Source organism: Meles meles, chromosome Y (assembly GCF_922984935.1).
Source record: "Meles meles chromosome Y, mMelMel3.1 paternal haplotype, whole genome shotgun sequence".
In the NCBI taxonomy this organism is placed as follows: domain Eukaryota; kingdom Metazoa; phylum Chordata; class Mammalia; order Carnivora; family Mustelidae; genus Meles; species Meles meles.
In genome coordinates this window covers 8719624-8791712 of record NC_060088.1, presented here as the reverse complement: position 1 = coordinate 8791712, position 72089 = coordinate 8719624, and the positions used below count along the sequence as shown (strand labels likewise).

General features: G+C 40.9%; 1 protein-coding gene across 1 annotated transcript; it reads right to left on the bottom strand.

Moving 5' to 3' along the window:
* Nucleotides 1–47847: 47847 nt before the first annotated feature.
* On the bottom strand, nucleotides 47848–66830 carry LOC123935827 (ubiquitin-like modifier-activating enzyme 1). Its single transcript, XM_045996632.1, has 26 exons — nucleotides 66719–66830; nucleotides 64976–65092; nucleotides 64794–64852; nucleotides 64524–64692; nucleotides 64294–64428; nucleotides 63189–63295; nucleotides 62833–62923; nucleotides 62589–62721; nucleotides 61029–61126; nucleotides 60799–60945; nucleotides 60493–60669; nucleotides 60260–60364; nucleotides 60090–60170; nucleotides 59545–59700; nucleotides 57120–57285; nucleotides 56810–57006; nucleotides 54878–54942; nucleotides 54459–54654; nucleotides 52084–52158; nucleotides 51760–51949; nucleotides 49671–49759; nucleotides 49371–49463; nucleotides 49053–49244; nucleotides 48462–48563; nucleotides 48255–48355; nucleotides 47848–48108 (listed from the first exon to the last, which is right to left on the bottom strand). The coding sequence occupies exons 2-26, from the start codon at nucleotides 65090–65092 to the stop codon at nucleotides 47973–47975; spliced, it is 3177 nt and encodes a 1058-aa protein (XP_045852588.1). The 5' UTR covers nucleotides 66719–66830; the 3' UTR covers nucleotides 47848–47972.
* Nucleotides 66831–72089: the final 5259 nt, after the last annotated feature.

Genomic DNA, 72089 nt, shown 5'->3' with positions numbered 1-72089 from the left:
TTTTTTTTAATACAGTGTTCAAAGGTTCATTAGCTATGTATAACACCCAGTGCTCATCATAACATGTGCTGCATCTCCTCAATACCCATTACATGGTTACCTCATTCACCCTGTGCCTTTTCCGTCTGCAACCGTCAGTTTGTTTCCCAGAGTCCCGTGTCTCTCATGGTTTTCATCCCTCACTCATCTCTACCCATTTAGTTTTAATTTGGGTTGGGGTGTAGTGACTTGCTCTATCAGACCTGTTTTCATACTTAGCATACTATGTAATCTTGGAATCGAGGACTTGGCTATATACAGACAATTTCACAAGCATATTTTGGTGATGATATCAGATAACCACATATTACCCAGCGGCCCCTCCTCTTCCTCCTCCTGCTCCTTCTTTTCCTTTAAAGGTACCTCTTTAGTTGTATAAAGGGAAGAAAATATTAATTTAGCAGTCTTATTTTGAAATATGAAAATACATTTCCTAAGTCCTTTGACCTGTACAAATTGGGCTGAATTGCTTTCCTGACATTGAACTTCCTGCCTAGTCTCTACAGTGGTAACCTCCCTACCCTACCAAGACACAGTGGAGTAAATCTAATATCAGATACAATGCATAGGTTTAGAGAAGAGAAGATTCTGAGAGGGATGGGAATAAAGGAAAAATGTGGCAAAGTGGGGATGGGAACTGGCTGGTTGACCAAGTAGGGTGGGGGAGCCCTGACGCAGGATCAGCAATTCCTATGGTAGTTCTGTCTGTCACAGGGTCAAGAGAACCCACTTCGTCTAGTTAGTTCTCAATGAGCCTCTCCTCTTGTAACCTACCCACATTGGGAATGGCCTAGACATCATGAGCTACTTCATCTGAAATCAGAGCCATTTTGAACCTTATTCCAGAGTCATCATAAGATTGTTCTGCATCTGTTGACCTACTGTCACTCCATCCTTTAATCAGAGAAATATATCCCCTAACCTATTGTATTATAACACTTGTCGTAAGGGGGGCATTATCTAACATTCCTGAGGTCATATCCATTTTCTCCTAAGCAGTCACTATGTCCTTGAGTGCTTTGTATATGTTTTTAGTATGTTTGTCTCAGGAAGAATACCATGATCATCCTTTGATCTGTTCTCAATCACATGAAAGAAATCAATAGACATGAAAAAACTTCACTAGCACCCCAAGGCATCCTTAAGAAGGGAATATGAACTCTGGATAACAGTTTGATCAAACTCCAAGAGACTGGTGGGAAGGGCATGTAGGAAGCTTCACATGCTTGCAAGTAGGGAAGGAAGAGTGTACTGTCATAGAAACTAAAATCTTTCACCTATGGACATAATATTGATGTGGCATTATGTAAATAGAGGAAGCAGAGCAAGACACCCTCAACAGGAAACCCAATGGGTCTCTAATTCAATGGCAAGCCTGTCCAAGCCATGATGTAGCCTATTCCTGGAGAAGGAAGAGGTACATTTGGATGTTAAGATTTCCTTTCCCTCTTGCTCAAAGACTAGCATTTCACTCACTGCTCTAGGCAAGAAAAGTGATGTATCATCTCCAAAGAGAGGACGAAATGAAAATTACAACATCCTAGAGACCCCAAAGGAAGACAGAGACCTCTTTTTAGTGAACAAGAAGGGTGTTGCCCCAAAGGTGAATCAGCTCTGTACAGAAGAGTCTGTTTTTGTTTTCTTTTCAATATTCCACACATAAGTGAAATCATAGGGTACCTATCTTCCTCTGACTCGCTTATTTCACTTAGCATAAGTCTTTCTGGGTCCAACCATATTGAGAAGGGGAGGCAAATAGGGGATGGGCAAATAGATATAGGGGATTAAGGATCATAATCTCCCAGGTACAGGATAAATAAGACACAGGGATAAAAGGTATGGCATAGGGAATATAATCAGTAATATTGTAATAGTATTGTATGGTAACACATGGTGGCTACACTTCATAAGTGACATATGTGTCATAGCACTATGTAGAGTACAGAACTGATAAATCAGAATATGGTACACCTGAACCAATATAACCTTGTTATGTTAATCATGCTTCAATAATAGAAAAATTACAGAGAAAAAGATACCTATCAACAATTGGCATACACATCATTCTTTGCCTGTCTTAGTTTAAATTCTGGCAAACTGAGCACAGGTTTGGGGTGGCCATGAGCTCAGAGCACAGATATTAGGTATTTCTAATCATGTTCATGTATTCAGGGTCTGGGAACCCTTGGGCTAATGTTGAATACAATCAAACTATCTGTGTCCTAAATGGATTTGGTTTCTCCTATAGAAAACTCTGATTTCTCAAGTGAAGTCCAATAGCAAATTGGCAAACCATTGGGATTACAACAGAGAAGGTGATAGTGTGAAGGATGGAAAGTTAAAAGGAAATCCAAGTGGCATTCCTCACTAGATGCCTAATATTAGGATACTTGTCTTTTTTTTTGTTGTTGTTGCAAGGTTAAGCTCGTGATTCTTCTCTTATGAGTCATGGATTAAATTTTCCACTTGTAAAATGCAACTCTTAAGAGAATAAGAATTGCCACAATATGAGGCTCTATTTTTCAACATGATTTTCCTCAATCCTCCATTTAACTTAAATCAAAGCCAATTTTGGCAATTATTGTGAAAGGTTCTTTTGTGGTTTGTAACATGCATATTGCTGATCAATTATTGTGGAGACTGTGCACATTTGAAATATACCCGTGACATTTCCTTTAAACGAAAACAAGAATTTGGGTCAAGAGCAGGAGGTTAAAATGTCCAAGAATGAACACAATCAGTTGAAGGAACAATGCTTCAAAAGAGGAGCTGACAGAGTTCTCTTCATAGCACTAGAAATGCTCTGGATGATGGATGTGTTTCGAAAAAAATATATATATTTGTTAATTGCATAGTCCAACCAATGCTCATCATTGAAAGAATAATTTTAATTAAAAAAGTCTTGCATTCGGGGTCATAGAGTAGTTCTATTTTCACATTTTGAGGAACCTCCATGCTGTTTTCCAGAGTGGTTGCACCAGCTTGCATTCCCACCAACAGTGGAGGAGGGTTCCCCTTTCTCCACATCCTCGCCAGCATCTGTCATTTCCTGACTTGTTAATTTCAGCCATTCTGACTGGTGTGAGGTGATATCTCATTGTGGTTTTGATTTGTATTTCCCTGATGCCGAGTGATGTGGAGCACACTTTTCATGTATCTGTTGGCCATCTGGATGTCTTCTTTGCAGAAATGTCTGTTTCTGTCCTCTTTCGATTTCTTGATTGGATTGTTTGTTCTTTGGGTGTTGAGTTTGCTAAGTTCCTTATAGATTTTGAACACTAGCCCTTTATCTGATATATCGTTTCCAAATATCTTCTCCCATTCTGTCAGTTGTCTTTTGGTTTTGTGAACTGTTTCCTTTGCCATGCAGAAGCTTTTGATCTTGATGAAATCCCAATAGTTCATTTTTGCCCTTGCTTCCCTTGCCTTTGCGGATGTTCCTAGGAAGATGTTGCTGCAGCTGAGGTCGAAGAGGTTGCTGCCTGCATTCTCCTCAAGGATTTGGATGGATTCCTTTCTCACATTGAGGTCCTTCATCCATTTGGAGTCTATTTTCGTGTGTGGTGTAAGGAAGTGGTCCAATTTCATTTTTCTGCATGTGGCTGTCCAATTTTACCAGCACCATTTATTGAAGAGGCTGTCTTTTTTCCATTGGACATTCTTTCCTGCTTTGTCGAAGATTAGTTGACCATAGAGTTGAGGGTCTATTTCTGGGCTCTCTATTCTGTTCCATTGATCTATGTGTCTGTTTTTGTGCCAGCACCATGCTGTCTTGAAGATGACAGCTTTGTAATAGAGCTTGAAGTCCAGAATTGTGATGCCCCCAACTTTGGTTTTCTTTTTCAATATTCCTTTGGTTATTCGAGGTCTTTTCTGGATCCATATAAGTTTTAGGATTATTTGTTCCATTTCTTGGAAAAAAATGGATGGTATTTTGATAGGGATTGCATTAAATGTGTAGATTGCTTTAGGTAGCAAGGACATTTTCACAATATTTATTCTTCCAATCCAGGAGCATGGAACATTTGTCCATTTCTTTGTGTCTTCCTCAAATTCTTTCATGAGTACTTTATAGTTTTCTGCATATAGATTCTTAGCCTCTTTGGTGAGGTATATTCCTAGGTCTCTTATAATTTTGGGTGCAATTATAAATGGGATTGACTCCTTAATTTCTCTTTCTTCTGTCTTGTTGTTGGCGTACAGAAATGCAACTGATTTCTGTGCATTGATTTTATATCCTGACACATTACTGAATTCCGTACAAGTTCTAGCAGTTTTGGAGTGGAGTCTTTTGGGTTCTCCACATATAGTATTATATCATCTGCGAAGAGTGATAGTTTGACTTCTTCTTTGCCAGTTTGGAGGCCTTTAATATCTTGTTGTTGTCTGATTGCTGAGGCTAGGACTTCTAGTACTGTGTTGAATAGCAGTGGTGATCATGGACATCCCTGCCGTGTTCCTGACCTTAACGGAAAAGCTTTCAGTTTTTCTCCATTGAGAATGATATTTGCAGTCTGTTTTTCATAGATGGCTTGGATAATATTGAGGTATGTGCCCTCTATCCCTACACTTTGAAGAGTTTTGATCAGGAAGGGATGCTGTACTTTGTCAAATGCTTTTTCAGCATCTATGGAGAGTATCATATGGTTCTTGTTCTTTCTTTTATTAATGTGTTCTATCACATTGATTGATTTGCGGATGTTGAACCAACCCTGCAGCCCTGGAATAAATCCCACTTGATCGTGGTGAATAATCCTTTTAATGTACTGTTGAATCCTATTGGCTAGTATTTTGGTGAGAATTTTGCATCTGTGTTCATCAAGGATATTGGTCTGTAGTTCTCTTTTTTGGTGGGATCCTTGTCTGGTTTTGGGATCAAGGTGATGCTGGCCTCATAAAATGAGTTTGGAAGTTTTACTTCCCTTTCTATTTTTTGGAAGAGTTTCAGGAGACTAGGAATTAGTTCTTCTTTAAATGTTTGGTAGAATTCCCCTGGGAAGTCGTCTGGCCCTGGGCTTTTGTTTGTTTGGAGATTTTTGATGACTGTTTCAATCTCCTTCCTGGTTATGGGCCTGTTCAGGTTTTCTATTTCTTCCTGGTTCAGTTGTGGTAGTTTTTATGTCTCTAGGAATGCTTCCATTTCTTCCAGATTGTCAAATTTGTTGGCGTAGAGTTGTTCATCGTATGGTCTTATAATTGTCTGTATTTCTTTGGTGTTAGTTGTGATCTCTCCTCTTTCATTCATGATTTTATTGATTTGGGTCCTTTCTCTTTTCTTTTTGATGAGTCTGGCCAGGGGTTTATCAATCTTATTGATTCTTTCAAAGAACCAGCTTGTAGTTTCATTGATTTTTTTGTATTATTATTATTTTTTTTTGGTTTCTATATCATTGATTTCTGGTCTGATCTTTATGATTTCTCTTCTCCTGCTGGGTTTAGGGTTTCTTTGTTGTTCTTCCTCCAGCTCCTTTAGGTGTAGGTTTAGGTTGTGTACTTGAGACCTTTCTTGTTTCTTGAGAAAGGCTTGAACTGCTATATATTTTCCTCTCAGGACTGCCTTTGCTGTGTCCCACAGATTTTGAACCATTGTGTTTTCATTATCATTTGTGTCCATGAATTTTTTCAATTCTTCTGTAATTTCCTGGGTGACCCATTCATTCTTTAGAAGGATGCTGTTTTGTCTCCATGTATTTGGGTTCTTTCCAGCTTCCTCTTGTGTTTGAGTTCTAGCTTCAGAGTATTGTGGTCTGAAAATATGCAGGGGATGATCCCAAAGTTTTGATACCGGTTGAGACCTGATTTGTGACCCAGGATGTGATCTATTCTGGAGAATGTTCCATGTGCACTAGAGAAGAATGTGTATTCTGTTGCTTTGGGATGAAATGTTCTGAATAGATCTGTGATGTCCATCTGGTCCAGTGTGTCATTTAAGGCCTTTATTTCCTTGTAGATCTTTTGCTTGGATGATCTGTCCCTTTCAGTGATGGGAGTGTTCAAGTCCCCTACTATTATTGCATTATTATTGATGTGTTTCTTTGATTTTGTTTTTAATTGGTTTATATAGTTGGCTACTCCCACATTAGGGGCATAGACATTTAAAATTATTAGATAATCTTCTTGTTGGACAGACCCTTTGAGTATGATATAGTGTCCTTCCTCATCTCTTATTATAGTCTTTGGCTTAAAATCTAATTGATCTGATATAAGGATTGCCACCCCAGCTTTCTTCTGATGCCCATTAGCATGGTAAATTGTTTTCCACCCCCTCACTTTAAATCTGGAGGCGTCTTCACGTCTAAAATGAGTTTCTTGTAGGCAACATACTGATGGGTTTTGTTTTTTTATCCATTCTGATACCCTGTGTCTTTTGATTGGGGCATTTAGCCCATTAACATTCAAGGTAACTATTGAGAGATATGAATTTAGTGCCATTATTAGCCTGTAAGGTGACTGTTACTGTATATTGTCTCTGTACCTTTCTGATCGACTACTTTTAGGCTCTCTCTTGGCTTAGAGGACCCCTTTCAATATTTCCTGTAGAGCTGGTTTGGTGTTTGCAAATTCTTTCAGTTTTTGTTTGTCCTGGAAGCTTTTTATCTCTCCTTCTATTTTCAATGATAGCCTAGCTGGATAGAGTATTCTTGGCTGCATGTTTTTCTCATTTAGTGCTCTGAATATATCATGCCAGCTCTTTCTGGCCTGCCAGGTCTCTGTGGATAAGTCTGCTGCCAATCTAATATTTTTACCATTGTATGTTATAGACTTGTTTTCCCAGGCTGCTTTCAGGATTTTCTCTTTGTCACTAAGACTTGTAAATTTTACTATTAGGTGACGGGGTGTGGACCTATTTTTGACTTTGAGGGGGATTCTCTACCTCTCCTGGATTTTGATGCTTGTTCCCTTTGCCATATTAGGGAAATTCTCTCCAATAATTCTCTCCAATAGACCTTCTGCTCCCCTCTCACTTTCTTCTTCTTCTGGAATCCCAATTATTCTAATGTTGTTTCATCTTATGGTGTCATTTATCTCTCAAATTCTCCCCTCGTGGTCCAGTAGCTGTTTTTCCCTCTTTTGCTCGGCTTCTTTATTCTCTGTCATTTGGTCTTCTATATCACTAATTCTTTCTTCAGCCTCATTGATCTTAGCAGTGAGAGCCTCCATTTTTGATTGCACCTCATTAATAGCTTTTTTTTATTTCAACTTGGTTAGATTTTAGTTCTTTAATTTCTCCAGAAAGGGCTTTTATATCTCCAGAGAGGGTTTCTCTAATATCTTCCATGCCTTTTTCGAGCCCGGCTAGAACGTTCAGAATCATCATTCTGAACTCTTGATCTGATATATTACCAATGTCTGTGTTGATTAGGTCCCTAGCCTTTGGTACTGCCTCTTGTTCTTTTGTCTGTGGTGATTTTTTTCCGCCTTGTCATTTTGTCCAGATAAGATGACATGAAGGATCAAATAAAATACTAAAAGGGTGGCAAAGACTCCAGAAAAATGCGCTGTAACCAAATCAGAAGAGACCCCAAATTATGGGGGAGAGAAAGGGGATAAAAAGAGGTTCAAAAGAAAAGGTGAAAAAAAGAAAAAAATTAAAAAATAAAACAAAGTAAAAATATAAAAAAAGAAAGAAAAAATATATATTTTAGGTAAAATAGTCAAAAAACGTTAAAAAAGAAAAGGGTAAAAGTTTTAAAAATTTAGCAGAAGAAGAAAAAAGAAAGAAAAAAATTGAAAAAAAAATTGAATAAATTGCAAGACTAAAGAATCATGGGGAGAAAGCCACGAGTTCCATGATTTGCTTTCTCCTCCTCTGGAATTCCGCTGCTGTCTTAGGTATTGAACCTGCTTTCCTTGATAGATGAACTTTGTCCTGGCTGGATATTTTGTTGATCTTCTGGGGGAGGGGCCTCTTGTAGTGACTCTCAAGTGTCTTTGCCAGAGGCGGAATTGCACCGCCCTTACCGGGGGCCGGCCTAAGTAATCGGCTCCGGTTCTCTTTTGGGAGCTTCTGTTCCCTGAACACATTCCACAGAGTTCCAGAGGACGGGAATGAAAATGGCGGCCTCCTAGTCTCTGGCCCACAGGAGCCGAGAGCCTGGGGCCCCACTCCTTAGTGCGCCCCCAGAGGACAGCACCCAATCACTCCCATATCCCCAGCTTCCAGCTGCGCTCCGAGCTTACCCAGCCCACCACCAGCTCAAGGTAATGCTGAGCTGAGAGTTCAGTCCTCGGCTCTGTCTCTGTAGCCGGCTTCTCTGTTCTAACACCTGTGAGCTCTGTGACACTCTGATACCCCCGATCCTTCTGTGACCCTGTGGGACCTGGGGCCACGCTGAACCCGCATGGGATTCACCCCGGTTTAGCCTCTGGAGCAATGTCCCTCAGTGGAATAGACCTTTAAAAGTCCTGATTTTGTGCTCCATTGCTCCACCACTTGCCGGGAGCCGGCCCCTCCCCCCGCGGTCTATCTTCCCGTTGTTTCAGATTCACTTCTCCGCCAGTCCTACCTTTCAGAAAGTGGTTGATTTTCTGTTTCTAGAATTGCTGTTCTTCTTCTCTTCCATCTCCCGTTGGATTTGTAGGTTTTTGCAATGTTTACATAAGCTATGGAGCTGATCTCCTGCTACTTGATGTAGTCTCAGCCTGCTACTTCTCTGCCATCTTGACTCCTCCCCTTCCTGGGTGTATCTTAATATCTTTGCTAAAGGCCTCAACTTTCCAGAGAGAAAGGGGGATGAAAACTGGTTTATATGTAGTTTTGGTATTGACTAGGGAAAAAGGATTACCTTGGAGCTTATATCTATATGTATATTAAAAAAAAAAGAAAAAGAAAAACATAGGTATATGCCTGAAAAAGTTCAGGTTAAAAAGGTTATTATGTAGTACATTGTATTTATAATCTAGGTGTAGGGAGTCAAGATGATGGGGAAATAGGACGAGGTGCCATTTCAATCTGTACCCTAAAGTGAGCTGATTCCCTACCAAAGAACTCTGATCACCCATGAAATCGTCCTGAGATCAGAATTATACACATATGGATCTCTATAGGAGCAGAAGATGCCAGTGGACTGGTAAAGAAGAGTGAGAACATTGGACTGATATCTGAAGATAAACAAAAGCTGGAGGGAGCCACCAGAGCCGATCGATTAGAAAGTAATACCCCAATACCAGAGTGTCCTGCGTCTGGGGACCAGCATTAGCTTGGAGTCTGGTTGAAAGCACTCAAAAAAAAAATTGGGGAGGGTATGTGCTATCGTGAGTGCTGTGAAGTGTGTAAACCTGGCTATTCACAGACCTGTACCCCTGGGGATAAAAATACATTATATGTTTATAAAAAAAATTGGAAGGGGAGGTGAACTATAAGAGGCTATGGACTCTGAAAAACAACCTGAGGGTTTTGAAGGGGCGGGGGTGGGAGGTTGGGGGAACCAGGTGGTGGGTAATAGGGAGGGCGCATATTGCATGGAGGACTGGGTGTTGTGCAAAAACAATGAATACTGTTACACTGAAAAAAATAAATTAATTAAAAAAAAAGAGCAAGAATCACTGTTGGTGGGGGGGTTTGTGGGAATTGGGACAGTTAGGGACAGTGGCTTAAGTCCCTGGATCAAGGACAGCCTCCCCTGGTGCTGAGCCAGAGAGATTGCAGCGGAGAAACCCGATCTAGGTCCCTGAGCCGCCAGTGCACCTGAGCCACCAGAGCATCTGAGAACAGTGGAGTCCAGCTCCCATGAGGGACTTGGAGCCTCGCGAGATGGCATTGCTGAAAAGCATGTGCCCCACACCCTCTCTGAGAGAGGTGCAGGAAGGCATTGGCCTGGTGCTCTTAGACTCCCACAGAGGGATCAGAGCCTGAGGTGTGTGTGCCCCACACCCTCCCCTGGGAGAGGTGCTCACAGGTGCTAGCTGGGAGCTCTGGGACCCGGAAAAACCAAGCATTCCAAGCCCGGGCCAGCAGGAAAATCTCAATGTGCAATTGCTGCTTGGAATCTCTCTGACAGTCTGGAGCTGCCCAGACAGCTACCACTGCCTTGGTTTTGGTACAAGGAGGAGATCCTGCATCCCCAGGGAACGTGACTCAGAACCTTCTCTGCCAGAAGCTCTGCAGAGCATTCTGAGGCTCTTCTCTGACAGGAAGGTCAGGGTGCAGTTTACTCTCCTCTAAACCTCCCTAAAACATCAAAAGCTGTCAAGCTGAGAGAAAACAGATGAACAAACATAAAAACCTCCAGAGAACAAAATCCTGAAAAAAGTGGTTTCCTCAGAGCCCACCCCCCTATGGGGGTTGGAGGACCTAACACATGGAACATCATTGACTGAAAACACACGTGGCAGGCCCATCCCCCAGAAAACCAACCAGGAAGGAAGAAAAAAAAAAAAAAAGACAACAAGAGAACAACCACCACTACTTCATAAATACAACTTTTATTTTTAACTCATTAGCACTATTCCAGTTCTTTTTTCTTTTTTTTCTGCTCACTTCAAAATTTTAATTGTCAAGTGCATATGATGCCCTTATTTCATTTTATTTTTTATTTTTATTTTTTTAATTAATTTCTTTATTTTTTTTCAGCATAACAGTATTCATTTTCTTTGCACAACACCCAGTGCTCCATGCAATATGTGCCCTCCCTATTACCCACCACCTAGTTCCCCCAACCTCCCACCCCCGCCCCTTCAAAACCCTCAGGTTGTTTTTCAGAGTCCATAGTCTCTTAAGTTTCATCTCCCCTTCCAATTTCCCTCAACTTCCTTCTCCTCTCCATCTCCCAATGTTCTCCTTGTCATTTGTTATGCTCCACAAATAAGTGAAACCATATGATACTTGACTTATTTCACTCACCATAATTACTTACAGTCCCGTCCATATTGCAACAAAAGTTGGGTATTCATTTTTTCTTTCTTTCTTTCTTTCTTTCTTTCTTTCTTTCTTTCTTTCTTTCTTTCTTTTTTTTTTTTTATAAACATATAATGTACTTTTATCCTCAGGGGTACAGGTCTGTGAATCATCAGGTTTACACACTTCACAGCACTCACGATAGCACATACCCTCCCCAATGTCCATAACCCAATCCCCCTCTCCCAACCCTACCTCCCCTCAGCAATCCCAGTTTGTTTTGTGAGATTAAGAGTCATTTATGGTTTGTCTCCCTCCCAATCCCATCTTGTTTCATTTATTCTTCTCCTAACACCCAACCCCCCATGTTGCATTTCCACGTCCTCATATCAGGGAGATCATATGATAGTTGTCTTTCTCTGATTGACTTATTTCACTAAGCATGATACCCTCTTGTTCCATCCATGTTGTCGCAAATGGCAAGATTTCATTTCTTTGATGGCTGCATAGTATTCCATCGTGTATATATACCACTCTTCTTTACCCATTCATCTGTTGATGGGCATCTAGGTTCTTTCCATAGTTTGGCTATTGTAGACATTGCTGCTATAAACATTTGGGTACACGTCCCCCTTCGGATCACCACGTTTGTATCTTTAGGGTAAATACCCAGTACTGCAATTGCTGGGTCATAGGGTAGTCCTATTTTCAACATTTTGAGGAACCTCCATGCTGTTTTCCAGAGTGGTTGCACCAGCTTGCATTCCCACCAACAGTGGAGGAGGGTTCCCCTTTCTCCACATCCTCGCCAGCATCTGTCATTTTCGGACTTGTTAATTTCAGCCATTCTGACTGGTGTGAGGTGATATCTCATTGTGGTTTTGATTTGTATTTCCCTGATGCCGAGTGATGTGGAGCACACTTTTCATGTGTCTGTTGGCCATCTGGATGTCTTCTTTGCAGAAATGTCTGTTCCTGTCCTCTTTCGATTTCTTGATTGGATTGTTTGTTCTTTGGCTGTTGAGTTTGCTAAGTTCCTTATAGATTTTGGACACTAGCCCTTTATTTGATATGTCGTTTGCAAATATCTTCTCCCATTCTGTCAGTTGTCTTTTGGTTTTATGAACTGTTTCCTTTGCTGTGCAAAAGCTTTTGATCTTGATGAAATCCCAATAGTTCATTTTTGGCCTTGCTTCCATTGCCTTTGCTGATGTTCCTAGGAAGATGTTGCTGCAGGTGAGGTTGAAGAGGTTGTTGCCTGCATTCTCCTCAAGGATTTTCATGGATTTCTTTCTCACATTGAGGTCCTTCAGCCATTTGGAGTCTATTTTCGTGTGTGGTGTAAGGAAGTGGTCCAATTTCATTGCATGTGGCTGGTTCATTTTTTTTTTTATACATATAGATAATAATTTAACATATTTACCATCACAGTGAGATGTCCAGTACATCAAATTCCTTAATAACCTTCTAACCTGAACTTTTGATACATACACCCGTGTTTTTCTTTGCTTTTCTATTTTTATTTTTTTTTAATTTTAGTTTAGTTTAGTCTAGTTTATTCTTTCATAATTTTTATTTTCTAATATATATTTGAGTGAAACTCAAGGTAATCCCCTTTCTCCAATCAATGTTAAGCCTATAGGAAAACCAATTTTTAATCGCCCTTTATCTTAGGAATGTTGAGTCCATTAACAAAGACATCAAGATACAACCAGGAAGAATCAAAATAATCTTCCTCGCCCACACTGAGAATTTATAACCCCTCTCCAATCTTTTCCTTTCCCCAGTGTTTCTGTGTATTTGTGTTTGTCATGAGAGTATATAAATATTATACTTGGGGTTCTTTCTGATGAGGTTTTTCCTTTTGTTTTGCTTTTATATAAAGCAAATATATATATATATATATACATTTTTCTATTGTCATATACTTTTATCAGTCTTCGTGTTTTTCTGTTTTTGTTTGTATACTTCCTATATCTTAACTTGGGGCCCACTGGGCTGAGACTCCTCTCGTATCTTTCTTTATTTTCTTATTTTCCTCTCTCTCTCTCTCTCTTTTTCCTCTCTCTCTCTGTCTCTCTTTTTTTCTCTATTTTTGTTTCTTTTCTTTTTTCTCTCAATTAGGTGGGGAATTTTGATTGCACAGAAGCATTCCAGGGTGCACCTTGACTGCACCAGATTCGATATATCCAGCTGCATCCATTCAGTCACCACTTACCAAAATTAATAGGAGGAGGAATGCCCAACAGAAGAAAAATACAGAGGATGGGCCTTCTGCAACAGAGCTAATGGCTATCGACATAGACAATATATCAGAAAAGGAATTCAGGATAACAATTATCCAGGCACTAGCTAGGTTGGAGAAAGCCATGGATGACCAAATGGAACTGATTAGGGCAGAACTGAAAGCCACCAGGGATGATGTTCAAAATGCTCAATGTCTACAATAGCCAGACTATGGAAAGAACCTAGATGTCCATCAACAGATGAATGGATAAAGAAGATGTGGTATATATACACAATGGAATACTATGCAGCCATCAAAAGAAATGAAATCTTGCCATTTGCGACGAAGTGGATGGAACTAGAGCGTATCATGCTTAGTGAAATAAGTCAATCAGAGAAAGACAACTATCATATGATCTCCCTGATATGAGGACATGGAGAAGCAACATGGGGGGGTAGGGGGATAGGAGAAGAATAAATGAAACAAGATGGGATTGGGAGGGAGACAAACCATAAATGACTCTTAATCTCACAAAACAAATTGGGGGTTGCTGGGGGGAGGTGGGATTGGGAAAGGGGGAGCGGGCTATGGACATTGGGGAGGGGAGGCGAACCATAAGAGACTATGGACTCTGAAAAACAACCTGAGGGTTTTGAAGGGTCAGGGGTGGGAGGTTGGGGGAACAGGTGGTGGGTGATGGGGAGGGCACGTTTTGCATGGAGCACTGGGTGTTGTGCAAAAAGAATGAATACTGTTACGCTGAAAAAATTAATAAAAAGGGAAAAAAAATGCTCTCAATGAATTCCAATCCAATTTAAGTTCTCTAAAAGCTAGGGAAACTGAGACAGAAGATAGAATTAGTGATCTGGAGGACAAACAGATAGAGAGAAAGGATCAGGAGGAAGCCTTGAACAAACAGCTCAAAAGGCATGAAAACAGATACAGGGAAATAAATGATGCATGAAACGTTCCAACGTCAGAATTATTGGAATCCCTGAAGGGGAGGAGAAAGAAAGAAATCTAGAAGATATAGTGGAACAAGTTGTCTATGAAAATTTTCCCAATCTCATTAATGGAAACAGCATTCATGTACTAGAGGCATAGCGGTCTCCCCACAAGATTTTAGATTCTTGAAAGCCCTCGAGATACCTGATAGTTAGAATGAAGAATTATGATTCTAGACAGACCCTTTTGAAAGCAGCTAAGACAAAGAAGCTCCTTACATACAGAGGAAAGCCCACTAGAATAATGTCAGAACTGTCCACAGAGACCTGGCAAGCCAGGAAGGGCTGACAAGATATACTCAGGGCACTAAATAAGAAGAACACACAGCCAAGAATACTTTATCCAGCAACACTGACATTCAAAATGGATGGAGAAAGAAAGAGTTTCCAGGACCCGGCAAGGCTTAAAAGACTATACAACCACCAAGCCAACACTACAGGAAATATGAAGGGGGGTTCTATAAAAGAGAAAAAATCCTAAGAATATCATTGAACAGAAATATAGAGACAATCTACACACAGAAAGACTTCAAAGGTAACATGATGTCAATCAAAATGTATCTATCAGTAATCACTCTCAATGTGAATGGCCAGAATGTGCCCATAAAATGACACAGGGTTGCAGATAGGATAAAACGACAGGACCCATCCATATGTTGTCTACAAGAGACTCATTTGAACCTAAAGATACACCCAGACTGAAAGTGAAGGGATGGAGAAGAATCTTTCATGCCAATGGGCCTCCAAAGAAGGCCGGGGTAGTGATTCTCATTTCAGGTAAATTAGATTTTAAACTAAAGGCTGTAGTCAGATATACAGAAGGACTCTACAACATTCTTAAAGGGACTATCCACCAAGATGATCTAACCATTGTAAATATCTATGCCCCCAATATGGGAGCAGCCAATTATATAAGAAAACTATTAATCAACATAGTCATATTGATATGAATCCATTAATAGTAGGAGACCTTAACGTGCCTATCTCAGTAATAGAAGATCATCGAAGCAGAAAATCAATAAAGAAATAAGAGCATTGAATGAAACATTGGACCAGATGGACCTCATTTGACCCTAAAACAACAGAATACTAATTCTTCTCAAGGGCACATGGAACCTTCTCCAGAATAGACCACATAATCGGTCACAAAGCAGGACTCAACCGATACCAAAAGACTGACATTATTACCTGCATATTCTCAGATCACAATGCTTTGAAACTGGAGCTTAATCACAAGAAAAAGTTGAGAAGGAACTCATACACCTGGAAGCTAAAGAGCACCTTGCTTAAGAATGCTTGTATCAACCAGGAGGTCAAGGAAGAACTTAAACAATTCATGGAAACCAATGAGAATGAAGACACTGCAGTCCAAAACCTATAGGATACAGCAAAGGTGGTTCTAAGGGGGAAATACATAGCCATCCAAGCCTCACTCAAAAAATTTGAAAAATCCAGAATACACCAGCTATCTCTACACCTTAAAGAACTGGAGAATCAACAACAAATCAAACCAACTCCACATGCAAGAAGGGAAATAAGATTAGTGCAGCGATCAATGAGGTAGAAACAAGAGACACAGTAAAACATGTCAATTAAAATAGAAGCTGTTTTTTTTTTGGGGGGGGGAGAATCAATAAGATTGATAAACCATTGGCCACACTAATCCAAGAAAAAGAGAGGAAGCCCAAATTAATACAATTATGAATGAAATGTTAGAGATCACAACTAACACCAAGGAAATGGAAACAGTCATCAGAAATTATTACCAACATTTATATGCCAATAAGCTAAGCAACCTGATGAAATGGATGCATTCCTGGAAAACTACAACCTCCCAAAATTGTACCAGGAAGAATTTGACAATCTGAATAGACTGATATTAGTAACGATATTGAAGCAGTGATCTAAAACCTCCCCTAAAACAAGAGCCCAGGACCTGATGGAATCCCTGGGTAATTCTACCAAAGTTTCAAAGAAGAAATAACACCAATTCTCCTGAAGCTGTTCCAAAAAATTGAAGCAGAACGACAACTTCCAGACTCTTTTTCTGAAGCCAGCATTACCCTGATCCCCAAACCAGTCAAAGACCCTACCAAAAAGGAGAATTGCAGACCAATATCACTGATGAATATGGATGCTAAGATTCTCAACAAGATCCTAGCAAACAGGATCCAGCAGCACATTAAAAAGCTTATCCACCATGATCAGGTCTGATTCATCCCTGCATACAAGGATGGTTCAACAGTCGCAAATCAATCAATGTGATAGAGCAAATCAATAAGAGAAGAGAGAAGAACCACATAGTCCTCTCAATTGATGCAGAAAAAGCATTGACAAAATCCAGCATCCAATCTTGATTAAAACGCTTCAAAGTATTGGGATAGAGGGAACATTCCTGAACTTCATAAAATCTATCTATGAAAGACCCACAGCAAATATCATCCTCAATGGGAAAAAGCTTGCAGCCTTCCCGTTGAGATCAGGAACACGACAAGAATGCCCACTCTCACTGCTCTTGTTCAACATAGTAGTAGAAGTCCTAGCAATGGCAATCAGGCAACAAAGAGAAATAAAAGGTATCCAAATTGGCAATGAAGAATTAAACTCTCACTCTTTGCAGATGACATGATTCTTTATATGGGCAACCCCAAAGACTCCACCATACAGCAATTCAAACGTGGCAGGATACAAAGTCAATGTTCAGAAATCACTGGCTTACTTATACACCAACAATGAAAATACAGAAAAGGAAATTAGAGAATCAATTCCATTTACTATAGCACCAAGAAACATAAGATACCTGGGCATAAACCTAACCAAAGAGGTAAAGTATCTGTGCTCGAGGAACTGCAGAAAACTCATGAAAGAAACTGAAGAAGGCACAAAAAGATGGAAGACCATTCCATGCTCTTGGATAGGAAGAATAAACACTGTTAAAATGTCTATATTGCCTAGAGCAATCTATACTTTTAATGTCATTGAAATCAAAATTCCACCGGTGTTTTTCAAGGAGCTGGAGAAAACAATCTAAAATTTCTATGGATCAGTAGATACCCCAAATTGTTAAGGAAATGTAGAAAAACAAAAACAAAACTGGCAGCATCACGTTACCTGATCTCAACCTCTATAACAAAGCTGTGATCACCAAGACTGCGTGGTACTGGCATAAAAACAGACACATAGACCAGTGGATCAGAGTAGAGAGTCCAGATATGGACCCTCAACTCTATGTTAAAATAATTTTTTACAAAACAGGAAAGAATATACAGTGGAAAAAAAGTCAGTATCTCCAATAAATGGTGCTGGGAAAACTGGACAGCGATATGTAGAAGAATGAAACTCGACCATTCTCTTACACTGTACACAAAGATAAACTCGAAAGGATAAAACACCTCAATGTGAGACAGGAATCCATCAGAATCCTAGAGGAGAACATAGGCAGTAACCTCTTCGATATCAGCCACAGCAACTTCTTTCAAGAGATGTCTCCAAAGGCCAAGGAAACAAAAGCGAAAATGAACTTTTGGGACTTCATCAAGATCAAAAGCTTCTGCACAGCAAAGGAAACAGTCAACAAAACAGAAAGGCAACCCACAGAATGGGAGAAGATATTTGCAATGACATTACAGACAAAAGGTTGATATCCAGGATCTATAAAGAACTCCTCAAACTCAACACACACAAAACGGATAATCATATCAAAAAATGGGCAGAAGATATGAACCGACACTTCTCCAACGAAGACATACAAATGGCTATCAGACACATGAAAAAATGCTTATCATCACTAGCCATCAGGGAGATTCAAATTAAAACCACATTGAGGGGCGCCTGGGTGGCTCAGTGGGTTAAGCCGCTGCCTTCGGCTCAGGTCATGATCTTGGGGTCCTAGGATCGAGTCCCACATTGGGCTCTCTGCTCAGCGGGGGCCTGCTTCCCTCTGTCTCTCTCTGGTGCCTCTCTATCTACTTGTGATCTCTCTCTGTCAAATATATAAATAAAATATTTAAAAAAAACCACATTAAGATTTCATTTCTTTTGATGGCTGCATAGTATTCAGTTGTGTATATATACCACCTCTTCTTTATCCATTCATCTGTTGATGGACATCTAGGTTCTTTCCATAGTTTGGCTATTGATGACATTGCTGCTATAAACATTTGGGTACACATGCTTCTTCGGATCACAACGTTTGTATCTTTAGGGTAAATACCCAGTACTGCAATTGCTGGGTCATAGGGTATTCTATTTTCAACATTTTGAGGAACCTCCGTGCTGTTTTCCAGAGTGGTTCCATCAGCTTGCATTCCCACCAACAGCGGAGGAGGGTTCCCCTTTCTCTGCATCCTCGCCAGCATCTGTCCTTTCCTGAGTTGTTAATTTTAGCCATTCTGACTGGTGTGAGGTGATATCTCATTGTGGTTTTGATTTGTATTTCCCTGATGCCAAGTAATGTGGAGCACTTTTTCATGTGTCTGTTGGCCACCTGCCAACATGCCCCTTCAGATGTTGTGCAAAAACAATGAATACTGTTATGCAGGAAAAAAAAAATAATTAATTAATTAAATAAAGAATTATAAAAAAAAAAGAAGTGGAAAATGGTAAAGTCACTTTGGAAGATAGGTTGACAGTTTCTTACAAAACTAAATATACTGTTACCATATGATCTGACTGTTATGCTCCTTGTTATTTACCCAAATGAGTTGAAAACTTATATCCATAAAAACCTGCACAGGAAAGTTTATAGAAGTTTTATTCGTAACTGCCCAAATTGGAAGCAATGAAGATGTCCTCAACCGGTGAATGGATAAACAAAGTATGATATGGCCATTGAGTAAAATATTAATCAGCAATAAAAAGATATAAGCTAAAACAACAACAACAACAACAACAACAAAAACCCACATTGAGATATCACCTCACACCAGTTAGAATGGCCAAAATTAGCAAGATAGGAAACAACACGTGTTGAAGAGGATGTGGAGAAAGGGGAACTCTCTTCCACTGTTGGTGGGAATGCAAGTTAGTGCAGCCACTTTGGAAAACAGTGTGGAGATTCCTGAAGAAATGAAAAATAGAGCTTCCCTATGACCTTCAATTGCACTGCTGGGTATTTACCCCAAAGATATAGATGTAGTGAAAAGAAGAGCCATCTGTACCCCAATGGTTATAGCAGCAATGGCCACAGTCGCCAAACTGTATAAAGAACCAAGATGCCCTTCAACGGATGAATGGATAAGGAAGATGTGATCCATATACACGATGGAGCATTTTGCCTCCATCAGAAAGGATGAATACCCAACTTTTGTAGCAACATGGACGGGACCTGAAGAGGTTATGCTGAGTGAAATAAGTGAAGCAGAGAGGGTCAAGTATCATATGGTTTCACTTATTTGTGGAGCATAACAAAGAACATGGAGGGCATGGGGAGATGGAGAGGAGAAGGGAGTTGAGGGAAATTGGAAGGGGAGATGAACCATGAGAGACTATGGACTCTGAAAAACAACCTGAGGATTTTGAAGGGGCAGGGGGTTGGAGGCTCGGGGAGGAGGTCATGGTTAATGGGGAGAGCACGTATTGAATGGAGCACTGGGTGTGGTGCAAAAACAATGAATACTGTTATGCTGAAAAGAAATTTGAATAAATAAATAAATAATCTAGCTGTAATATTAGGTAAGTTAAAGATATTAAGAGAACAAGAATCATAGGAATTAATTTTTACAATGTTGCATCTATGAATTATACATGTTTTAGGGCAATACTGGGAACTTTTATATTGTTTTCCCCGAACGGCTTTTTGTAGTTTTATGGGGGACCCAGTGGTCGTCCTCCTTTCTTTTTTGGTGGTGGGGGGAGCTTGCCTTATGTGGAAGAGTTCTGTTGCCTTTTTTTCAGTCAGTTTTTCTTGGGTTAGTCATCCTGTGCTCTATGAAGGGGCTGGGCTCTGTGCAAACATGTTTTTCAGGCTTTTGTTCTTTGTGGTTTTTGTTCTTTGGTGGCCTTTTGTGGCTTTTTGGAGGTTTAGTGAAAAGCAAACTGCCCCCAGACCTCTGCCTCAAAAAGAAGCCTCATTCTTCTCATTTCTTCTCATTCTGGGTGGTCCAGAACACAAAAATTCCCCCACTGCAAATTCTACAGAACAGTGCAGCCTGCAGCAGTCTGTGCACTCCCCCAGGCATGGTCTCCGGGGTCACCCAAGGCACCCACTTTTCTCTGCTCCCCCATGCCACTAAAACCACTATATTGGTCCAGAGAGCCTGCTTCCAGTGACTGCCTTTATCAGGACTGCTGTCTGGGGATCAGGTCCATGCAGGGAGCACTCAGACACTATGGTTGCACAGATCTCATAAGACTGTCATCGCCACCAAGAGATCCTGACCAGAGATCTCACTGGGTTCCCTCAGGCACTGGCTGGGAGCTCCAGACCCTCAGTCAGTCCTAGAGACCACTGGCTAGGTCCCACCACACCAAGCTCTCTTGGGCATGGGTAGGGAGTGTGCTCAGACTCTAGGCATGCAATGCCTGCAGAGCACAAAAGACTGGGGTTCTAGAGAACTCTGACTGGTGCTCACACCAGACTCTCTCAGGTGGAGAGAGATGTGCACCACACAAACATTGGTGAAAGCAGTGGAAAACCAAGGGCTCAGGAATCACAGACTGGAAGACCTGCCAGACACTTTGGCATGGATGATCCCTTATAGTGGCCATCCTGGGAAAATAAGCTTAGGCCCCTGCCCATGACCTCCCAATCCCACCAGTTGCCCCTTCAGATCTTTTGCTGTTTCTAGTGCTTCTCCCCCCTCCCCCAGACTTCAAGTTAATGCCATTCCCCAATCACAGTGCACTTTCATATTGAGAAATTAGTTTCCAATGGGTCACTTCTGGTGGCTCCCTCTGCCTTTGTTTGTCCTCCAATATCAGTTTGAGCATTTCCACTCTGCTTTACCTCTCCACTGATGTGTTGTCTCCAAAGAGGTCCAGAAGTGTATAATCTTACATCTCAGACTGATTTCACGGGTGTTCAGAGTGTCCTGGTAAATATTTAGCTCATTTTAGGGGACCAGTTGAAACTGGGTTTCCTCCTTCTCTGCCATCTTGCTCCAGTTCTTCTCTCTTCCAAATCAACTCTGCATTTCTTACATTCCATGATATGCTCAACTTACCTTTCTCCACAGTTCTAGTTGCATATTTTTACTCTCTCAACCACTGGATGGATTTCTTGTGTGTTCAAAGTGATTTGATATTAATTGAGCTATGTTCCAAGGACAAGGCAAGCCTAGGATTTCCCTACTCCTCTGCCATCTTAACTCTTCCCTGAAGTGCAATCAGAATAAAAAATAATAAATAAATAAATAAATAAATGTATATATATGTATATGTATATATATATATATACACACACACACGAACAAATTGTGATATATATATATATATATATATATATATATATATATATATATATATATATATATAGTATATGTGTGTGTGTGTGTATATATATATATATGTATATATATAATCTCTTTCCTCTCTTCCTTTCCTCCTTTCTTAGCCTTCTGTTCCAGGGATGTGATAGCTGTTTAAACACCTGATGAGGGAAATTGACAGCACACCCCATTCCTTTCAAAAGCAGCGAGATCCTGTATTTCCTTATAAAGTGCCCCAGCCCCTTCCTCTGGGAGTGCTTGGAAGATTTTGAAGGCCAAAGGTGCTGCAGTCTCCTTTATCTTGCAAAGCAAAAGTGCTTGTTCCTCTGTCCTAAACTCTTCTCTCTGCATTATACTTTGGCTCCAAATCTCAGAAGACAGCATTCCACAAAATATCCACACTTTGAGGGCACTTGTTAATCATTGTCCTGAGAATATAGAGATCTATTGCTATCTTCCTTTTTGCTGTTGTTGTATTTGAAATTATGATTTTTTGTACTGGTATGCTTTCATTCTTTTTGTCATTTGCTTATCTATTGTACGGTTTTGCTTTTGCCTTCTTGGGGCCTACTTACTACATCATAGAGCTAGAACTGTGTTTCATGCTGCTAACTGTAATCATAAGAACTCTACACTTTTACTCCTCCCTTTTATGTTTTTTGATATCACAACTTACATATTTTTATATTGTGTATCCAGTAACAAAGTATTTTAATGATAATGTCAATTCCTGGATTTTTTTTTCTATTGCAAAGTGGTTAGTTTTAGGCTATTTTCAATCTTGCTATATACTTTTAACAGTATATTTTATGTATATTTTTTAAATTTTTATTTATTTCTTATTTTTTATAAACATAGAATGTATTTCTATCCCCAGGGGTACAGGTATGTGAATCGCCAGGTTTACACACTTCACCGTAGCATATACCTTCCCCAATGTCCATAACCCTCTTCCCCTCTCCCATCCCCACCTCCCCCAGCAACCCCCAGTTTGTTTTGTGAGATTAAGAGTCACATATGGTTTGTCTCCCTCCCAATCCCATCTTGTTTCATTTATTCTTCTCCTATCCCCCTAACCCCCCATGTTCATCTCCATGTCTTCATATCAGGGAGATCATATGATAGTTGTCTTTCTCTGATTGACTTATTTCACTAAGCATGATACCCTCTAGTTCCATCCACGTTGTCGCAAATGGCAAGATTTCATTTCTTTGATGGCTGCATAGTATTCCATTGTGTATATATACCACATCTTCTTTATCCATTCATCTGTTGATGGACATCTAGGTTCTTTCCATAGTTTGGCTGTTGAGACATTGCTGCTATAAACATTCGGGTGCACGTGCCCCTTCAGATCACTACGTTGGAATCTTTAGGGTAAATACCCAGCACTGCAATTGCTGGGTCATAGGCTAGTTCTATTTTCAACTTTTTGAGGAACCTCCATGCTGTTTTGCAGAGTGGTTGCACCAGCTTGCATTCCCACCAACAGTGGAGGAGGGTTCCACTTTCTCCACATCCTCGCCAGCATCTGTCATTTCCTGACTTGTTAATTTTAGCCATTCTGACTGCTGTGAGGTGATATCTCATTGCGTTTTTTTATTTTTTTATATTACTAGTTAGCTCTTTTTATTTAAGCCTGAAGAACTCAACTTAGCATTTCTTGAAAGGCAGATCTAGTGATGATGAGACCTCCCCTGATCCCCCTTTTATTTGTGGGTGTCTGTATCCTACCACATTCTGAAGGACAATGATTCTGGGTAAAATACACTTGATGGGTAATAGTTTTCTTTTAGTACTTGAATATATCACTGTTTCCTAATTTTTAGTCCCTGCTATGGCACAATTTAAGCTTTATGCATTCTCTCAACCCAGCAAAATCTTTGATGTGACAGTCTCCCTTTTGTTTTTGCTCCTAGTGATGAATGTTCAAGTGTCCGGTTGCTCTCAGGCCTGAAGATTTGGGCCAACTTTCCACATATATTCAATTGCTATATGTGAATGTTCACTCATGTTGCTATCAAGAATATCCAGGAAACTGGATAAGAGTGGAGTGTGTGTGGTGAGGTATGTGGATTGCCAAAGGTGTCCGTGTGCCATTTGGGAGATCTGCAGGTAAGACATCCCCATACCTTTGGTGCAGGGATCCTAATGGAGTCTAGAATGTGGTTAAGAGAATGTCCTTCTCACAACTGTTTCAAATTATGCAGAATTTCTTCCAATCACCACTACCTGTTAAGCATTCACAGTCCTGCCAACAGTGTAAAAGAGTTATGATTTCTCCATGTCCTCTTTTGTAGCATATGTAACTACAGATAATCATGCCTACAGAACCATCAGGCCAGCCTCCACACCAGAAGACTGCTATCTCTTTCCATAAAACAGGCCTATTTAGACACTTGATGAATCTATGATGAGGAAATCTTGCTCCCAGATCCTTTATGGTATATAGAGGTCTACATAGCCTCAAGAGTAATACCAAATAATAATAATAAACATGAATCACGTTTTCTGTTATATTGCATTATTTGCTGTATTTGAAACAAAGTTTATCACTGTTCTTCTCTTATTGATAGTGGAATTAAAGCCCAGAATATTTTTTTCCAGCTATATGGAACTAAAACATTCTAACTGTAGAACTCATAAGCTTAAGTTTGAGAGTATGATTCATGCGGTGTTCTCTGCTGCCTTCTTGGGTCTCTAGACTTTTTAGTTGACTGTCTCTGCTCATAAAACTCTTACTACTGGATTATGACTTTAATGTTTTCCTCTGGTTTCCTTCATCCATCTGTGCATGAGTCAACCCTACCTGGACACCCAAAAGATTTTCCAAGACAAGGTTATTATTCTGTTTCTGTTTCAGTAAGTTCCTTCACAATGACTGCTGAGTCACTGAAAGCCAAAACAAGCCTAAAACAAATATTGACGTTTGGAAAATTTTATTGGAAAAATAAAGTTTATTTTGTACTTCTGGGACCACAAGAACTTGTTTTTCTTGACCTGCAATGCACTGCATACCCCTCCCCCAACACATACAACTCCTGAAATACCATGCATGTACTCTCCATTGTGTCCATTGATTTAATTTATTTTCACATATCTGAGTTGCTCGTGCTGGATGAACAAACACCTGTCAGAACAAGTGATCTTCTTTGCTATGATGACTTCAGCCCTCGGTCAACACCTGGCAGTGTAAATGAGTCACAGTTTTGAACTGCGGACCCTAACAGTAGGCGGGTTCCCTTGCACCCAGTGTGCTCATAGAATTTAGTAGTTGGATTGGGTTTGGCTACCAGAAGACATTTGTCAAATCAGTGTTGGTTCTGGCTCTTGAAGTTCAGTCAACTTTTGACAGGCCAGTGGAAATCTCTGGATTATCCAAATTAATTTGTCTCATCCAATAAATTTTTATCATCCCAAGTCCCATAGAAAGTTCAAATCTTTGCACTTAATTAAACCTGTACTTCCAATTGCCTTTTCATCACAAGCTCACCGCGTTTTTAAAAATTCAGTAAATAAAAGTAAATTTGTTCCTGTTTATGATGCACCACTCCAAGGGCACAAGTAAATTTCAATGGAAATCTCCAATCCTAATGTGAGTGTCATATTTTCTCCAGCTTCATTACCATCAGTAGTGTTTGGAGCCAATAAAATAAAATAGAGAATACCCTCAGCCAACTGAGGGAGTTCCACAAGTTTTGCTCTGTTGAAACATATGGAGGCTAATCTAATGCCTTCACTTAGTGTAGTATAATCAGAGAGTCAGTAGCTATTTTGGTGTGTGCATCACCGACTGGGAGACATCACCAAAACACTAAGGAGGCAAAGTAGAGATAAGGTGCTCCTTTGGACTTAGGCACTAAACATCGTGATGCCCCAAAGCAATGCTATTTGTCTTTGCACATAGTATGCTGCCTAGCAGATTGATCTGTGCATTTTGCCTGAGGTCACATTCCAGATTTCATTCAGAAGTAATCAATAGGTTAGTTAGAATGCCCAGGACAAAAGAACAGAATGAAATAATTATCACTCACAAGAAATAATGTAAGCCCTTCCTCCTCAATCGATCAAGAACAAAAGATCACACATGTTTCAGGTCAATACCTCCCCTAAACATTACACCTCTTCACTGTAAGATTATCTGTTCCTTTTCTTGGTTACCACATGGATGTCAACAACTTTGGACCCTTCTTTGGCTTCATTCCCCAATTCCAGAACCCAGGATTAAAGGATACCTCTTAAATCATAGTTTTCAATTCTCACATAATCTTCTATTAGTCCTCCAGACCCCAGTTGTATATATCATGGTTACCCTGAGTCTTAATGCCTCACACTTCTAGTAAACACCTCAGCATCTGATTTTATCAGCTTTCCCACGTGTCTTTTAAACAAGCAGTCTTTCAAACCTCATCATCTTCCACTCTTTCTCTGCCTTCCTCATATTCCTGAGTAAACCTAACTCCTTGGAGATTTGTTTATCAAGCCAGCTTCTTCTTAGCCCATTTAATTAAACTTAATATACTCCCTTTTACTTAGGAAGTAGTACATCCATGGTCAACTTCCAGGGATCTCTGTGAAGAAACTGGAATTCTTCAAGTTTCCAGTAATTATCCTAGCTAGAGATTCCATGCTTGCAATGCATTTGCACTAACAGGTTTTTCATTTTATCCCTTTCATTATTGTAACAATAAAAAAAAATTTAATTATTTTATTTCTATTTATTTATTTTTATCATTAAATTTTATTGCATAATATATTATGTTAATAATATAGAAGTACAATATGCTATTATATTTTATTTATTATATTTATTTGATTATTTATTTTAATTATTTAATGATTATTTTAATTATTTTTAATTGCTACAGTTGACATATAATATTTAGTTAGTGTCAGTGGGGGTTGGGGTGGAGAAAGATGGCAGTAGAGTAGGAAGGCCCTAGGCTCATTTCATCTCACTGACACAACTAAATAACTATCAAATCATTCTAAATACCCCAGAAAGCAACATGAAGACTGACAGAACAAAGCCCACAATTAAAGGGATAGAAGATGTCATATCAAGGAAGGTAGGAAATGCCAAGATGTGGTTGAGGAGACAAACAGATCATGGGTGCAATGGAGGGGAGAGAGCCAGCGTCAGGGAAGGGTGTGAGAGAGGGGAGCTCACAGGAGAATGCACAAAGTAATGCACTAGAATACCATTAACTGGGGAATGAAGAGGACAAATTTTGTGAGTTTCTGCAAAAAAGCAGGGCTTGAAGACTGTTGTTGTAAAGGCCAGTGGGCTTGGCAGAGATAGAACCCTGAGAGAGCTGTGCCCCTTTGGAGAGAAGGGAGGAAAACAACCAAGAATGGACGGTGTGGAAAAGTGGTCTGAAAATGCCTTTGGCTCACAGGGGAAGGTTATTTGCTCTTCTCAGAATGGTTACCTGGGAAGTAATGTTCACGGAGTTGCCTCTCCAGGAAAAAAGGAACTGGCCAGCACTTCTCCTTCCCTCCACAATCAGCATAAACAGAGAATCAGCTGCTGGAAGCAGAGCACACCCACATTCACTGCCTAACTGGCATTCACCAAGCCGCACCACCTGGTGCCCTGGTGGGATTGCTATTCTTAATCACTCTGGCCTCATCCCAGCACTCTGGGTCTTCTCCTAAGTGACCAACACAAACAGCTGTCCACACCAATTCTTTGGACCAGAGAGTTCTGCAGGATGCAGTTCTGGTGGAGGTGGTGTAAAGTCACATTTTACAAGCAGATCTGAGCTCACCTAGTTAAAACTCACCACATTATTTTCAGTGGCCAAATACTGCCAACACCTGGCACAGAGAGATAGAAATGACTGGCATGAAAGACAGAGCAGCCATAACATGAGAGAAAACTGCACCCAGCACACATCAGAGATATTTCCTGAAGTGCCAGGGCCTGGGCAGGATATTAACTCTTCATCCTAAGGCCACCATTTTCAGGAACAGGAGACATAACTGGCTTTTCTAACACAAAGAGGAAGGCAGATACTTAGATAAAAGGTGAACACAGAGGAGTTTATCCCAGGAAAGAATGAGATAAGGCTATGCCACACATCTAAGCAAAGCAGATATAAGTAAACATGCCTGAGAAGAATGTAAAGCCACAATCCTAATGATACTCGCTAGGCTTCAGAAAAGAATAGAACATATCAGAGAAACCCTTGCTACCGAGAGTTAAAAAGGAATAAAAAAAAAAAATTTGGAAGGGGAGGCGAACCATAAGAGACTATGGACTCTGAAAAACAACCTGAGGGTTTTGAAGGGTCAGGGGTGGGAGGTTGGGGGAACAGGTGGTGGGTAAGGGGAGGGCACGTTTTGCATGGAGCACTGGGTGTTGTGCAAAAAGAATGAATACTGTTACGCTGAAAAAATAAATAAAATGGAAAAAAAAAAGTAAACCAGGAAAAAAAAAAGTGACTCTGTCAGAGATGAAGAATCGACTAAATGACATTAGAAACAGACTGATTGCAATGAACAGAGACCGAAAGAAGCAGAAGATTGAATTAACAAAGTAGAAGACAAAATAATGGAAAACAATGAAGCTTAACAAAATAGAAGAAGAATTATCAAACATAAGTATTAAGTTAGGGAACTCAGTAACATTATCAAATGTAGTAACATTTGCATTATAGGAGTGCCTTAAGAAAAGAGAGGAAACAACAAATCCAGGGCAATGCCAAGACATATTGTAATTAAATCTGCAAGATGTAGTGACAAATAAAAAAAAAATAAAAGCAACAAAAGAAGTCCCTATCTTATAGAGAAGATACACTAAGCTAGTTGCAGTTCTTTCTACAGAATCGTGGGAATCCAGAGAAAAGTGGCATGATGGTGAAGCAGGAAAATATAGAGCCAAGAATACTCGTTCTGTCAAAGCTGTCATTCAGAATAGAAGGAGAGATAAGGAGGATCAGGAGTTCCCCAGATGAACAAAACCTAAAGCGGTTCATGATCACTAAACCATCCTTGCAGGAAATATTAAAGGGGATTATTTGAGAGCAAAGGAGTGACCGAAAGTAACAAAGAAAGAAAGGTTTAGAGAAAGTCTCAGAAATGGTGACAAAACAATATTAAACGACGGTAAAAACATATCTAAAAATGTTTTATCTGAATGTAAATGGACAAAATGCTCTGAATGGGTAGAAGAAGAAAGACCCATCTAACATGCTGCATACAAGAGATTCATTTTAGACACAAAGACATCTGAAGATTGAAAGTGAGGGAATGCAGAAAAGTTTATCATGCAAATGGATGTCAAAAGAAAGTTAAAGCAGCAATCCCGTGTTGGGGAAACTAGACACTAAAAAAGACTATAGTAACAGTAATCAGACAACACAAAGAAGTCATCCAAATTATCAAGAAACGAATAAAACTTTTACTATTTCCAGATGACAAACTTTTACTATTTCCAGATGACATGGTATCAAGTATAGATAACCCAAAAGGCCCACCAAAAAATTGCTATAGTTGATACACGAATTCAGTAAATTCTCAGGATACAAAATCTGTTGCATTTCTATACATCAGTAATAAAGCAGCTGAAAGACAAATTAGGGAACCAATTCCAACTTTACAATGCACTATAACTATTCTATACCTAGAAATAAGTGTAGCCAAAGAGGTAAAATATCAGTATCCTGAAAACTATAAAACACTGATGAAAGAAATTGAAGATGACACAAATATGGAAAGACATTTCATGCTCATGGATTGAAAGAATAGATATTCCTTAAATGTCTGTAGTCACCAAAGAAATATATACACTTAATGACATCCCTATCAACCTACTGAAAGCATCTTTTTTCTTGTACTCCAAGTTTATTGAATATACACATAGGATAATAAGACTTTGCACAAATAGAACCTTTTGGTAATAAATCCATGTAAGATTGTGCCTCATGGAATAATTCTAGATATTAGAAGTATATTTGAATTCCCTGCACACAGAATGCAGAACTCTAGACCAACTATGTAACTATTTATCATTCATAATACTTAATAGGTCTTTTTTTTAAATTTTTTTATTTGTTTATTTACAGCATAACAGTGTTCATTGTTTTGGCATCATACACAGTGCTCCATGCAGTCCATGCCCTCCCTATTACCAACCACCTGGTTCCTCAACCTCCCACCCCCCAGCCCCTTCAAAACCCTATGGTTGTTTTTCAGAGTCCATAGTCTCTCATGGTTCATCTCCCCTTCCAGTTTCCCTCAACTCCCTCTCCACTCCATCTCACCATGTCCTCCATGTTCTTTGTTATGCTCCACAATTAAGTGAGACCATATGATACTTGACTCTCTCTGCTTATTTTGCTCAGCATAATCTCTTACAGTCCCGTCCTTGTTGCTACAAAAGTTGGGTATTCATCCTTTCTGATGGAGGCATAATACTCCATTGTGTATATGGACCACATCTTCCTTATCCATTCATCCGTTGAAGGGCATCTTGGTTCTTTCCACAGTTTGGCGACCGTGGCCATTGCTGCAATAAACATTGGGGTACAGATGGCCCTTCTTTTCACTACATCTGTATCTTTGGGGTAAATACCCAGCAGTGCAATTGCAGGGTCATAGGGAAGCTCTATTCTTAATTTCTTCAGGAGTCTCCACACTGTTCTCCAAAGTGGCTGCACTAACTTGCATTCCCACCAACAGTGGAAGAGGGTTCCCCTTTCTCCACATCCTCTCCAGCACACGTTGTTTCCTGTCTTGCTAATTTTGGCCATTCTAACTGGTGTCAGGTGGTATCTCAATGTGGTTTTAATTTGAATCTCCCTGATGGCTAGTGATGATGAACATTTTTTCATGTGTCTGATAGCCATTTGTATGTCTTCGTTGGAGAAGTGTCTGTTCATATCTTCTGCCCATTTTTTGATATGATTATCTGTTTTGTGTGTGTTGAGTTTGAGAAGTTCTTGATAGATCCTGGATATCAACCTTTTGTCTGTACTGTCATTTGCAAATATCTTTTCCCATTCCGTGGGTTGCCTTTTTGTTTTGCTCACTGTTCCCTTTGCTGTGCAGAAGCTTCTGATCTTGATGAAGTCCCAAAAGTTCATTTTCACTTTTGTTTCCTTGGCCTTTGGAGACATCTCTTGAAAGAAGTTGCTGTGGCTGATATCGAAGAGGTTACTGCCTATGTTCTCCTCTAGGATTCTGATGGATTCCTGTCTCACGTTGAGGTCTTTTATCCATTTTGAGTTTATCTTTGGGTATGGTGTAAGAGAATGGTCGAGTTTCATTCTTCTACATATCGCTGTCCAGTTTTCCCAGCACCATTTATTGAAGAGACTGTCTTTTTTCCATTGTATATTTTTTCCTGTTTTGTTGAAGATTATTTGACCATAGAATTGAGGATCCATGTATGGGCTCTCCACTCTGTTCCACTGGTCTATGTGTCTGTTTTTATGCCAGAACTGGGCTGCCTTGGTGATCACATCTTTGTAGTAAAGCTTGAAATTTGGTAACGTGATACCGCCAGTTTTGTTTTTGTTTTTCAACATTTCCTTAGCGATTTGGGGTCTCTTCTGATTCCATACCAATCTTAGGATTATTTGCTCTAGCTCTTTGAAAAATATCGGTGGAATTTTGATCAGAATGGCATTAAAAGTATAGATTGCGCTAGGCAGTATGGACATTTTAACAATGTTTATTCTTCCGATCCAAGAGCATGGAACAGTCTTCCATTTTTTGTGTCTTCTTCAATTTCTTTCATGAGTGTTCTGTAGTTCCTCGAGTACAGATCCTTTACCACTTTGGTTAGGTTAATTCGCAGTTATCTTATGGTTCTTGGTGCTATAGTAAATGGAATTGATTCTCAAATTTGCCTTTCTGTATTTTCGTTGTTAGTGTATAAGAAAGCCACTGATTTCTGTACATTGACTTTGTATCCTGCCACGTTACTGAATTGCTGTATGAGTTCTAGTAGTTTGGAGGTGGAGTCTTTGGGGTTTTCCATATAAAGAATCATGTCATCTGTGAAGAGATAGAGTTTGAATTCTTCATTGCCAATTAGGATACCATTATTTCTCTTTGTTGTCTGATTGCCGTTGCTAGGACTTCTAATACTATGTTGAACAAGAGTGGAGAGAGTGGGCATCCTTGTCTGTTCATTGATATGTTCTACTGTATCTCTTATTTCTACCTCATTGATCTCTGCTCTAATCTTGATTATTTCCCTTCTTGCATGTGGAGTTGGTTTGATTTGTTGTTGATACTCCATTTCTTTAAGGTGTAGAGACAGCTGGTGTATTCTGGCTTTTTCAAATTTTTTGAGGGAGGCTTGGATGGCTATGCATTTCCTTCTTAGAACCACCTTTGCTGTATCCCATAGGTTTTGGACCGAGGTGTCTTCATTCTCATTGGTTTCCATGAATTGTTTAAGTTCATCATTGATCTCCTGGTTGATCCAAGCATTCTTAAGGAAGGTGGTCTTTAGCTTCCAGGTGTTTGAGTTCCTTCTGAACTTTTCCTTGTGATTGAGTTCCAGTTTCAAAGCATTGTGATCTGAGAATATGCAGGGAATAATGTCAGTCTTTTGGTATCGGTTGAGTCCTGCTTTGTGACCCAGTATGTTGTCTATTCTGGAGAAGGTTCCATGTGCACTTGAGAAGAATGAGTATTCTGTTATTTTAGCGTGGAATGTTCTTATATGTCTATGAGGTCCATCTGGTCCAATGTCTCATTCAATGCACTTATTTCTTTATTAGTTTTCTGCTTCGATGATCAGTGTATTTCTGAGAGAGGCGTATTAAGATCTCCTACTAGTATTGTATCATATCAATATGACTCTTTATCTTGATTAATAGTTTTCTTATGTAATTGGGTGCTCCCATATTGGGGGCATTGATATTCACAATTGTTAGATAATCTTGGCAGATACTCTCTTTAAGAATTATATAGTGTCCTTCTGTATCTCTGACTACAGTCTTTAGCTTAAAATCTAATTTATCTGATATGAGAATCACTACCCCGTCCTTCTTTTGGGGCCCATTGGCATGAAAGATGCTTCTCCATCCCTTCACTTTCAGTCTGGGTGTATCCTTAGGTTCAAAATGGGTCTCTTGTAGACAACATATGGATGGGTCCTGTCGTTTTATCCAATCTGCAACCCTGTGTCATTTTATGGGTGCATTTAGGACATTCACATTGAGAGTGATTATTGAGAGATAGGTTTTTATTGACATCGTGTTGCCTTTGAAGTCTTTCTGTCTGTAGATTGTTTCTATATTTATGTTCAATGATATTCTTAGGATTTTTTCTCTTTTATAAGACCCCCTTAATATTTCCTTCAGTGTCGGCTTGGTGGTTGCATAGTCTTTTACGCCTTGCCAGACTTGGAAACTCTTTATCTCTCCATCCATTTTAAATGTCAGTCTTGCTGGATAGAATAATCTTCGTTGCATGTTCTTCTCATTTAGTACTCTGAATATATTTTGCCAGCCCTTCCTGGCTTCCCAGGTCTCTGTAGAAAGGTCTGACGTTATTCTAATGGGCTTTCCTCTGTATGTAAGGAGCTTCTTTGTCCTAGCTGCTTTTAAGAGGTTCTGTCATGAAACACAATTCCTCATTTTTTTTTTTTTATACAATTCCTCATTTTAACTATAAGGTGTCCTGAGGACTTTCGAGAATCTTAAATCTTGGGAGGAAATCTCTCTGCATCTAGTACATGAACGTTGTTTCCATTCATGAGATTGGGAAAATTTTCATAGACAACTTCTTCCACTATATCTTCTAGACTTCTTTCTTTTTCCTCCCCTTCAGGGATTCCAATAATTCTGACGTTGGAACGTTTCATGGCATCATTTATTTCCCTGATTCCATTTTCTTGGCTTCTGAGCTGTTTGTTCCAGGCTTCCTCCTCATCCTTTCTCTCTATCTGTTTGTCCTCCAGATCACTAATTCTATCTTCTGTCTCAGTACCCTAGCTTTTAGAGAATTTAGATTAGATGAACTCATTGAGAGCATTTTGAACATCATCCCTGGTGGCTTTCAGTTCTGCCTTAACATTGTGAACATCATCCCTGGTGGCTTTCAGTTCTGCCCTAATCAGTTCTGTTTGGTCATCCATGGCTTTCTCCAACCTAGCTATTGCCTGGATAATTGTTAGTCTGAATTCCTTTTCTGACATATTGTCTATGTCAATAGCCATTAGCTCTGTTGCAGAAGGTCCTTCCTCTGTATTTCTCTTCTGTTGGGTATTCCTCCTCTGAGTCATTTTGGTAAGAGATGACTGAACAGATGCAGCTGGACTTATCAATTGTGGTGCAGTCAATGTGCACCCTGGAACGCTTCTGTGCAATCAGGATTCCCCACCCAAATGAGAGAAAAAAGAAAAGAAAAATAAATAGAGAAGAAGAAAGAAAAAAAGGGGAAAGAAAAAAGGAAAAAGCGAGAGAGAGAGAGAGAGAGAGAGAGAGAGATAGGAAAAAAGGGAAGATAAAAGAGAAGGCTCAGCCCAAATGGGCCACAAGGTAAGATTTGTGAAGTATACAAACAAAAAACAGACAAACAAAAAGACTGATAAAAGTATATGACATGAGAAAAATATATATATAAGCAATAAAAAGGGAAGAACCTCATCAGAAAGAACCCCAAGTATAAGATTTCCATATTATCAGGACAAACACAAATTCACAGAAACACTGACAGAAGGAAAAATTGGGAGAATGGTTATAGATTCTCAGTGTGGGTGAGGAAGGTTATTTTGATTCTTCCTGAAGGTATCTTGATGTTTTTGTTAAGGGATTCAACTTTCCTAAGTTACAGGGGGATTAGAAACTGGTTTGCATATAGGGGTAGCATTGATTGGGGGAAGGGGATTAACTTGAAGTTTAACTCTATATGTATAGTAGAAAATAAAAATTAAAAAAGAATAAACTAGACTAATCTAAGTTAAAATTTAAAAAGACTTAAAAAATAGAAAAGCAAAAGAAAAACACGGGTGTATGTATCAAAAAGTTTGGGTTAGAAGGTTATTAAAGAATTTGATATACTGGACATCTCAGTGTGATGGTAAAGAGGTTAAAAAATTATCTGTATGTGTAAAAAAAAAGAACCAGAATATTGGTAAAGAGTTAAAAATAAAAGTTGTATTTATGAAGTAGTGGTGGTTGTTCTCTCGTAGTCTTTTTTTTTTTTTTTTCTTCCTTCCTGGTTGGTTTTCTGGGGGAGGGGCCTGCCATGTGGGTTTTCAGACAATGATGTTCCCTCAGTTAGGTCATCCCGCTCCCCTCAAGGGGGTGGGCTCTGAGGAAACTGTTTTTTTCAAGTTTTTGTTCTCTGGGGTTTTTATGTTCTTTCATCTGCTTTCTCTCGCCTTGACAGCTTTTGATGGTTTTTGGAGTTTTAGAGGAGAGCAAACTGCACCCAGACCTCCCTCTCAGAGATAAGCTTCAGAATGTTCTGCAAGATCTGCTGGCAGGTTCGGTTCTGAGTCACTGTCCCTGGGGATGCAGGAGCTCCTCGTTGTACCCAAAACCAGGGCAGTGGTGGCTGTCTAGGCAGCTCCAGACCGCCAGAGAGGTTCGGAGCAGAGATCACACACTGAGATTTTCCTGCTGTCCCGGGCTGGGAATGTCTGTTTTTTCTGGATGCCAGAGCTCCAGGCTAGCGCCTATGAGCACCTCTCCCAAGGGAGGGTGTGGGACGCGCGTGTTTCAGGATTGCCATCTGGCCAGGTTCCCAGCCCCTCATGGGAGCCAGACCCCACTCGTTCTGGGGCGCGCTGGCAGCTCAGGTGCACTGGCGGCTCGGGGACAGAGACCTGATTTCTCAGCCGCACTCTCTCTGGCTCAGCGCCAGGGGAGGCTGTCCTGGGCCCGGGGACTTAGGTCCCTGACCCTAACCACCCAGGTTCCCGCTATTTCCCCCCACGATCCTCTGCTCTTTGTTTTTTTTGAGTGCTTTCATCCAGACTCCAAGCTAATGCTGGTCCCCAGACGCAGGGCCCTCTTGTATTGGGGTATTACTTTCCAATCGGTCACCTCTGGTGGCTCCCTCCCCCTTTTGTTTATCTTCCGATATCAGTCCGATTCTCTCAGTCGGTTTTACCTGCCACTGGCATCTTCTGCTCCTGTAGGGATCCAGATGTGTATAATTCTGATCTCAGGCTGATTTCATGGGTGGTCATCGTTCTTTGGTAGGTAATCAGGTCACTTTAGGGTACATATTGAAACGGTGCCTTCTCCTACTTCCCCGCCATCTTGACTCCCCCTGAAAGCATCTTTCACAGAGCTTCAACAAACAATCCCAAAATTGCATGGAACCCCAAAAGACCCCAAAATGACAAAGCAACCTTGAAAAACAAAAGCAAAGCTGGGGACCTCAGAGTTCTGGACTTCAAGATATATTACAGAACTGTAAATCAAAACAGACCCAAAAACAAACACATCAAAAAAGAGCCCCAAAACAAACACATCAACCAATAAGAAAGAACAGAAAACCCAGAAATGAGCCCACAGTTATATAATCAATTAATCTTCAACAAAACAGGTAATAATATCTCCTGGGGAAAAGGCAGTCTCTTCAATGTGTGGTGTTGGGAAGACTTGGTAGCAACATGCAGAAGAATGAAACTAGACCACTTTATTACACTACTTACAAAAAATAAATTCAAAATGGGTTAAATACAAGAGATCATCAAAATCCTACAGTCGAACACAGGCAGTAACCACTTTGACATCAGCTGTAGCAACTTCTTTCTAGATAAGTCTCCGGAGACAAAGGAAGCAAAATAAAAAACAAACTACTTGTACTTCACCAGAATAAAAAGCCTCTACACAACAAATCACACAATCAACCAAACTAAAGTCAACCTACCGAATGAGAGGAGATATTTGCACATGACATACATGACAAAAAAATTAGTATCCAAAATATACAAAGAGTTTATAAAACTCCACAGCCATAAAAGCAAATAATCCTTTTAAGAAAAGGGCAGAAGACATGAATAGAAACAAAAATATACAAGTGGCCAAGAAACATATGGAAAGGTGCTCAACAACACTGAACAGAGAAATACTATTCTAAACAAAAATGAGATATCACCTCATACCTGTCAGGATGACTAAACTTAACAATAGAATAAACAACAAGGGTTAGTGAATATGTAGAGAAAGAAGAACCCTCTTGCACTGTTTGTTGGAATACAAACTGGTGCAGTCACTCTGGAAAACTGCAGGTTTTCTTAAAAAAATAATGGAGAAGTACCCTATGTTCTATTAATTGCACTACTGGCTATTTACCCAAAGAATACAAGAACACTAATGTGAAGGAATACATGCACCCCTTTGTTTGTTAATAGCAGCATGATCAGCAATAGCCTAATTATTGGAAAGAGCCCAAAAGCCCATCAACTAATGAATGAACAATGGAGTTGCTCTATACAATGGAATATTACTCAGTCATAAAAAAGCATGAAATCTTATTTCAAACAACACAGAGTTAGAGAGTATTAGGCTAAGTGAAACTAGTCAGTCAGAGAAAGACACATTCCATTTGATTTAAATCATGGCTAACTTAAGAAATGAAACAAATAAGCAAAAGGAAGAAAAAGAAAGAGTGAGACAAACGAAGAAACTGACCCTTAATTATGGAAAACATAATTATGGAAAACACCTGATGATGAAGGCAGAGGGGGTGCATTAAAAAGGTGATGAGGATTAGGAGGGGGACTTGGGATGGGCATCTGGGTATTGTATGGGGAAATATTGAATCATTGTATTGTACATGTGGAAATAATTCTACTGAACTATATGGTAACTAACTGGAATTTAAGTAAAAATTTAAAAAAAAATTAGTACAGGGGGAGGAGTCAAGATGGCGGAGAAGTAGCAGGCTCAGACTACATCAGGTAGCAGGAGATCAGCTCGATAGCTTATCTAAACATTGCAAACACCTACAAATCCAATGGGAGATGGAAGAGAAGAAGAACAGCAATTCTAGAAACAGAAAATCAACCACTTTCTGAAAGGTAGGACTGGCGGAGAAGTGAATCTAAAACGATGGGAAGATAGACCGCAGGGGGAGGGGCCGGCTCCCGGCAAGCGGCGGAGGAACGGAGCACAAAGTCAGGACTTTTAAAAGTCTGTTCCACTGAGGGACATTGCTCCAGAGGCTAAACCGGGGTGAAGCCCAAGCGGGGTCAGCTTGGCCCCAGATCCCGCAGAGTCACAGAAGGATCGGGGGTGTCGGAGTGTCACAGAGCTCCCAGGTATTAGAACGGAGAAGCCGGCTAAAGAGACAGAGCCATGGACTGAACTCTCAGCTCGGGGTTACATTGAACTGGTCGCGGGCTGGGTGAGCTCGGAGCGCGGCTAGAGGCTGGGGATATGTGAGTGATTTGGTGCTATCCTCTGGGGGTACACTGAGGAGTGGGGCCCCAGGCTCTCGGCTCCTCCGGGCCAGAGACTAGGAGGCCGCCATTTTCATTCCCGCCCTCCAGAACTCTACGGAAAGCGTTCAGGGAGCAGAAGCTCCCAAAAGCGAACCTGAGTGGATTACTTAGTCCGGCCCCCGGTAAGGGCGGTGCCATCCCGCCTCGGACATAGACACTTGAGAATCACTACAACAGGCCTCTCCCCCAGAAGATCAACAAAATATCAAGCCAGGACGAATTTGATCTATCAAGGAAAGCAGGTTCAATTTCTAAGACAGCAGCGCAATTCCAGAGGAGGAGAACGCAAATCACGGAACTCTCGGCTTTCTCCCGATGATTCTTTAGTCTTGCAGCTAATTCAATTTTTTTTTCTTTTTTCAATTTTTTTTCTTTTTTCTTCTTCTGCTAAATTTTTTAAAACTTTTACCTTTTCTTTTTTTTTTAATTTTTTTATTCGTTTTACCTTTTCTTTTTTAACGTTTTTTTGACTAGTTTATCTAAATATATATATTTTTTCTTTCTTTTATATTTTTTCTTTGTTTTATTTTTAAAATTTTTTTCTTTTTTTTTTCCTGAACCTCTTTTTATCCGTTTTTCTGCCCCACAATTTGGGGTCTCTTCTGATTTGTTTACAGCGCATTTTTCTGGGGGTCTTTGCCACCCTTTTAGTATTTTATTTGATTCTTCATGTCCTCTTATCTGGACAAAATGACAAGGCGGAAAAAATCACCACAGACAAAAGAACAAGAGACAGTACCAAAGGCTAGGGACCTAATCAACACAGACGTTGGTAATATGTCAGATCAAAAGTTCAGAATGACAATTCTGAACGTTCTAGTCGGGCTCGGAAAAGGTATGGAAGATATTAGAGAAACCCTCTCTGGAGATATAAAAGCCCTTTCTGGAGAAATTAAAGAACTAAAATCTAACCAAGTTGAAATCAAAAAAGCTATTAATGAGGTGCAATCAAAAATGGAGGCTCTCACTGCTAGGATCAATGAGGCAGAAGAAAGAATTAGTGATATAGAAGACCAAATGACAGAGAATAAAGAAGCCGAGCAAAAGAGGGACAAACAGCTATTGGACCACGAGGGAAGAATTTGAGAGATAAGTGACACCATAAGACGAAACATTAGAATAATGGGATTCCAGAAAAAGAAGAAACAGAGAGGGGAGCAGAAGGTCTATTGGAGAGAATTATTGGAGAGAATTTCCCTAATATGGCAAAGGGAACAAGCATCAAAATCCAGGAGATGCAGAGAACCCCCCTCAAAGTCAACAAGAATAGGTCCACACCCCGTCACCTAATAGTAAAATTGACAAGTCTTAGTGACAAAGAGAAAATCCTGAAAGCAGCCTGGGAAAACAAGTCTATAACATACAATGGTAAAAATATTAGATTGGCAGCAGACTTATCCACAGAGACCTGGCAGGCCAGAAAGAGCTGGCATGATATATTCAGAGCACTAAATGAGAAAAACATGCAGCCAAGAATACTCTATCCAGCTAGGCTATCATTGAAAATAGAAGGAGAGATCAAAAGCTTCCAGGACAAACAAAAACTGAAAGAATTTGCAAACACCAAACCAGCTCTACAGGAAATATTGAAAGGGGTCCTCTAAGCAAAGAGAGAGCCTAAAAGTAGTCGATCAGAAAGGTACAGAGACAATATACAGTAACAGTCACCTTACAGGCTAATAATGGCACTAAATTCATATCTCTCAATAGCTACCCTGAATGTTAATAGGCTAAATGACCAATCAAAAGACACAGGGTATCAGAATGGATAAAAAAACAAAACCCATCAGTATGTTGCCTACAAGAAACTCATTTTAGACGTGAAGACGCCTCCAGATTTAAAATGAGGGGGTGGAAAACAATTTACCATGCTAATGGGCATCAGAAGAAAGCTGGGGTGGCAATCCTTATATCAGATCAATTAGATTTTAAGCCAAAGACTATAATAAGAGATGAGGAAGGACACTATATCCTACTCAAAGGGTCTGTCCAACAAGAAGATTATGTAACAATTTTAAATATCTATGCTCCTAACGTGGGAGCAGCCAACTATATCAACCAATTAATAACAAAATCAAAGAAACACATCAATAATAATACAATAATAGTAGGGGACTTGAACAATCCCCTCACTGAAATGGACAGATCATCCAGGCGAAAGATCAACAAGGAAATAAAGGCCTTAAATGACACATTGGACCAGATGGGCATCACAGATCTATTCAGAACATTTCATCCCGATGCAACAGAATACACATTCTTCTCTAGTGCACATGGAACATTCTCCAGAATAGATCACATCCTGGGTCACAAATCAGGTCTCAACTGGTATCAAAAGATTAGGATCATCCCTTGCATATTTTCAGAATACAATGGTCTGAAGCTAGAACTCAATCACAAGAGGAAAGCTGGAAAGAACCCAAATACATGGAGACTAAAGAGCATCCTTCTAAAGAATGAATGGGTCAACCAGGAAATTAAAGAAGAGTTGAAAAAATTCATGGAAACATGATAATGAAAACACAACGGTTCAAAATCTGTGGGACACAGCAAAGGCAGTCCTGAGAGGAAAATATATAGCGGTACAAGCCTTTCTCAAGAAACAAGAAAGGTCTCAAGTACACAACATAAGCCTACACCTAAAGGAGCTGGAGAAAGAACAAGAGAGAAACCCTAAACCCAGCAGGAGAAGAGAAATCATAAAGATCAGAACAGACATCAATGAAACAGAGAGCAAAAAAACAATAGAAAAAAAATCAATGAAACAAGGAGCTGGTTCTTTGAAAGAATCCATAAGATTGATAAACCCTTGGCCAGACTCATCCAAAAGAAAATAGAAAGGACCCAAATCAATAAAATCATGAATGAAAGAGGAGAGATCACAACTAACACCAAAGAAATACAGACAATTATAAGAACATACTATGAGCAACTCTACGCCAACAAATTGGACAATCTGGAAGAAATGGATGCATTCCTAGAGACATATAAACTACCACAACTGAACCAGGAAGAAATAGAAAAAGAAATGAAATCTTGCCATTTGCGACGATGTGGATGAAACTAGAGGGTATCATGGTTAGTGAAATAAGTCAATCGGAGAAAGACAACTATCATATGATCTCCCTGATATGAGGACATGGAGAAGCAAAATGGGGGGTTGGGGGATAGGAGAAGAATAAATGAAACAAGATGGGATTGGGAGGGAGACAAACCATAAATGACTCTTAATCTCACAAAACATACTGGGGGTTGCTGGGGGGAGGTGGGGTTGGGAGAGGGGGAGGGAGTTATGGACATTGGGGAGGGTATGTGCTAACGTGCGTGTTGTGTAGTGTGTAAACCTGGCGATTCACAGACCTGTACCCATACGGATAAAAATACATTATATGTTTATAAAAAAAAATTGGAAGGGGAGGCGAACAATAAGAGACTATGGACTCTGAAAAACAACCTGAGGGTTTTGAAGGGTCAGGGGTGGGAGACTGGGGGAACAGGTGGTGGGTAATAGGGAGGGCACGTTTTGCATGGAGCACTGGGTGTTGTGCAAAAACAATAAATATTGTTACGCTGAAAAAATAAATAAATTAAAAAAAAAGATGATAGAAATGATGGGACTCGAGTTGGCATGGGAAAAACAAATTAAAACCCAAACAATCAAACAGAGTTTAGTGACAGAATGAAACATTCCAATATCAGAATTATTGGGATCTGTGAAGGGGTGGAGAGAGAGAGGTCTCAAATATATATTTCAGCACATCTTAGCTAAAAACTCCCCTAATCTGGAGAAGGAAATAAGCATTTGTGCCACGAGACAGAGAGGACCCCTCCCAAGATCAATGAGCATACACCGACATGACAACATATAATAATGCAATTCTCAAATCTTAGATCCAAGGAAACAATCTTGAAAGCAGTGAGAGGGAAAATATTTCTTACATACAGAGGGAGGAACATCAGAATAAGTCAGACCTGTCCACAGAAACCTGGCAAACCAGAAAGGGCTGGCAAGACATATTCAGGGTACTGAATGAGAAGAACATGTGGCCAAGAATATTTTATCCAGCAAGGCTGTCATTCAGAATGGATGGAGAGAGCTTCTAAGATGGGCAGAAGCTGAAATAATATCTGACCATCGAGCCATCCTGCAAGGAATATTAAGGGGCAGGACTCTAAAATGGATCAAGATATAAAACAGAAAATTACAGTCTGTAGAAACAAGGGCTTCACAGGCAACTTGATGACAAAAAAAAAAAATCATCTTTTTCAATGATCACTCTCAATATGAAGGTCCTAAATGCTCCCATGAAATGGAACAGGGTTGCAGATTGGATGAAAGAAAGGGCCTATCCATATGCTGTCTACAAGAGACTCATTTTGAACCTAAAGATACTAAAAGTGAGGGGATGGGAGAACAATTTTTCATGCCAACAGACCTCAAAAGAAAGCTGGGGTAGCAATTTTCATATCGGGCAAATTAGATTTTAAGCTAAAGACTGTGGTTAGAAATACATAAGGATATTATATCATGCTTAAAGGGCAGTTGAGATGTCATACTCAGGGTACAATCACTGCCTCTACTGAATTAAAGTTCCAGCTGCATTGCAAGGACTATGGCATCTTCTGCTGATTCTATGCCTATAATCAGTTTCTTTTTTCATGTAAAAAGCCAGCCTAACTTCCAGCAAACATGCAGGTGGTTTTTTGGTAGGCAAGAAGTTTGGTAGAACGGGCAGTGATGCGGGTCAGGAAACACAGCTGAGTGACCTATTAATGGAGACCATTGATGAATCCCTTTCATAGCCAAATTTGGATTCGCACAAATACAAAAGTATCTATGAGTATTGGAGAGGAGAGAAATAACCAATGCAACTATTCAGTGTCACTCCATGTGTAGCCCCTTTTGGGAAGAAAATCTATTCTTTCTTTGAGAGACTTGCATTTCACCTGCCAAACAATTTCAAAGAGAGCGTGGCTGCAATTTAGGAAAATAAAACACAGTCTACCTCATGAAACCCAGACGTTAAATTTAAGTGTAATGATAGAATTACAGCTCTGTAACAGGGTTATTCTTTACAGATTCAAATTAAAGCGGTATAAGCATTGTGTTACATGTCACATTGTTTAAAGCTATTCCAGAGGGAAAGGAAAAAAAATACAATATGACAAAATATTAACGTAAGTTTAATTATTTAAATGCACGTAAATGAATGAAAGGAGGGTTTTTAAACTTTTTAAAAAATAGTTGTGATAGTGATGGTATTGTTTTGTAGGATGTACAGTCCTTTGTTTTAGAGAAATATATTGAAGAACTTAAAAATATCGTATAGTGTTCCAACTTGATTTCAATGTAATACAGTGCTATTAACCAAACTGGCCATGACTTTAAGGTTATTGAACCTCCCTGATGGATACATGGAGCTCATTGTACTATGGTTGTTAATAATAATTCTTATAAATGCCCATAATTTTTTATTGTTTAAATTTACAAAAAAAAATTAATCTCTCCTCACAACATGGGGCTCAAACCCACAACCCCCAGATCAAGAGTAGCATGTTCTATCAACTGAGTCAGCCATGTGCCCCACATTGTTTTTAAAGATTTATTAACAGAGAGATACACAGTGAGAGAGGGAGCACAAGTAAGGGAGGTGGGAGAGGGAGAAGCAGCCTTCTTGTCTAGCAGGGAGCCCGGTGCATGGCACAATACCAGGCCCCAGGGATCATGACCTGAGCCGAAGGCAGACTCTTAATGAACGAGAACACCACGATGCCCAAACATTTTTTTTAATAAGTTGAGTAAAAATAATCTATGGGATGTAGGCAGGGATGGGCTAAATTTGTGATAAATGTTAAGGAAGACACTTGTTATGATGAGCACTGGGTGTTATATGTAAATGATGAATCACTAAATTCTACACTGAAACCAGTATTACCAGATGTGTTAACTAGAATTTAAATAAGGTTTAAAAAAATAAACTTAAAAAAAGTACGTTGTGTTGCAATTTACTTATTGGTCAGAAACAGGCAAAACTTTACATCTAAACTCTAAGGATTTAGTATCCAGAAAGGAGCATCAAAAGATCTTCTGGAAAGATGGCTATGGTGTATTCCAATCCTGATGCATGAGTGTATTATCTTTATAAGAATTCTTTTTTTTTTTTTTTTGGTTCCACAGTAAATTTTATTTAGACCTTTATAAGAATTCTTCAAGCAGTACTTTTATGTTTGTTTTCATTTTTATGTTTTGAGGAATTAACAACATGGTTCACGTTTTCTTAAGAAGTAATGAGTAAGTGTCCATCATAGATAAATGGACAAAATTGGTACACAAAGGACTACTCTCCAATCTTAAATGGAAAGGAAGTTTGAACAAATGCAATTGTACAATTCCACTTATATGAGTTTGAAGTAGTCAGATTCATAGAGAGTAGAATAGTGGTTGCCAGGGACTGGAGCAAGGCCAATTTGAAGAGTACTAAAGTTCCAGATATGGATGATGGTGATGTTTGCCACAAATATGAATACAGTTAATGCCACTGAGCCACACACTTAAACATAGTTAAAATGGTAAATTTATGTTACATATATTTTATCACAATTTTACTAAAAAGAAAAAAATAATGTATAATGGGTTGTTCGGAGTGCATGAAAATGTTCATAATAAAATTTTATAGTTAAAATCCAAATTTAAAAACCCTGTATATTAAACATAATTTCCTACAACATCAAAATCAATATATGAAACCAGAAGCACCTGCTTATGTTGAGCCTGATACAATCTACAAATTGTCTGTAACAGACACATCCTCCCAGTTTCCCACTGGCCTTCTAATTCCCTAGTTTCAATCATTGTCCAGAAGGATGTGAATTTATTCCTTTAAACTGAGGACACATGTTTCATGGAATCTACAGAGATATAACTGCAACCTGAAATGAGTGTAGGAGGGAAGTCGTTGTACACTTACCCATCATACACTTTTATCCCCACCCCAGACCGAACTTGGGTTTATTTGCCCATAGAAGCCTAATTGTCCCGGGAAGCAAATTAGTGAGGATGACCTCATTACTGTCAAATCTATGTTAGGAACAAGAGAACCCACTTTCAAACCAAGTTTTGAGCACCGCATCTCCTAATGCCTGTTCATGTACAGCTTTTTCACCTCGCAAGGAATGTGTAAAAAGTTAAAAAGAATGAGTAAAGGAGGAAGTAGCAGAAGTTAGGTCAGAAGGATAAGTGGAATATGATTATCAGGTTTGGATGATTCAGCAAGGATTCTGGTAATTACATCATTAAGAAGGGAGGCCATGCCAAAATTTTGAGCAAAGGACTCACCTTCACTCAGGTGTCAAAATCCAAGAGCACAATCTTCTTTTGTTTATTTTTAACTTTTATTCATTTTTAAAATTTTTTACCAGTGTTCCAGAATTCATTGCTTATACACCATACCCAGTTTTCCATGCAATATGTGCCCTCCATAACACCCAACAGCAGGCTCACCCAACCTTTTAAATCTCAACCTGATCAAGCCTCTCCTGCAACCCTGAGCAGTTATCAAGATGTTGGATTTTATGTGTCATCTTAAGTGGGCCACAGGATGCCTAGAGATTTCGTTAAACATGATTTTCGGAGGTGTTTGAGAAGGTGTTTCTGGATGAGTTTACCATTTGAATTTCTAGACTAAAAGAGGCAGATTGTCTTTTTTTTTTTTTTTTTTTTAAAACACAGGTAGGCCTCAGCCAACTTGTCGATGACCTGAATTGAACAAAAACGCTGGGCTTAAAGAATTGGCTCAGCCTATATTCAAGCTGGGTCATGGGTCTCGCCCTGCTTTGGACTCAGACTCCAACTGGAATAACTTTCTTGCTTCTCAAGCCTTTGGACTTACACTAAACTGTTGGCCATCTAGAGTCTTGTCTTTGCAGATCTGGACTACAGAGCTTGGATTTCTCAGCCTTCACAAGTTTATGTGAATGAAGCTTGTTGATATATCTCTCCTAAGATGAGTAATAGTTGCACGTGGTCTGTCTTTTAACTAAAAAAGGATACATAATGTTTATTGAGTCTGAATTTGAAGGGCCAATTACTCTTTTGGGTGTGTTACTCTGATCAATTTGTTGGGTGGCCCAAGAAGTTGCTGGTTTTAGGAGCCCACAGCAGCAGAAAATTCTGCAACAGTTCCAGACACCCCTGCAAAGTGCTCTGTGTATGTGAGACGTACAATCTAGCAGACTCAATGGGGCTTGGTCTGTGGCAGCTAGGGATACTCTTTGGAGCCTTTGATAGGGTTGTACATGTGACCTGTAGCACAGTCCCTTAGAATGTTTTAGTAAACCCCTGCCATGCTTACTCTGCCTTTGAGAACCAGCCTTTGGTCTGTTACTGGGCATTAGCAGAGACTACCATATAGGAACTGGACCGTGGAATAATGATGGAACCTCATATGCCCATTATGAACGGGGAGTTATCTGACCCATTAGGCCATAAAGTTGGGCATGCACAGCAACATTGCATCATCAAATGGAAGTGGTATACCTGAGATCAGGCCCAAGGAAGTTGTAAAAGCACAAGGAAATTAGATGACCTCGTGGCCCAAATGCCTGTGATCCCCACTCTTGCTACACTGCCTTCTGAAAGCCTGAACTGCTTGCCGCAGGGGGTTCCTACGATCGGTTGACTGAGAAAGACTCAGGCCTGGTCTCAGACAGTTCTACGCTATACATAGACACCACCTAAAAGTAGACAGCTGCAACAGCACAGCCCCTCTCTGGCACATCCCTGGGCTGGGGGTGAAAGAAAATCCTCCAGAGGGCAGAATGTTGAACAGTCCTGGGTGAGGTTTGGGTGGTATCCTTCACCACCCAAGTGGTACCAATGAAGAAGACACAGGTATGGATGTGCCAGCAGAAGACTGTGCCTTCTGCTATGTGGAGACGTGTGTGCCTTCCATTATCTGTAGGGACAGCTGGGAGACTCCTGCTGTCAGATTTAACATACGAAACCCCCTCAGTCTCAGAAGCAAGCCCTTTCCTCAATGGTAGGAGGCCTGAAGGCTTTTGAGGAAAAGAACAAGGAGTCCTAGGGAAAGGGGTTGGGCTGGAGCAAGAAAAGCCTTTGTTCTGTTGATGTGCTCTGCAAAATAATTTCATTAGTAAGTGTATAATGTATCTTAAGGCCCTGGCATCACAGTCCAGGAGAGCTTATGGAGCCAATTTGTGGATGGTCTCCATGCATCAAGTGAGGTGGGATGGGACCATGTTCTTACAGGAAAAAAAGTTTATGGAGTAGCGAAAGTACATTCTCAAATGATAACAGTATACATAGGCACAACACGTACCATACGCCACCTTATAGACATTAAATGCCGTTATCCCTCATAACAACCCTTTATTCCTTTATTTTTTTCACACGTGGAACTGAGACACAAAGCAGTTAAGGTATGTGAGAACGCAACACACATTGGCAAGGCTTAGTATTCAGACCCACAGTCTGGGTCCAGGGTGTCTACTATATCTCAAAATAGTATGGCAGGTGGCTGGAGGTAGCAAAGATAGGATTAGAAAGTGAGTGAAATTTAACACAGGGCAAAGGAAGACCTGCTCTGTAGCCTAAAACTGCCTCTCTCTTGTTTGAGGAGGTAGGACAGGAGGAAAAGGAATCATCACACCTCATATTTATTAGATGAGCTGCACTTAATCTTCTCTGTCTCATAACCTTGGATTTGGGACCCATTCCATGTTTCTGGGATGGGACTGAACTCTTTGAATTATGTCCTGAACAAAGGTATAGGTAGCCCATCATTTCCCAGACGAAACAGGCCATGGGCCATTGCCAAAACCAGGACATGCCACATCTGCGTTAATAAGCCTTTATTAACAGTTCCAACTCTAAATAGGAGAAAGCAACCACAAAAAAAGTTCTCAACAGGATGTAAAGTTTATGTGCCTGGCCAGCACATGTTTGGGCACAACTAGAAGGCATCTGAAAGTAAACTATCTGGGGTCTGGGGAGTCAGCGGATGGTGTAGCGTACATAGGGAACCTCGACATCCTCGCCAGTATCATCGTTGCAGCACAGCTCAAGCACCAGTGCCCTCACATGGTGACCCAGCTTTCGCTTCGACACATGGCTCACAATTTCTGTCATCCTGGGGAGAGAGAGGAGAGGGTCAGGGACATAGCAAGAGAGGAGACACATATGGGGCTGAAGAAGGTAGGGAAAGCCATGACCACAAGTAGTAAGGCTCTCCACCCCACACAGGGCCTTCCTCATCCTGCCCAGTGGCCAACTCACGGCTGATCCAACCGTTCCTGGAGTTTGGTAGCTGGCATGAAAAAGGAGTACAGCATGGATACACCTCGGGACAGCATGGTAATCTCTAATTTGTGCTCTGTCTGGAGAGGGTGGGACGGAGGACAGACAACAGTGTCACAGAAAAGGAGAATACGAATCACCTGCACAATCACCGCCCCTAGGTGGAGTGAGTGTAGAAAACCTCACCTTAAAGTAGTCAAGGAACTGTTTGAGAGTCATCTCTTCACCATTAGGCTGCAGCCCCTGCACCTCAAAGCGATCCCACAAGGTCCACTCTTGGTTATAGTACTGTAGGACAAACACAGGGGAGTCTAATATGGGCTAACCCAGATGATCCTAGCGTAACCACTGAACTTGAGTTTTTAAGATAGATCAATCACAACCTTCTTTCGTCCTAAGCCACCTGGGGCCCCATATCAGTGTGCAAGCAAGTGATAATCTTATTCTGACCAATGTGTCTACCAACAAGGCGATCCTGTTATCTTCTTCACTAATCTTCTACTTCCTTGACCTTCCCATTTAATATCTAACTATCCTGACCTTCTCATTACTTCTCAAAGATGCCAGTCACATTTGTACTTGGCACAATGCAAAGAACTGTATAATGAACGGACAGATGGTATACAAAGAGTATGGTACCCAAACATGCAAAGAGCATCATCTGCTATGAGTCAGCTGTCCAGGGATACAGGTGCACGCACACCCTACCCACCACATACATAAAGACTCACTCACTGATGGGCAAAACCAAAGGTTTTCATATAAGCAGGCCCCTACCTGGTGCCGGGGTGGGGCAAGAGGTTCAGAGAAGCTGAAGAAGGGCAGGGCCAAGTTCATAAAGCTGTTCTTATAAGATTCAAGCTGCCGGTGTCCCTGCACCACTTTATATAGCTCCAGACACACGAGGCCAACTATAGCTGCTGTGGTTGTGGCAATTGCAGGGATGATTTTCCCTGCAATCAGCTTGCTCTGCCAGAGAGAAGATGACCAGCAGAGGCCATCATTAGAGAGGTTCAGGGTCTACAGAGGAGGATAAATGTGGGAGACTCACCCTTGGGAAAGGGTGAAAGCTTAAGCTCTAAATACTACCATTACCTTATGCCGATCTGCAGGGGGAATATTATAATTTTCTGCTCGGAGGTTGGATGCAGCCACAATGAAATCCATATGAAAGTTGGTATTATCATCCTGTTGTGAATGAGAAGAGAGGACCAGTATGGAAGAGGGAGGGAGTGAGAAGAAAACAAGGTTTCTTGGCTACTAAGGATTCAACTATATTTGCACCTCAACACACTGCAGACCAGCCAAAGAATCTGGCAGGCCTAATCCCACAGAAGCCTATGATGCCTCAGCCTGTGTTCCCACCCTGTTGACGGTCCCAACCCTCCCCAGCACCTTTTCAAAGTTGATAGGGTACATCTTGAAACCAGGGAGTTTCTCTGGGCTGGGAAGCATGGCTTTGAGCTCCTGTAGGCGGCTATCATCTGTAGGAAGAGAGGGGCATGTTAGTCCTTTACATTCCAGGCCCGGGTATGAGGAGAAAGGAGACTAGAATGGGGCAGAGATTTCAGACAGCTCAAGGATCAGACAGATCATGGAGACACACTGCGGGAAAGTGCTGAGGGTGCAGGGAAATGTGGAACAGAAAACACCCACACAAGAAAGAAAGATGTAGACAGGAGTAGGACCATAAGAAAGAGATATAAATGGAGATGCTGAACAAAGATAATAGCAATAACAATGGATGTAGACAGTAACACTATTCAGAACATGTAAGGGATGGAAGCAGTCCAAGCGTCCATTCATGAATGAATGGCTAAAGAAGTCACATGTCCACACAATGGGCTATTACGCAGCTATCAAAAAGCCAGAGTGCTTTATGTTAGAGACAGAAAGACAACTACTTTAAGATGCCACTGACATGAGATATTTATCTCTAAGAATCCAACTTCATAGACACAGAAGACTGAACAGTAGTTGCCAGGGCCTGGGCAGGAGACTGGGGAATTACTTTAGCGTGGACAGAATTTCATAATTTAAAGGTGAGAAAGTCCTGGAGATGTTTCACAACAGCATTGATTTTATTTTAATGCTGCTAAACAGAACACTTAAAAATGGTTAACACTTGGGTGGCTCCGCCGGTTAAGTGTCCACATTTGGATCAGAGTCCTGGGATTAAGCCCCAAAGGGAGGCTCCTTCTCCCTCCCCCTTATCTGCTACTCCCCCTGCTTGTGCCTGTACATGATCTCTCTCTGTTGAATAAATACATTTAAACCTTTTTTTTAAGTGCTTAACACTATAAATCTTAGGTGTTTCTACTGTAACACTTTAAGAATGTAGGTTACGATACAGAGATAGGAGATTTTTTTTTTTAAAGATTGTATTTATTTATTTGACAGAGAGAGAGAGAGATCACAAGCAGGCAGAGGCAGGCAGAGAGAGAGAGGAGGAAGCAGGCTCCCTGCTGAGCAGAAAGCCCCATGCGGGGCTCGATCCCAGGACTCTGGGATCATGACCTGAGCCGAAGGCAGAGGCTTTAACCCACTGAGCCACCCAGGCGCCCCGAGATAGGAGATTTTAAAGAGTTCCACAGACATACATGGGAGATACTTGGAGGAGAGAGAAATGGTAACACAACAGAAATAGAGGGGAAGAAAATATGAGCAGCAGCAGTAGGGAAAAATGGGAAGAGAAGAGAAATGTGAACAGGATAAAATCAAAATGTGAAATGAATAATAGGAATGGCAGAGATATAAATTACGTATGGAGGATGGGCTAGAAGGAAATACATGCAGTGTTGACAACTCTAGAGATACACACAAAGAAATATACAGAGAGGAACAAGAGAGACGAGTTAGTTGGAAAAGAGCAGGATCGGGACAAATATACAGAGGAAAAAATGGAAAGATATATACAGAAAATATACAAAATAGAGACGGACTTAGAGAGTATCCAACAGATATGGGACAGCTAACAGGAGATTGAAGCTGGAAGTTGGAGGGTAGTTATAAATGGTAAGATGAGGAGGAAGACCTTGGTGAGGAAATGAAGAAAGACATGGAGGTCAAAACATACATTGAAAATACATACAGATGGAACTTGGGGATATGGATGGAGATCAGGAAGGAGTTGACCCGGGGAAGACATCAAAGAAAACTATTTGCCAACAGTCTGAAAAACAGAGGAAGAATAAAATGGAGGAAAGGAGAACAAAAATACAAACACACACACAGAAAGAAGATGTACAATTAATCCTGAGAGCCAGAATGGGAAAAAGAAAAATGGGAAGAGAAAGGAGGAATACATGAAAGAATTTTCTTCAATCACCCATCTTAACACTGGAGGAAACAAAGACCACAGGAAAGCATGGGTCAAACTCAGGCCTGGGAACTCAGAGCAGAGAAACCAGGACAACTAGTGTAGAAATGTGGACATAAGATAAATGGAACAGTGCTCTGAGCCAACTGGATTAAGCACCCTCACCAACAGAAGCACTGGCGTTTTGAAGCTCCCTGTCAGAGATGTGGATCCTGACACCAGACTTGGGGGCGAATTCAGGGATGTCCATAGACTGCAGAAGTATGGCCACAGCAGCTCGGTCCTGAGACCCCATCAGCCCATAGGTCTGGGCAAAGAGATTGGCAGCAGCCATCACATAATCCAGATGCAGGGGCTAGAAGGCAAGATATGGACTAGTGAGCAGATCGGTCCTCACCCTGGAAACTCAGGCCTTCTTCCCAGCCACCACTATCCACCCCAACCAAGGATAAAATGGTTAACAATAGAGGGAGGGAAGGGGAGACTTACATTGTTGACATCAAAGATGAGCGGGTGTGGACAGCGTTTGGGCCCAGACCAGAATAGGGCTCCAGAGCTTGTAAGCTAAGAGGATAGAAAGGGTTGGGGAGCAGGGCCTGAGAGGAGACAATCCTGACTCCTTATCTCAGACCTAGATGTCCCAGCTCACTATCCCTGGACATTGACTTTGTGATATATATGCAGAGCTATTTATCAGTATCTTACGAATTTTCAGGCATTAAACCAACTTAAATAACTTAGTAAGTACAAATTAATCCTCAAAAAACTCCCAAGATCTAGGTCATCATTATTCAGAGATGAGGATACTAATATGCAGAGAAAAAATATATGACTAGCTGTAAGTCAAATGAAGCTAGAATGTGAACAGATTGTACTCTTTTTTTTTTCTTTTTTTAAGATTTATTTACTTCTTTTGAGGAGAGGAGCGGGGGTAGAGGGAGAGGGAGAAACAGTCTTAGGCTAAGTACAGTAAGTCAAGCAGAGAAAGACAATTATCACGTGGTTTCACTTATATGTGGAACATAAGGAATAGCATGGATGACATTAGGAGGAGAAGAAAGGGAAAAATGAAGGGGGTAAATCAGAGGAGGAGACGAACCATGAGAGACTGTGGATTCCAGGAAACAAACAGGGTTTCAGAGGGTGGGGGTGGCCTTGCCAGTGATGGGTATTACGAAGGGAATGCACTGCACGGAGCACTGGGTGTTATACACAAACAATGAATCATGCACCACTCCATCAAAAACCAATGATGTATTGTATGGTGACTAACATAATATAATAAAAAATGTTAAGTATAAATAAATCAAAATCTTAAAAAAATGTAAAACTCAACACCAAAAAACAAATAACCCAACTAAAAATGGGCAGAACACACGAATAGATATTTTTCCAAAGTAAACATACAGATGACCAACAGACACATGAAAAAAAGTTCACCACCACCCATCATCAGGGAAATGCAAATCAAAACTACAATGAGATATAATCTCACACCCATTAGAATGGCTAAAATCAACAAAATAAGAAACGACAACTGTTGGTAAGGATGTGGAGAAAAAGGAACAGTCATGCACTGTTGGTGGAAATGGAAAGTGGTGCCACCACTGTGGAAAACAGTATGGAGTTTCCTCAAAAAGTTAAAAAGGGAACTACCCTATAACCTAGCAATTGCACTACTGGCTATTTACCCAAAGAATACAAAAATACTAATTCACAGGGATACCTGCACCCTGATGTTTATCACAACATTATGGAAACAGCCCCAAAGTCATTTAATGATAACTGCATAGATAGAAGATATGGTATATCTATACAACAGAATATTACCTGACCATAAAAAAGGAATGAAGTCTTGCCATTTGTAATGGCATGCATAGAACTAGAGACTGTTAGGCTAACTGAGTAAGTCAGAGAAAGACAAATACCATATGATTTCACACATATGTGGAATTTAGCAGATGAGCAAAGGGGTAGAGAGAGAGAGAGAGAGAGAGAGAGAGAGAGACAACCAAGAAACAGCCTCTTAACTCAGAGAACAAACTGATGATTAGCAGTAGCAACGTGGAGGGGGATGGGTAAAACAGGTAATAGGGAGTTGAGGGAAACTGGAAGTGGAGTATGAACCACGAGAGACTACGGACTCTGAAAAACAACCAGAGGGTTTTGAAGGGGCTGGGGGGTGGGAGGTTGAGGAACCAGGTGGTGGGTAATAGGGAGGGCACATACTGCATGGAGCACTGGGTGTGATGCCAAAACAATGAACACTGTTATGCTGTAAATAAACAAATTAAAAAAAAATTAAAAAAAAAAAAGAACCAAGTTAAAAAAAAAACAAAAAAACAGGTAACAGGGATAAAGGAGTGCACTTATGATGAGTAGTGGGTATCACGTGGAAGTGCTGAATTACTCACTATATTATGCTCTTGAAACTAATACCAAACTGTATGATAAAACTAACTGGAATTTAAATAAAATCTTAAAAAAAAAAGATTTATTCATTTTAGAGTGGGGAGGGGCAGAGGGAGAAACTTTTTTTTTTTAAGATATTATTTGAATGAGAGAACACACAAGCAGGGGGAGTGACAGTGTGGGTGTAGGTTGAGAAGGATTCCCAGTGGAGCAGGGACCCTGATGCGGAACTCCATCCCAGGACCTTGAGATCATGACCTGAGCTGCAGACAAACACTTAACCGACTGAGCCACCCAGGTATCCCAAAGCACTGGCTCAGTTTTTCTTGAGGTCTTCTAAAATGGTCTTGGTGTGCCTACCATAGCTGAATTCGCTGTAACAAGAGCTCTTAGAACACTACCTGCTTCTAGAAAATGCATTCTGCCAAATGAACTCAGCAAGTATGTAATACCTGGTCAGGAGGAAAGTTGTGCAAAAGCTGGCAAATGTTGCTGGAGTACTGAGTGTGCCAGTGGTGGTAAGCCCAGGTCACACAGTCAGCCCAGGTCTGTGGCCGCTGTAGTACCAAGCTACGCTGCACGGCTTCCAGCATTTCCAGGGGTTGGGTGCCTGCCAGGCGCAGTGTCCGTTCCACAAACTTGGAGTCTCTGACAGGAATCAGAGGAAAAATGGGCAAGATTACACAGAGGCCCCAGGAGTGGGCTCAACTACATGGAGAGCTGGCCCCGACTTTCCAGTGGCAGGAGGCCTATACATTCATTAATTGATTCAGAACATGTGGCTGGTGCTGAGCCATACAGTGGATACAGTATGCTCGGCTGGCGTGTATGTAGAGCAGAAGTGAGAGAACATTTGGACAGGATTACTCACGTGAGATACTGGTTGACATTTTCTGCTGCGTGCTTAAAGAGACCTTCAAACTCATCGCGAGCCCACTGCAGACAAAGCAAAGACATTACATGGGGCTGAGACACAAAATGCGCTTCTGTAGGCACTAAAAGACCATCCGCTTGGATGCCTGGGTGGCTCAGTCAGTTGAGCTTCTGCCTCTGGCTCAGGTCATGATTCCAGGGTCCTGGGATCAAGTCCCATACCAGGTTCTCTGCTCAGCGGAGCTTGCTTCTCCCTCTGCCTGCTCTCCCTCCCTCTGCCTGCTCTCTCTCTGGCAAATAAATAAATAAAATACATTTAAAAAAAAAAGACCATTAGTGAGTGAAGCAATTGGGAACAATATGGCTATCACAAGATAACTAAGGAAGAAAGCCCCTCAAAAGTGCCCCTCAAACTACAAAGTCCTACCCTCGCAATTTAAAAACCAATGGCCTTGATCTGGGCAGTGGTTACACAAAATATACATACACATATATATATAGATGTATATATATATATAGAAAACTTATTCTTAAGATAGGTACACCCTCCTCTAGATGTGGTGTGTTTCAAGATGAAAGAACAAAGCTCACACCAAAAATAATACATGAATGATCCATACAGGTCAGGGGGACTGGACATAAAATAAGATACAAATTTTGCCCTCTGCAAATTACAAGGTCAGTAAATACAGCCACTGGTGAAGTGATCTGTAACCTAGAGATCCAGGTTCAAAGGCCAGCTCAGCCACAGTGCTGTGGCATACAAGGTAATGCCTTTATCTATGTATCCTTATTCTGAAAACATATTCCGTAAATGAAGGATCTATAACTCATGGGTTGATATGTTGAAATGACTATACATGTACGTATGAAAAGCTTACTTAAAACAGTGCCCAAGTACTCACTAAATGGTAAATACTTTACAAACCCTTGAGAGAAGTACTTCTCTCCTCCCTTTTTTCACATAAGGAATCTGAGATGTGAGGAGGTTAAGTCCTTAAAGAGTCACATAGGGAATTTATTTTAAGAGCTTGTTTTATAGTCCTTCTGCATGGGCGGCAAGGCAATAGAGTAACATCTAATAAAGGTTACAGGTATGGACACACACAAACGCACATATATGTCTGCAAACATACACGTGTGTACATGTACATATGCATACACACAGGCTGAGATGGAGACACAGGTACACTGCAGTGAATATATCAGTTTAAATACATCCATGGTACAGTTATTGGTAACTGCTGGGTTGGAAGCAAGTAGGTGAAGCAAGTAGTTCTGTTTCTCCTTATCTTCCTCCTACTCCCATACTCTGAAATACGGTCTTTAAGGGCTGCATTAAGAATCATAACACATAATTAATACATAATACATAATTCATAATACAGTGGTCATCCTCGGGTTCAGAGAACAGTGGAATTTGAGTTAGGTTCTGGGTATTGGTTAAATAGGTATGTTTACTTTGTCCATTTAGACAATACGTACACTGTTGTGTATGTACGTTATAGACACAGAATCATCCTGACATGCCGATTCTTAAACATATGGTGTGCAACAGGAAGGGGAATCCAAAAGTGGGCTAAATATTACAAGTAATAAAGAACTAGCAGAGATAATGCTAAGAATTTAGTTTTTAGCCAGAATATAATCTGTTTATATAAGATCACACTTTCTTTTCTCAAATGGAAGTTCCGTAAAATACATTACATATTATATGAATACCCATCTCTGGGTCTACAAACTAAACATTTTTAAGTTAAATGAATCATTTAGTAAGGCTTAGACTGAAGGGTGTAAAACGAGAGAAAGAGATTTGAAGAAAAGGTACATGTTACACTGGCACTTACATCACCTGAATGACAAGTCAGGTGGCTGAGAGGCTGTTAGGTGCCTGTCCCTTCCACCTCTCCCTCCCTCCAAAAGTGATCACCTGCAGTGTGTGTTCGATGGCATTGGGGAAGTTCTTCAGTGTGCAGATAGGGATGGACTTCTCAGGAGGGTCCTGGCTGGAGCTGTACGACTCTGTCAGGAAGGGGATAACCACCTGCACGCTGCCCTTGGTGCCCAGTGTGCCTGACTCCAGCAGTGGTTTACGGTAGTACACACAGCGGCGGTCTACATACATGCCTGTGGGAAGACGACGCGGGGTGGTAACATTAGGATGGGACAGGAGGACAGATACACCCCCAAACACACACATACTACTCTGCCCTTGTCCTTAACCCCCTCCCCAAACTCACGAGCATCCATATTGTCCAGGGCGCTGGCAATACCATCAAGGTTCTGGAAGAAGCTGTCGTCATAGATATGCTCTGTGTCAGGGCCAACACGATTCTGATGGCTCATTACCCGGATGTACGGATTTATCTGGCGCACAGCTGCAGCAGCTGTTTCAGATTTCAGTTTCTGGGTAGGGGTGGAGGAGGAGCTGTCATTCATATGTTCACCCTATAAACCTTTAGAGAGTTGTTCTGACAACTGGTTTATCTAATGGTGGGCAAGATCTACACTCTGAGTTCAGTAGGCTCCCTTCTTTAGCAGCAGCCTGACAAGTGTCACATGGCTGAGGCTGTGACAAACAGGCCCGAGGGGGAGCAGAAAAGGAACAATAAACCAAGTAGGAGACAACGGATCAAGTATCTGCAACATTCACTGCTTTTGACTTAACAACATCCAGAACTGGGATGCCGTTACCCAGATAAAGCCAAGGTCCTTGTACAAATATAAACAGTATACTCTGAAAGCCCAAGTCAGTCAGGTCACATTCTTCTTTTGCTCAAAACCCTCCACTAGCTCCCACTTTCACTTAGGGTATGAATTGGCCCATATTACTTCTACAGCCTCATCTCCTACCATGGTCCCTTCTGAATGACCTCTCTGTTCCAATGAGCTATTATTCCAACATCAGAATTTTGCTCAGGCTGTTACCTTTACCCAACACATTGCTTCCTAAATTACTTTCTCATTCTCTATCATCCAAGTCTTGAGGAAATGCGACCCTTCCACTGAGGACTTCCTTTACCACACTGCAAACCACTCTCCATGGCACTTCCCTCTCATCCTGGTTTTTCATGTTTCATTGTACTTTGCACCATCTTAACATCAGCCATGTACTTGGCTATTGTAAATTACTGTTTATTGCATCCATCCTCAAAATAAGGATCTTAAGAAGAGCATCTTCTATGTGCGGCTACAGCTACAAGAATTCCCTGTGCTAGGAATTTAAACTACATCAAAAACTAATGACGTACTGTATGGTGACTAACATAGTTTATTTATTTTTAAAGATTTTATTATTTATTTATTTATTTGACAGAGAGAGAGATCACAAGTAGACAGAGAGGCAGGCAGAGAGAGAGAGGAGGAAGCAGGCTCCCTGCTGAGCAGAGAGCCCGATGTGGGACTCAATCCCAGGACCCTGAGATCATGACCTGAGCCGAAGGCAGCGGCTTAACCCACTGAGCCACCCAGGCGCCCCGTGACTAACATAATTTAAAAAGAAAATTTAAGGGCGCCTGGGTGGCTCAGTGGGTTAATCCTCTGCCTTCGGCTCAGGTCATGATCTCAGGGTCCTGGGATCGAGTCCGGCAATGGACTCTCTGCTCGGCAGGGAGCCTGCTTCCTCCTCTCTCTCTCTCTCTCTCTCTGCCTGCCTCTCTGCCTACTTGTCATAAATAAATAAAATCTTTTAAAAAAATTTAAACTGGTAAAATTTTGTTATTCGTTGATTTGAAAATGGAATGATTCCATTACACAGTAGAAATATAAATATGAAAAATGTTTTCCAATACAAAAACGTCAGTCACAAAATCCAAATTATATGTACATTTTTACGAATGTTTTAAGTTATGTAATCTCTTAGGAGGCAGCTGGATTCTCTTCTCTACCACATTTCAATCTGTTAAATGTATAACAGAGGAAATACTCAGTTTTACATAATATTTTAATAGCATTTTCAGATAACTGTTGATATTGAAAAAAAATCAAAACCTGAGAATAACAGTGTTTTAAAGTGGAGATGCAAGGTAAGATCTTCAATCTGTACCACTATCTACTGGTTTGATTTGCGCTTTGAATGGATCCTTAGGTACTGCTCTCTCTTGTACCATTCTGCATTTCTTCAGTTGGGAGGGGGGAGTTTCTGAGTTAGGGAAGTCTTCCTAAAGTACCATCGAAATTTTACCTGACAAAGTAAGAGTAAAATGTCAAATGATGTCTTGGTAGTCTTAAAACAATTATGACCTTGGGGACTTGATGAAAAGTGTTGTGGACCTCCAGTCTTTTCTCACTAGACAAAGGCAGAAAGCTCTCCTTTGCTATGTTATGCATTCCAAATATCTAGGGCAGTGCAGAATAGCAGGATGACAAAATGAAACAAAAGACTCTGAGTAGCCAGAAATAACACAGAAGACTTCTCATACTGATCCTCCAAGATTGAGGGAGGAAAAAAAAAGTGGGGGTATGTATAAAATGATGAATGAAATGTAAAGACATGGTAAGTATTCAATTATCTGCAGAAAGAATGAGTGGTAGAAAAAAAGAGAGAAGAGAAAAGCAGAAAGAAAAATAGAGACAAAAAGACCTAAGCTACTAAGATTAAGGACAAGAAATATAGGAGAAAAGAGAGAGAAGCAGCTCATCCAGTTACCAGGTGTAACTACTCACCGTGACATCCCAGGGCCGGAACAAAAACTGTCGATTGAGATTGGACTTCTCAATGGTATCCATGTCTGTAACAGTGATTGCCCCATTCTCCCCACAGCCTAGACCAATCATGGCAAAGTTCTTGAGGAGTTCACAGCCAATGGCCCCTGCACCTACCTGAGAGGTTGCCAAGAAGAGAGACACAAAGAGTGAAAGCAAAGCAAAGAAACCTGTTAGTCCTCACTTCCCCTGAAGATACTGAGAAAGGGTAAGGGGGTCCTGTATTACATATTCAAATCCTAGAGGATTTGAATGTTTTAAGTTATGTAATCTCTTAGGTGGCTAGAAATCCTAGAGGATTTCTTAGACTGTCATCTAAGAAAGAAGGCCCCGGATGGCAGAATAAAGGCACATTATCAGGCTTTCCTGTGTGTGAGGAAAATGGAGAAAGGGAGGAGATGAGGGCACAAAACCAATTACCCTCCCTTGTGAGGCAGGAGACTCTAGAAAAGATTGGCCAGAGGCAAGTAAAGATGACTTGGCTGGTCCACCATGGCATCACTCACCAAGAAGTAATTTTGCTTGCCCAGCTTCTCTTGCAGGTCTGAGCCAAATACAGCCACCTGCCCATCATAACGGTTCTGGCACTGTGTCACGTGAAGGGAGGAGGATCAGAGACGAGCTGCCTTGCAGAGACCCCAAATAATACGCTCCCCATGGGGACCCCCTCACATACCGGGCGACATCTGTCCTCTGTGAGGGCCTGCCTGTCCTCGGGGAGACACTCAAGTGCATCAAAGTACAGCCATTGCATAAGAGGCATAAACTTCCCAGAGCAGGCCTGAGGAGATGGTAAGAAATGGGAGGTCATCAGTGCTTAATGAAAATCGGACCCAGAAGGACAGCCAGGGATGGAATCAGGAGGGTACCTGGTCTGTGCTCAGCTCTGCCCTCTTTACCCACACTGACCTTCACAACTTCCTGGGCAGCCAAGCCCCCAATAAAGGCGTTTATGGGTGCCAGATCCCCAGCAGCCACATATGCGAGTTTTCTAATAAGGTCCTCATCCAGGGAGTCCTGCTGCACCACTGGCAGGGCTTGGGCATTCACAGCCTGGGCTAAGGCCACCAGAGCTGTAGCATCCTCCTGGAAAGGCAAACAGGGCCAAGAGAGGACCAGTCAGGCCAACTGTGGGAATGAGACAGAGAGACAGTAGATGGGAGAGCAGGTGAGGCTTTGGGCCAAAGATGCCGGCTGGCTTGCCCACTCATCTACCTCATTGTGGGGCCGAGGAGACCGGCCATGCTGAGCACAGAAGCGGTGCAGGGCCTGGAAGCCAATGTGCAGCTGACCAGGGCGAGGAAACTTGGCAAAATCCGTTATCACAAAGTCTGGCTCTGCCAGTGAGGCTAGCAAGGATTTCTGTGGAGAGTGGGATATCAGCACCAGAGAAGTGAAAATCCTAGAGGTATAGAACCCTACAGCCCACCTCCACACATACTTACAAAGCTGATCTTCTTAGGTACTTTAACCTGACTGACAATGCCTCCCCGGGTATACTCAGAGAAGCTGGAAGTGTCACAGATACTAAAGGTATAGGGACCTAAGGGAGGAAAAGAACGGAGTGTCTGTTACTTCAACCACCATTCCTCCTACCCCACCACAGAGAACCAACAGCACCATCAAAACAAGAATGAAAATCGATCTTGACCCAGTCTACGCTAAAACAAACTATTCAAAATACAACAGGGAGGGAAAACAAACAAACACAAAATAAGTCAAGTAGCTTAATATGCACCTAATTGGAGTTCTGGAAGTCGTAGAGGATGAGGAGAGAAGGGAAGGGACGGGAGGGATAGAAAGGGGAGGCAAGAAGAAGGAGTGATATTTTGAAAAAAATTGTGGCCAGTAATTTTCCAAACCCAATACAACTGTAAGCCGACAAATAACATAGTTAAATAAACCCAAACAAAAGAAATTGGAGAAAAATGCACTAAGGTACATTGTCATGATCACATACATTGTTAATCATCAGTGGTAGAGAAAAAGAGCACATGACATACATAAGGAACGAAGAAAAGAATGAAAGCATACTTCTGGTGGAAAATAATGGAAGCAAGACAATACAGCAACATCTTCTAAAAGAAAAGAAAAACTGTCAAATCAGAATTCCAATGTCCACATAAATGGCTTTCAAGAACATAGGCAAGTAAAGAACATTTAAATCTCTAAAACACTAAACGAATCACCACCAGCAAATCTCATGAGTACAACAAATGGTAAAGGACATCCCTCAGGTAGAAAGAAAACTATACTAGATGTAAAATCTGGATCGACAGAAAATAAAAAATGGATTTAAAAAAAACACAAAAAAACCTTATTTTCTTAATTCTTTCAAGTCCCTCTCTCTTTTTTTAAGATTTTCTTTATGTATTTGATAGAGAGAGAGATCAAAAGTAGGCAGAGAGCCAGGCAGAGAGAGGGGGGAAAGCAGAGTCCAATGGGGGCTCAATCCCAGGACTCTGAGATCATGACCTGAGCTGGGGGCAGAGGCTTAACCCTCTGAGCCACCCAGACGCCTCTCAACTCTCTTTAAAGCAATAGGTTTTAAATCCAAGCAAACGTATTGAGGAGTTTATGACAGAGAGAAAATACACATGGGGAACCAGGAACTGGGAATATTCTGTTGTAAGGCTTTTTTTTTTTTTTTTTTTTTTACATGAGGTGATAAAGTGTTACTTAGAGACTATACACTAAATATATATAAAGTTCTGTATTATAAATTCTAAGGCAAACAAGCAAAAAGAGATACAGTGAACAACTAAGCAGGAAATAAAATCAAACACTAGTGGCATAAGCTTGCCTCTATAGTTCAGCTCACATCTATTTGGTAAGGTCCCAAGGACACATCTCTCCTAAATGTTAGCTCAGGTTTCGAAAGGCATCTCTTCTTGGCCTTTGGTCTAATTCATGCTACAGTTGTGTGTCACATTTTGGCCTCTCAATCAGCCCACGGCACTCCCTTTGGTTCAGGCAATCATTTCTTGTGCCCAGCCCTGACATACCCAGGACTTGGATCTCCATGGGGTAGGTGTCATTGAGTTCATCCATGCCCTGGACTTCTGTGAAGGAGACAAAGTCACCGCTCTCAAATCCATGCCGGGCCTCATCTAGGCAGGTGACAACACCTGGGCTATCCTAGTTCAAAGAAAAGTAAGCCTCAGGGGTAGGCTCCGGGTACCATGAGGAGACAGGGAGAATTACTGCTGCCCACCTTCCTGCCAGAACCCTTGGGGTGGATCTCCTTACCTTTGTAACCATAGATACCATAGCACTGAGAGGCTGCTCCCCATTGGAATCTGTAAGGATCATTTCCTCTCCAAAGTCACAGAACAACTGCCTGTAGGAGACAACAGGGCTAGAGCCCAAAACCTGTGCATCCAGGTACTCTATGAGCCCTTCAAGATGCAGTGAGTAGCTGCTAAGCAAACTCAGCCCCTTTCTTCTGGCGATGAGACGGCACTCATGCCAAATAAGGAAAGCTAAATATACAAAATCAAAACCTAGGCTTGGGTTGGCTGGGAGAAGTATGAGTTCAGTGGGAGCAAAAGGATCTTGCCTGGGCCTGGCAGGTGCTTGGGAGAAAGTGAGAGGCAGGCACTCACCCAAACAGGCCACGTGTGTCTGCCACGACCAGCTTGATTCCATGGCCATGACAGAACTCACCCACCTGCAGCTGGTCCTCCAAGGGAGTGTTGGTGAGGACCACCACCTATACAGAGAAGGAGGCTCAGACACAAGGCTTGGCAGTGGGGTGCAGGAGAGTTAAGAAAATAAAGGAGAAACGCGGACTGGGGTGGGTGAAGTGTCACGCAGTCCAGCACTGGTGGGGTGTCAGGAATGTAAACTTTGCTGGCTCAGTCTTCTTCTATTTATAAAGTATCTATCTGTGTCACGCTCAGTGAGAGCAAGCTCACTGATGGGAAACAGGATTCCCCAGACTCAGATAAGAAAGGTAAAGAGGTCCTGAAAAGACCAACAAACTCTTTTATTTGACAAACACAAAACCCTGCCTTCCCACCACCTAACAGTATCAGGGGAGACAAAAATGAATCATACTCTGGTCCCAAAGTCCAAGTTTATGCCCCCATATTCCACCCTCAATTGCTTCAATTCAAAAATAAATAAAATACCTGCTCAGATCTGGTCTGTGGGGATTTGTGTCTGTTGTTCCCTAGTCCTACACCAGGAATTTCACTATCCATTTCCTCTGGGAAACCCTACACAAGTATATCAGTACCCACAGTCCCCTCTTTCCAGTCTAGCTGTTTAACAAACACACATTTGGAACTTCCATTGTGCCAACTGCTCTTCTAAGTATTTAACCATCACAAAAACTTTGAAGTCATTATTGCTATTATTTCCATTCTACAGATACAAAAATAAAGGCAGATAAACTAAGTATCTTGTTCACTGCCAGGCAACGGCAAGAGCGAGATACCCACCCACCAAGGTATTTTGCTTCAGAGTTCAGTGTTCACAAACACTGCATCACAGAATTTGGCCATTCCTTCCCTTCTGAAAAGCTGTGAGATCCACCCACCCCGCCCCCCCCACCGGACAGTATCCAGGATCTAATTCCTGCCTACATCTCTGAGGCTCCCCCCATGAAACCTAAACACTGGGACAGTCTATTTAGTAACTCCTCAAATGACCAAGCAGAAACAGAATCTGGGAAAATTAGGCAAGAAGCACGATGCAGCAAGGTACCTGGAAACCACTAAGGAAGTCCTCAGTGAGGGTACCAGTAAAAGCGGTGACTGGCACATAGCTGTTGAGCTCAGCAAGGCGGGGCTGTGATACCTCAGCCCGGTTTTTACCAATGTCCTCCTCCCGCAGGTAGAACTACAACAGGGTATAGGAAGAGAAGTAAATGCAAAGCTCAAGGGGGGGGTGGTATCTTGGCAAAGGTAGTAAAGGAGCCAGGAAGAGGAAGGTACCTGGGAGGAGAGGTCAGCCCATTGGGCAGTGCCCTGGTCGTGCAGGGTGACAGCTTTGACCCCACCAAGGATGATATTCTTGGCAATTTCCACCCCTAGGCCCCGGAGGCCTGATACCAGTACACTGGATGACTGGAGATGCTTCATTGCCTCATGGCCAAGCACATACCTGCCAGGTTGGGAGAGAGTCTGGGTCAGGACTTGACGGAATCAATACCATCTTTTCTGTGCCCCTTCCCACTCCACATCCCCATACTTAGCCAGACTTACAGCTGTCGGGAGTAAAGACCCTCATCTATGTCTGTTTCCCTCTCTTTTTTTGGCATTCCCTAGGAATGAAGAGGGGAAAACACGTTCCGGGGCTTAGCAAGAAAGGAACTTAAATAGTTAACAAACTGCACTCTCTTACACCCTGCACCCCACCTATGAGTCTTTAAGGAGAAGATACTCACGTTGGTCGGTCCCGAGGGCACGTTAAACATTGCTGAACAGGTAGAAGGGCAATCACAACTTGGTTTTGGATCAGGCCCAGGCACACAGCGATTCTTGGAGAGTGGCGAGCTGGACATCTGAAAGAAAAGGGCTAGAGGTGAGCCCTCTGTGGTGGGTAGCCTTTCTTGTTGGTGGCAAGTTTGGAGGAGGGAAGGCCTTAACTACTAGCAGCGCTTTTTAAAGAAGAGAAAGATAAAGAAGAGATGCTACATGTTGGGGTTGCTGTGAGGAAGTGAAAAGAGGAGGTTAAGCTCAGATGCAGCTGCAGGGTGGATGGTAAGAGAGTGCCAGTTTAACTCTTTAAGCTCCATTCCTGCTAACCTCTGGAATGCCTCCCTCACTTCCCATTCCAAGGGAATGCAAAAAAAAAAAAAAAAAAGAAAGAAAGAAAGAAAGACAGACAGACAAGACGGTTCAGGCCGAAAGGACTGAGAAGAGGCTCGCTAGAATCTGAAGTTCTCTGGTCAGTCGGTAACTCTGAGCGCACACAGTCAGTAGATGCTGGGAGAGCACTCTACTCTGGTGGAAATCATGGGGAAGGGGATATCTGATAATGGTAAGGAATCCCACGAAGCAGAAAGCAGAAGGTGAGGGCACCTGAGGGAACACCTGAAAGGCTCTCAGGGAAGACTACAATGTGTGACGTGGAGTCAAGGGACACTGAGTGAAGCTACGGCAGCTGTTGACTTTTGAATTCACAGACAGGCCTCGGATGAGGCTGGGAAGACTTGTACCGGACAGAGGTGGTTAGGACCCAAATCGATAGGGGCAGATACTTATGGAAGTGAGGGCGGCACTGGGAGAATCCTCTGATGGAGGACAGCTTTGTGCAAACAGTTCCTGTGTGATGTTCGCCAGTGACGAGGCTCGCAGGGAAGATAGATCAGGGTTATCTGGAAAGAATGCTGGGACCACAAAGAAAGAGACTCTTCAAAAGTAGATACGGAGGGCTTGTCACTGAAGGGCAATGCGGGGCCCAAAGGAGTTTCTCATGGAAGAGGCTAAGGTCTTGAGGAGTTAGGGGAGGTGGGCCATTAATTACAAATGCTGGGTCTAGAAGGGGATGCAGAAAGAAAGACGTCTTTAGGACTGGGTAGTGAAGTCGAACGTAGAAACAAAGCAACAAATATCTGAATAGAAACGCTGGATCCGGAGGATCTCTGGCAGAAGAAGCTATGATGAGAGATGTGAGGAAGAAGTCTCTGACAGAGCGCCAGGCCTAGATGCTCTGCATAGTCTGGTCCGTGTTTTTAGCTTTGCAAGGTGACCAGGAAGACGATGTCAGCAAGCGATGGGCCGTCTGAAAACAAAGTTCCTCAAAAACCTTTTCTGGGGGAAATGGAAGTCAAATAGAACTTCCGAGACCACGGTCTGGTCCCCTTGGAGGCTGTGAGAAGTGCTGGCAGACGAATGGATAATTTTGGTTTAAAATCCTTGATGGCATATGTTCGCTAGGTACGTTCAAACTGCTGACTTTAGCCGCTCTGTCTGCAAAGGAATGAGATTTGTGCCTAGGTACGTTTGACCTGAAACTTACTTAAAAGCTGGTACGGGGCCTTGGGAAACACTAGGTCACATTCTTAAAAACAAACGTGGGGCCCGCCCCAGGATCAGCCCATAGGCTGCCGCCACAGAGACCCAGCTCAGGCCCCAGCAAAGTCCCAGAGCATCACGCCCCGGGCCAGGGAGGCGCCTTCACTGACCCTTAGTTACCAGCGCTGCGTCCACGGATCGCCCCGCCGCCCACTCCTCACGCAGCCAAAGCAAGCCCAGCAGCCGCCCTCCTTGTCCTCCTCCGTCCCCGCGGACTGGCTAGCGGAGAGTCACACTGCCACAGCCTTCCCCCTCTCCTGGCAGTCCCTTCCACGAACGAGGCCTCCTTTACCTCAACCGCCGAAACAAGATGGCAGCCGCGGAGCCCGAGGTTGAAAAGAGTCGTTTGGTGCTACTCCCGTCGCGCCTCATTGTGAATCACGTATGACGTCAGCAGCCTTTGTGCGACTCATTACGCCGCCGGCTGTGGGCAGGAGGAGCGCCACTCCGTCTGGTGGCTGCCTCGGGTAAAATGGGTATAAGTTAGTATACACATAATTCCGGCACTGAAAAGCTCATGGAAAATAGCAAAGTTCACGTAAAGCTCCCGTGTTTTGCTCACGCTCACGAATTATGCATGGCACTGTGTAACACAGAAGTCAGGTCAAGTCCGCGCCGAAAAACGGACCGAGCAAGCAGGCGACAAACTGAAGCCGTGATAAAGGTTCCCACAATGACTCGTAGGTTTTGAGCCATGGAATTTAAGCCTTTACAATTTCAAATCCGCTGTCAGAACAGACCGATTTCCACTCCAACCCCTGAACTGCACACTTGACTACAGACCAGTGCCTCACTTTCCCCTTCTGAGCAACTGTGATAACAACATCCGTCACTTTACCTCAGTATGAGTCATGAAGTTTGAAATAGTACGTATGTGAAAACATAATAAAATGAAAAGAACGTTGTTACCTAAAAACTTTACAACGTCGCCTTATACCATGAAACGTTACTTTTATATTTATTTATGTAAAACTCAGTTTTTTCATGCTAACAAAGATTATTTATGGTGAGGATGTACCCAGTCATCTCAGAAACCTTCGCTTCTAGGCATTGTGTCATTATAAGGCCTTGAAACACGCTTTCTGAGGGATACTGGAAAGCAAAGTGATCAATGTTATCAGTGCCCATTAAACAAGAAACACAGATGCTAACTAGATCATCAAAGGCACCAGGATGTGACAAAACTCAAGGCACATGTTAAGCACCCAATGCATTTCTGATGAATAATAATAAATGTCATATTGACTGATTGCTACAAGATGGCAAACCCTGTATCGAAAATATATTTCCATTAAGGACCTTAGGGAATCATTTGATGAAATTAACCCTAAAAACCATCTTGCCCGGCCCCCTTTCCTGTGGAAATTTTGATTAACAAGGCAATCTCTTTATCTGTCATAGATCTATTCAAATTTTCTGTTTAAAAAAAAAGTTTCCAGTGGCTTGTGTTTTTCTAGTAATTTGGATATTTTATCTACGTTAAGAAATCTGTGGACATTTTGATTTCTATTTTCCTGACAATGAGTGATGTAGAGCATCTCTTCATGTGTCTGTTGGATATCTATGTATCTTCTTTGGGGGAAAAAAAAAGTCTATTCAGATTCTCTGCTATTTTTTTGTTGTTGTTATTGACCTGATTAGTGATGATATATTTAGTGATTTTTATATATTTTGGATATTAAACTCATATCAGATTTTTAAAAAGTAATTTGTGGACATATAAGTATACCTAGTATAGTCTTTTAATTTTTTTTCAGTAAAGTTCCTAGTGATGTCCTTATTCCTTCTGGTTTTAGTAATGGAGTCATCTCTATTTTTTCCCCTTTTCGTCTAACCTAATGTTTGTCAGTTTTGTTAACTTTTTTAAAGACCCAACTTTTGACTTTTGTTGATTTTCTCTGCTCTGTTTACTCTCTCTAATTTTTATTTACATCTTAGCCTTTGTTATTCTCCTCTTTTTCTTTTTTTTTTCTTTTTTAATCTCTTTTTGTCTTGTGGTTATAATTTCTTACTCCTAGTTTCTTGAGATGTGAGTTTGGGTAATTGATTTGAGATCTTTTTTCCTCATGTGGGCGTTTACAGCTACAATTTTTTTTTTTTTTTTGAAACTGCTTTTGTTGCACCCCATGCTGTTTTACATATTGTGTTTTCATTTTCATTTATTTCAAGGTATTTTCTAATTTCCCTTGTGTATTCTTTTTTGGCCCACTGAGTATTTAAGGATGGGTTGTTTCATTTACACATATTTCTAAATTTCCAGAATTTCCTTCCATTACTGATTCTAGATTCATTCCATTGTGGCGAGAGAACATATTTGCTATGATTTCAATCCATTTAAATTATTGAAATTTATGTATGATCTAGCATATGGCCCATCTGGGGAAATACTGAATGTGCATTTCAGAAGAATGTGTATTCTATTGGTGGTGGTAGTGTTCTGTATATGCCTGTTAGCCCTGGTGGGTTATAATAGTGTTTATATCTTCTAGTTCACCAGTGACCTTTTGTTCTTGTGTCCCTCTTTGGATATAGTTAACCATTTCCCTCTCAAATTTTGTCTGTTTTTGACTCAGATATTTGGAACTCTGTTGTTAGGTAGGCATGTTTATAATTCTTGTATCTTTTGACAGGTAGACCTTCTTACCAGTATATAATGTCCTTCTTTGTAGTAAAATATTTTACTTAAAGTCTGCTTTGTCTGCTAACAATATATCCACCACTGCATGCCTTTGGTTACTACATGCGCGGAACTTTTTATAACATCTTTTGAGCTGAATCTGTTAGTCTGACTCTGCCATTTGGTTTAGACAGCATACAGTTGGATCATCCATTCTGCTTAGACTTTCACTTACAATTTTTCTCTTGAATAGATACCTACTTTATTTTATTGAAGTATTATTGACATACAATATTATATTAGTTTCAGGTGTGTAATACAGTGATTTGGCAATTCTATACATTGCACAGTACTCACCAAGATAAGCATAGTTACCCTCTATCACCATACAAAATTATTATAATAAGGACTACATTCCCTATGCTATAATTTTCATCCCTGTGGTATATTTATTTTATGATTGGACTTTTCTATGTCTTAATCCTCTTCACCTGCTTTACCCATCTGCCCAAATCGCCTCCATTAGTTTGTTCTCTGTACTTACAACTCTCTTCTGTTTTTTGTTAGTTAGCTCTCTTTAGATTTCTCATATAAGGGAAATCATATGACATTTGTCTTTCTCTTTCTGACTCATTTCCCTTAACATAATGCCCTCCACATCTATACCATTTTCCAGTTTTCGTTTCCACCAACAGTACGTAAGTGTTCCCTTTTCTCCACATCTCAGCCAACATTTGTTGTCTCCTGTGTTGTTGATTTTAGCCATTCTGACAAGCGGGAGGCGGTATCTCATTGTGGTTTTGATTTGTATTTCCGTGATGATGAGTGATGTTGAGCATCTTTTCCTGTGCCAGTTGGCTATTTGTATGTCTTCTATGGGAAAATGTCTATTCAGCTCCTCTCTCTGTCTCTTTATTTGGAGGAGTAGTATTTTTGGTGTTGAGTTGGAAGAGTTCTCTGTACATTTTGGATATTAACCCTTACCAGATATATTATTTGAAAATGTCCCCTCCCATTCTGTCGGCTGCTTCTTCATTTTATTGGAGGGTTCCTTTGTGAAACAAAAATGTTTAGTGTGGTGTAGTCCCAATGGTTTATTTTTGCTGTTGTTTCCTTTGCCTAAGGACACATCACATTGCTAAGGTCTGTGCCCAAGAGATTACTCCCTATGTTATTTTCTCAGAATTTTATGATGTTAGGTCTCGCATTTGTCCTTTCATCCATTTTGAGTTTATTTTTGTGTATGGTGTAAAAAAGTGGTCCAATTTCATTCTTTTACAAGCTGTCCAGTCTTCCAAACAGCATTCACTGGAGAGACTGTCTTTTCTCTATTGCATATTCTCATCTCCTTCCTTGTAGGTAAATTGGCAATACAACTGTGGGTTTAGTTTTGGTATCTCTAAACTTTCCCACTGACCTATGTGTGCATTGTTTTGTGCCAGTACCATACTGTTTCCATAACTTCATAGTGTACCATGAAATCTGAGATCGTGAAACCTCCATCCTCGTTCTCCTTCTCAAGATTGGTTTGCGTATTCAGCATCTTTTATGGTTCCATAAAAATTTTAGGATTATCCTAGTCATGTGAAAATGCTAATAGGGATTTGATTTGATAAGGATTGGTAGGGATTATATTCAATCTGTAGGTTGCCATAGGTAGTATGGACATTTTAACAATATCATTTCTTCCTATCCATGAGCATGGAGTATCTTTGCATTTGTTTAGTATTGCCTTCAATTTCTCTCTCTCTTTTTTTGTTAATTGTCCTATGATAGTCACCATAAAATATATCATTAGTTTTTGATGCAGTGTTCCAGATTTATTGTTTATATATAACATGCAGTGCTCCATGCGACGCATGCCTTCCAATTTCTTTCATCAGTGTTCTACAGTTTTGAGGGTACGGGTCTTTTACCTTCTTGCTTAAATTCATTCCTAAGCATTTTATTCTGTATAGTGCGATTGCAAATGGGGATTATTTTCTTAATTTCCTTATCTGCTACTTTGTGTATATAAATGCAACTAATTTCTGTATATTAACTTTGTATCCTGCAATTTTACTGAATTCATTTATTAGTTTAGTAGCTTTTGGGGGGAGTCTTTGAGTTCTCGCTACATAGTATCATGTCATCTGCAAATAGTGGAAGTTTTTCTTCTTTACCAACTTGGATGCGTTTTATTTCTTTCTCTTGTTGGATTGCTATGGCTAGGACTTTCAGTACACTGTTGAATAAAAACAGTGAGAATAAGCAATCTCTGTCTTTTAACTGGATATTTCCTAGTGAACCATTTTAAATATCTAAGGGTTTGTTTAAATGTCTTAGGTTTTTTTGTTCATTTTTGTTGTCTTAGTTCTGGATTTATTACTAAATATTTTAGGATCATTCTATTAGGAGTTGCCTTGGAGATTAAAATTGACATATTCGATTGATTTAATGCCAGCCTCATTTAAAAAATATGTATAAACTTTGATTCTTTGTGTCTTCACCTTTTTTTGTTATCACAAATGACATCTTTGTACACTGTATTCCCACCAGCATGGATTTATAATTTTTTTCTCTGTACACAAGGGGTTCATATTAGATAAGAGAGAAATAATTACTGCATTAATTCACTCTTATTGTTGTAACCAATTTCCACAAATAGATAGGGGTAAAACAACACAAATTATTCTCTTAACTCTTCTGAATATCAGAAACTTAAAACTCATTTTACTGGGCTGAAATCAAGGTGTCAGCAGGGCTGGCTCAGCTAGAGTCTCTGCTGGGATAACACATATTCTTGACACTTTCAATTTAGCAGCCTCCTGTATTCATGCACTCATGGCCTCTTTATCTTCAATTTCATCACTCCATGGCTCTTT

Coding starts and splice junctions, on each gene's coding strand:
- LOC123935827 (XM_045996632.1), bottom strand. CDS start 65,092: ATGTCCAGCTCGCCACTCTCCAAGAATCGCTGTGTGCCTGGGCCTGAT. Junction 64,429..64,523: donor GGGCTGACCTCTCCTCCCAG/GTACCTTCCTCT, acceptor ACCCTGTTGTAG/TTCTACCTGCGGGAGGAGGA. Junction 49,245..49,370: donor CCCCTGCAGATCGGCATAAG/GTAATGGTAGTA, acceptor TCTCTCTGGCAG/AGCAAGCTGATTGCAGGGAA.